The sequence below is a fragment of the Zea mays genome, chromosome 1, assembly GCF_902167145.1.
Source record: "Zea mays cultivar B73 chromosome 1, Zm-B73-REFERENCE-NAM-5.0, whole genome shotgun sequence".
NCBI lineage: Eukaryota > Viridiplantae > Streptophyta > Magnoliopsida > Poales > Poaceae > Zea > Zea mays.
Window position 1 is genome coordinate 246,284,960 of NC_050096.1, and position 72,089 is coordinate 246,357,048.

Below are 72,089 nucleotides of genomic sequence, written 5' to 3' on the forward strand. Positions count from 1 at the left end.
TCCCACCAAGGCGAGCGAATTGATGGACATCGCCACCAAGTTCGTCTCTGGTCAGGAGGCGGTCAAAGCCATCTTCTGGAAGGACAAGCAGCCTCAGGGACGGCAGCAGGAAAACGTCCCCGAGGCGTCTGCCCAGTGTGGCACGAAGAAGAAGGCCAAGAAGAAGTCGCAAGCGAAGCGCGATGCCGCCGACGCAGATCTTGTCGCTGCTGGCGAGCATAGGAACCCTCGGAAGCCTCCAGGAGGAGCCAACCTGTTCGACAAGATGCTCAAGGAGTTGTGCCCCTATCACTAGGGTCCCGTCAAGCACACCCTTGAGGAATGCATCATGCTTCGGCGCTACTTCCATAAAGTCGGGTCCCCGGTGGGAGATGGCAAAGGCCAAGACAACAACAAGAAGGAGGGCGACAAGGCAGAGGAGTTCCCCGAGGTCCACGGCTGCTTCATGATCTACAGTGGGCAAGTGGCGAATGCCTCGGCTCGGCACCGCAAGCAGGAGCGCCGGGAGGTCTGCTCGGTGAAGATGGCGGCGCCAGTCTACCTAGACTGGTCCGACAAGCCCATCACCTTCGACCAAGGCGACCACCCCGACTGCGTGCCGAGCCCTGGAAGGTACCCGCTCGTTGTTGACCCCGTCATCGGCAACGCCAGACTCACCAAGGTCCTCATGGACGGAGGCAGCAGCCTCAACATCATCTACGCCGAGACCCTCGGGCTCTTGGGGATCGATCTGTCCACAATCCGGGCTGGTGCGGCGCCCTTTCACGGGATCATCCCCGGAAAGCGCATCCTGCCCCTTGGACAACTCAATTTGCCCGTCTGCTTCGGAACTCCCTCCAACTTCCGCAGGGAAACCCTCACGTTCGAGGTGGTCGGGTTCCGAGGAACCTACCACGCGGTGTTGGGGAGACCGTGCTATGCCAAGTTCATGGCCGTCCCCAACTACACGTACCTCAAGCTCAAGATGCCAGGCCCCAACGGGGTCATCACCGTCGGATCCACGTACCGCCACGCGTACGAATGCGACATGGAATGCGTGGAGTACGCTGATGCCCTTGCCGAGTCCGAGGCCCTCATCGCCGACCTAGGGTGCCTCTCCAAGGAGGTGCCTGATGCAAAGCGCCACGCCGGCAACTTCGACCGGCTGAGGCGGTTAAGTCCGTCCCTCTCGACCCCAGCAACGACGCCGACAAGAAGGTCCGGATCGGCTCCGAGCTCGACCCCAAATAGGAAGTAGTGCTCGTCGACTTCCTCCGCGCAAATGCCGAAATTTTTGCGTGGAGTCCCTCGGACTTGTCAGGCATACTGAGGGATGTCGCCGAGCACTTGCTGGTAGGGGTGGGCGTTCGGGTTACCCGAAAATTTCGGGTCGGGTAATTCGGGTATTTAAAATTTTGGGTTTTGAGAATCGATACCCGAAATTACAACGGGTTTTACAATACCCGAAACTTCGGGTACCCGAAATTTCGGGTTCGGGTTCGGGTATTCCCGAACTACCCGAACTATTGTCTCTACTTCATAAAACACATGCACCCTATTAAATTAGTATAAAAATATAGTTTGAATAATGATATACATGAACATAAAAAACACAAGCAATCTACAATCACAAGTTATGCACAGTTATACATAATTATAGATGCATAAATTAATAATTAAGAATGACATGAGTACATGACACATGAAAGTTCGGGTAATTCGGGTATTTCGGGTACCCGATTATGATACCCGAATTACCCGAAATAATTTCGGGTTTTGCAAGTTGCTACCCAAAATTCTTAAACCAAATTCGGGTTTCGGGTATTTCGGGTTCAGGTTCGGGTATTCCGGGTTCGGGTTTCGGGTTACGGGTTTTTTGCCCACCCCTACTTGCTGGATATCTGAGCTGGAGCCTGACCCGTGAAAAGCAGCACCTGCGTCACTTTGACGAAGAGAAGTGCAGGGCCATAGGCGAGGAGGTCCACAAGCTGATGGCTGCAGGGTTCATCAAAGAGGTATTCCATCCTGAATGGTTAGCTAACCTGTGCTTGTGAAAAAGAAAGGTGGGAAATGGAGGATGTGCGTCGACTACACCGGGTTGAATAAAGCATGTCCGAAGGTTCCCTACCCTCTGCCTCGCATCGATCAAATTGTGGACTCCACTGCTGGGTGAGAAACCCTGTCATTCCCCGACGCCTATTCAGGTTATCACCAAATCAAGATGAAAGAGTCTGACCAGCTCGCGACTTCTTTCATCACACCTTTTGGCATGTATTGTTATACTACTATGCCATTTGGCTTGAGGAATGCAGGTGCGACATACCAAAGGTGCATGAACCACGTGTTCGGAGAGCACATCGACCGAACGGTCGAGGCTTACGTTGATGACATCGTTGTCAAGACAAGGAAAGCCTCTGACCTCCTCTTTGACCTTGAAACGACATTCAAGTGTCTGAGAGCGAAAGGCGTGAAACTCAATCCCGAGAAGTGTGTCTTCAGAGTCCCCCGAGGCATGCTCCTGGGGTTCATCGTCTCCGAGCGGGGCATCGACGCCAACCCGAAGAAAATCGCGGCCATCACCAACATGGGACCGATCAAAGATTTGAAAGGAGTACAGAGGGTCATGGGATGCCTTGCGGCTCTGAGCCGCTTCATCTCGCGCCTTGGCGAGAGAGGGCTTCCCTTGTACCACCTCTTAAGGAAGGTCGAGCGCTTCATTTGGACCCTCGAGGCCGAAGAAGCCCTCGAAAACCTTAAGGCACTCCTTACCAATGCGCCCATCTTGGTGCCCCCCACTGCGGGAGAAGCCCTCTTGATCTACGTAGCTGCAACCACTCAGGTGGCCAGTGCCGCGATCGTAGTCGAGAGACGAGAAGAAGGGCATGCACTGCTCGTCCAGAGGTCGGTCTACTTCATCAGCGAAGTGCTATCCGAGACCAAGATCCGCTACCCACAAATCTAGAAGCTACTGTACGCAGTAATTCTGACGCGGCAAAAGTTGCGACACTACTTTGAGTCTCATCTGGTGACTGTGGTGTCATCCTTCCCCCTAAGGGAGATCATCAAGTGCCGAGAGGCCTCAGGTAGGATAGCAAAGTGGGCAGTGGAGCTCATGGGCGAAACACTCTCATTTGTCCCTCGGAAGGCCATAAAATCCCAAGTCTTGGCGGATTTCCTGGCGGAATGGGTCGACACCCAATTGCCGACAGCTCCAATCCAGCCCAAACTTTGGACCATGTACTTCGATGGGTCGCTGATGAAAACAAGAGCAGGTGCTGGCCTGCTCTTCATCTCACCCCTCGGGAAACATGTGCGCTACGTGCTGCGCCTCCATTTTCCGGCATCAAATAACATGGCCGAGTACGAGGCTTTAGTTAACGGGCTATGCATCGCCGTCGAGCTAGGGGTTCAGCGCCTTGACGCTCGTGGTGACTCGTAGCTTGTCATTGACCAAGTCATGAAGAACTCCCACTGCCACAATCGGAAGATGGAGGCCTACTGCGACGAAGTTCGGCGCCTGGAGGACAAGTTCTACGGGCTAGAGCTCAACCATATCGCTCGACGGTACAACGAGACTGTGGATGAACTGGCGAAAATAGCTTCGGGGCGGACGACGGTTCCCCCGGAAGTCTTCTCCAGAGACATACATCAACCCTCCGTCAAGATCGACGACACGCCCAAGCCCGAGGAGGCCTCGGCCCAGCCCAAGGTACCCTCGGCCGCCGAGGGTGAGGCCCTACGCGTCGAGGGAGAGCGGAATGGGGTCACGCCAAACCCGAACTGGCAGACCCCGTACCTGCAATATCTCCACCGAGGAGAGCTACCCCTCGACAAGGCCGAAGCTCGGCGACTGGCGCGGCGTGCCAAGTCGTTCGTCTTACTGGGTGATGAAAAGGAGCTCTACCACCGCAGCCCCTCAAGCATTCTCCAACGATGCATATCCGTCGCCCAAGGACAAGAGCTGTTGCAAGAAATACACTCAGGGGCTTGCGGTCACCATGCAGCACCTCGGGCCCTCGTCGGAAACACCTTCTGACAAGGTTTCTACTGGCCGACCGCGGTGGCCGACACCACTAGGATTGTACGCTCCTGCCAAGGGTGTCAATTCTACGCAAAACAGATGCACTTGCCTACTCAGGCCCTGCAGACAATACCCATCACCTGGTCGTTTGCCGTGTGGGGTCTGGACCTCGTCGGTCCCTTGCAGAAGGCGCCCGGGGCTTCTCGCACCTGCTGGTCGCCATCGACAAATTCTCCAAGTGGATCGAGGTCCGACCCCTAACTAGCATCAGGTCCGAGCAGGCGGTGGTGTTCTTCACAAACATCATCCATCGCTTTGGGGTCCCAAACTCCATCATCACCGACAATGGCACGCAGTTCATTGGGAAGAAGTTCCTGGACTTCTGCGAGGACCACCACATCCGTGTGGACTGGGCCGCCGTAGCTCACCCCATGACGAATGGGCAGGTGGCGCGTGCCAACGGTATGATTTTGCAGGGACTTAAACCGAGGATCTACAACGACCTCAACAAGTTTGGCAAGCGGTGGATGAAAGAGCTACCCTCGGTGGTCTGGAGTCTGAGGATGACGCCAAGCCGAGCCACGGGTTTCTCGCCGTTCTTTCTAGTCTATGGGGCCGAGGCCGTCCTACCCACGGACTTAGAATACGGTTCCCCGAGGACAAAGGCGTACGACGACCGAAGCAACCAGACCAGCTGAGAGGATTCACTGGACCAGCTCAAAGAAGCTCGGGACATAGTCTTACTACACTCGGTGCGGTATCAGCAGTCTCTGCGATGCTACCACGCTCGAATGGTTCGGCCTCGAGGCTTCCAGGTGGGAGACTTGGTACTTCGGCTGCGGCAAGACGCTCGAGGACGCCACAAGCTCACTCCTCCCTGGGAAGGGCCATTCATCATCGCCAAGATTTTGAAGCCCAGAACATACAAGCTGGCGAACGATCAAGGCGAGGTCTACAGCAACGCTTGGAACATCCAACAGCTACGTCGCTTCTACCCTTAAGATGTTTCAAGTCGTTCATACACCTCGTTTTCTTTACATGCGTAAATAAAGTCTAACCGTCAAGGAAGGATCAGCCTTGCCTCGGCAAAGGCCGACCCTCCCTCGGAGGCTAGAAGGGGGAACCCCCTCTGCGTCAAAATTTTCCTTGGAAAAGTTTTCTACCAAGAAAGGTTTTCTACCAAAACAACTTTCGTGCTTTCCGACTATATCGATAACGGAATCCTGCAAACAAGTGAGAGTGCACGTAAGCGGCAAGGTCGACCGAGCCGAGGGACTCCTACGCCTCCGGGATACGGATACCTCACTCGTCACCTTCCGCAAAAAGTAACTCTCGCTCGGATAAGCGATTCTGCTACCGACGAACAAGTCCGGATACTCGAAACGGGAGGAAAGGAAACGTAGCTTTATAACACGACAATAAGATGTTTAGGCCTCAGCGGCCGCAAAAGACACACGCAACTTTAGACAAACTGTTCCTGCAGGTTCAGACATCGGCAGAGGGAGCAGCAGCACCCTCGGTGTCGTTTCCACCTTCGGTGGAATCTGGCCCGGCCTCAGACGGCGACACGGGCGGGAGGATCTCCACCTCGAAGGAGGACGCCAGCACCGCGCTTGGGCCCTCACAGCCAGGGTCTCCGCCAGGGTCCTGGCCCGAGCGGACACCTCGGCTGGCCGCTCCGTAGCCTCAGCCAGCTGTCCTCCGAGGACCTCAGCCCGGCTCATGGCCTCGGCAGTGTGACTCCAGGGTTGGTCCCGCTCGCGGATGACCTGGCCAAGCTCCAGCCGCCGCTGCTGCACTACCTCGGCCTGGGAAGTCGCCTGCTCCTGGGTCGATGAAGCCTCTTTTCGAGCCGACTCCGCCTCTGTCCACGCCGACACCGCTGCCTCCGGCTCCAGCTCATCACAGAGTGTCCGAAGGTTCTAAAACCGAGCAAGATAGGCCTTGAACGGCAAGGCCGACCGAGCCGAGGGACTCCTACGCCTCCGGGATACGGATACCTCACTCGTCACCTTCTGCGCAAGGCAACTCGCGTTTGGTTAAGCGGTTCCGCTAGCTGTTAGGCAAGTCCTAGTGCTCAAAATGAGGAAGAAACACGGCTTCACGCTCAAATACCCAGATGTTTAGGCCTCGGCAGCCACAATGAACAAACACCCATACTCAGGGTACCATTCCAAACGGGACTCCGGTTCCACTCCCGCGGGTATGAACAACCTCCACACCAGAGGGCCTACGGGATAACAAACTCCAGGTGGCTCGCCGGCGACTGCTCCACCGGCAGCGACAACAACCTCCGCCTCGGGCGGCTAAACAGCAGCAGTGATGACCTCAGGGCAAATGCTGCTGTGAAAGGGCCCTCGCCCACGTCCCCAAACGAGGGGCGAGGACAAGCCATCAAAGCCAAAGAGCCGGAGGTCCGACTGCAGGTAGCGTCGACGGTCTCGTCGGCGGAGTCAACCTCTCCTGGCTGCCACCACCTCAGCACCGACGACAGCGGCCACCTGCACGCCAGCGCCACGCCGACGAATGGCGGCCGCCTCAGCCTGCACCAGTAGATCCCCACTCAAGTCCTCGCAGACGGGCCGGCGCCAGCCTCCGCGCGGAGGCGTCGTGCCGAAGTGAGGACAAGACAATCCAAGAACACGAACGCCGCTCATGCGGTGTACGACGTCTTGGACGATCCGCCGATGCGCACGGCGCGACAGCCGCCCGTGCGGTGGACGGACAGCAACGCCCGGACCAAGCGGCAGGAGGCGGCGTCGGAGGCCATGCCAGAGCCAGCTGAGCCAGCAAGCCAGGCACGCTGCAGCTGACGACGCTTGCGGCCGACCGGTCCAGCGTTGTCGAAGTTCGCCCCCTCCGCAAGGCCGGTGAGCGCCCTCTCCCCTGAATGTTGAAGGAAGAAGCGGCTTGCCGGCCCATGCGGGAGGTGGAACCCCAGCTCAGCTCGCCCTCCGCCACAGCGAGGATGATGAACATCCTTGAAGCTGAGGGCAGGGCAGAGGCTGCAGCCCGGCTTGCTTCTCCCCACCACAAGGCCTACGGTCATCATCCTGGGTGACCGCCGGCGGGGGACTGCAGCCGGACTGCCTGATGAAAATCCTTGAAGCCGAGCGATGTCTGAAGAGTGCCAACCCCCGCGGGGTCGCGCTCCTCCAACGACAGCAAGACGAAGGCAACACGGGTGCACCCCATCCGGGGGCTCGGAAGGTGGAAGGGCGCAATGAATGAGGGGAGTGCGGAGGCATGTCTACTGCCCGGGGGATCGATCCCTTTTTAAAGGCGGCTCTCCCCACTCGCATTCCAAGCGCCATGGGCAAAGTCTCCACCGACGAGCTCCAGGGTTCCCACCCTTCCCACATGTCATGCGAGCTGATCGGAAACAGAAGAAGCCAAACCGCTTCACGCGAAGCAGGTAACCGCCCCGCGGTTATAAGCGTTCCTCCATCCTCGCCGAAACCAGCGGGCGAAAGGGCGGACCGCTATGCAAGAGGTGTGCAACCGCACCATGGTCGTGCACCCTTTTAGATTCATCGCATCCGGTGGGTCAGTGTGAAGGCCCGGGCCTGCATGTCATGCAACCGGTGCGACGGTTACTGCGTGCAAAGGAACCACACCGCCACTTGCGCCAATGTCGCGTCTTCTTGACTGCGGAACCAGTGCCGCGACTCGAGGCAGCCCTACGCATGACCCAACAGTGCCAATTGGGTGCAACGATCACGGGTTAGTCAGCCGCGGGAGGAGGCGCGACGGTCGATATGGCCAAAAGTGGACCGGCAGTAATTGCAGCAGCAGACAGGCGGAAGCAGCGGTCAAATCGCCTGCAGGCTCGCGTCCCCTCCTGAAGCGGCAGGAGAGCCCTCCCCCACGACATGAGGATGACACGCCCGTGTTCCGTTCCTCGAACGACTCGCGCACGCGGCCGCCCAGCGAATCGCCTGTCCCGTCGCATTAACTCCTCGGCAGGGCGAGCGACACCCTTGGCAGGCGAAGCGGGCGTCGTTTCACCTCCGCCATGATGACCGCGTCAAAAAAGGTGTGCCACACTATTTAAATTCATATCTGTCGGCGTTTCGGACCCGGGGGGTCCCTGGACCGACGAGTAAATTTGTCGCTGCGTGCCCCTGCCCAGATGGGTTGCCGCGAGATGGAACACAAGGGAGAGACGCGGCTCGTATTATCTCGCACCAGGGGGGTGTGGTCGTAGTAGGGGTTACAAGCGTTCGCGCGCGAGAGAGAGAGTGAGCCTGTTCGTTAGCTCGTTCCCCCGCGCGACCCTCTTGCATGAAGGCCCTGAACCTCCCTTTTATAGATGCAAGGAGAGGGTCCAGGTGTACAATGAGGGGTGTAGCTATGTGCTAACGTGTCTGGCAGAGGAGTGCCTGAGCCCTGTGTACATGCCAACATGGCTGTCAGAGAGGTGCTAGAGCCCTGTGTACGCGGTAACGCGACCGTCGGAGAAGTGCCTGAGCCCTGTAGAAGCACAGTTGTCGGTGCTGCTGGGATCCTACTGACGTCTCCTTGCTTCCGTAGGGGGCTGAGAACCACCGTCGTCATGGACGCATGCGGGGAGCCATCATTACTTGTTTCTGGGGCGAGCCTGATGGGACACCGATCTTGTTCCCTCGTAGCCTGAGCTAGCTAGGGGTAGGGTAATGATGTATCCCCTGTGGCGCGGTTGGTCCGAGCCCAAGGTCGGGCGAGGTGGAGGTTTCTCTTGAGGCCGAGCCCTGGGGTCGGGCAAGGCGGAGACCTCCTTCCTAGGCCGAGGTTGAGACCGAGCCCTGAGGTGGAGACCTCCTTCCGAGGCTGAGGCCTAAGGTCGGGCGAGGCGGAGCTTCCTGTTGCGCCCGAGGCCGAACTTGGCTGTTGTCAGTCTCACCCTGGTGGGTGGCACAGCAGTCGGAGCGGGGCGAGCGACGCTATTTTCCTGTCAGGTCGGTCAGTGAAAAGGCGAAGCGACTGCGGTCACTTCAACCTTGCCGACTGAGGCACGCGTGTTAGGATAAGGTGTCAGACGATCCCTGCATTGAATGCGCCTGCGATACGGTCGGTTGGTGAGGCGATTTGGCCAAGGTTGCTTCTCGATGAAGCCTGCCCGAGCTAGGCTTCGGGCGAGCCGAGGGTGCGCCCACTACCTGAGGAGGCCCTCGGGCGAGGCGTGAATTCATCCGAGACTACTGTTCCCGCCCGAGGCCGGGCTCGGGCGAGGCGAGATTGTGTCCCTTGGTAGACGAGGCCTTGACCTGAACTGCGCCCATTAGTCTTTGCGGTTTGTGCTGATGGTGGTTACCAGCCGTGTTGAGGAGAGTTGGGGGTACCCCTAATTACGGTACCCGACAATATCCTTTTCCTCTTCCCCTTTCTCTCTCTTGCTACAGGGACCGGGAAAAGGGACATTTCGAAAGGGATCCTTCTCAGCGAAGGAAGCGGGCCCCGAGCCCTCCTACTGATCAGGGGTTCGAAGGCTGACCCCTCGGAAGGGTTCGACAACCGCCCCAGAACACTCGGGCTCCAAGCCCATTACTGATTAGGGGTTCGAAGGCTGGCCCCTCGGAAGGGTTCGACAGCCGCCCCAGAGCACTCGGGCTCCTCGCCCATTACTGATCAGGGGTTCGAAGGTTGGCCCCTCAGAAGGGTTCGACAGCCGCCCCAGAGCACACAGAGTGAGGGATGACTCTGAGTACGTCTGTTACATGGCCGAGGCTCGGGCTACGCTCCCGAGGTACCCTAGGACATTTCCGAGACCAGCAGAAGGATTTTGTAATGGAATCCCATCAGAGGGAGGCATCGAGCCCTCGGACCCTATCAAATGGGTCCGGGTCCAGCAAATCACCTGCAGGTACTTTTGGAGCGCGCCTCTGGGCCACTAGCCGACCCTTATCGAACGGGGCACGGGCGTCCACTCGGATCACCCGTTAGCAACTCACTAGAAACACCATGTTCGGCGCCCTCCGAGGGCAACATGGCGCTTTCCCCCCCTTCCTCCTTGCAGAAAGGCGACGAAGGGGCGTATAATAAAAGTCGAGACAGTCCTTGATCGTCCTCTCACTCTGTGCAGAGGCTCGGGGGCTGCCCTCGCAACCCGGCTACGGCCAAACTGTTGACAGCGTCAACAAACCAGCTCAGAAACTCGGAATCTGACCATGCACCCGGGCTACGGCCAGGCCGCATGAGGGAACAACCAGGCCGGCCAAGGCATCACGAAAAGCATTAAGACCTCGGTGGAGTCAAACCACTCCTTCGAGGCCTCGGGGGCTACACCCGGCGGGTGTGTTCGCGCGCACCCACCGGAACAACATATAACCGAGAAAGGCCAGTCCCCTCACAAAAAATGCTGCAAAGCCTCCAAGCGAGTACCAACACTCCCTTCGAGGCTCGGGGGCTACTGTCGGGTACCATAATTAGGGGTACCCCCAACACTCCTAAACACGGCTGGTAACCACCCTCAGCACAAACCGCAAAGACTGATGGGCGCGGTTCAGGTCAAGGCCTCGTCTGCCAAGGGACGCAATCTCGCCTCGCCCGAGCCCGGCCTCGGGCGGGAACAGTAGTCCCGGACGAATTCACGCCTCGCCCGAGGGCCTCCTCAGGCGGTGGGCGCACCCTCGACTCGCCCGAAGCCCGGCTCGGGTAGGCTTCGTTGTGAAGCAACCTTGGCCAAATCGCCTCACCAACCGACCGTATCGCAGGCGCATTTAATGCGGGGATCGCCTGACACCTTATCCTGACACACGTGCCTCAGTCGTCAAGGTCGAAGTGACCGCAGTCACTTTGCCCTTTCACTGACCGACCTGACAGGAAAACAGCGCCGCTCGCCCCGCTCCGACTGCTGTGCCACCCACCAGGGTGAGACTGACAACAGCTGAGTTCAGCCTCGGGCGCAACAGGAAGCTCCGCCTCGCCCGACCTTAGGCCTCGGCCTCGGAAGGAGGTCTCCGCCTCGCCCGACCCCAGGGCTCGGCCTCAGCCTCGGCCTCGGAAGGAGGTCTCCGCCTCGCCCGACCCCAGGGCTCGACCTCGGCCTTAGCCTCGGCCTCAGGAGAAGTCTTCGCCTCGCCCGACCTTGGGCTCGGACCGACCACGCCACAGGGGATACATCATTACCCTACCCTAGCTAGCTCAGGCTACGAGGGAACAAGACCGGCATCCCATCTGGCTCGCCCCGGTAACAGGTAATGATAGTTCACCGCGTGCGTCCATGACATCGGTGGTTCTCAACCCCCTACGGAAGCAAGGAGACGTCAGCAGGATCCCAGCAGCATCGACAATTGTGCTTCTACAGGGCTCAAGCACTTCTCCGACAGCCACATTATCGCGTACACATGGCTCAAGCACTTCTCCGACAGCCATGTTGGCACGTACACAGGGCTCAGGCACTCCTCTGCCAGACACGTTAGCGCATAGCTACACCCCCATTGTACATCTAGACCCTCTCCTTACATCTATAAAAGGGAGGTCCAGGGCCTTCCTGCGAGGGGGTCGCGCGGGGGAATGAGCTAACGAACAGGCTCTCTCTCTCTCTCTCGCGACGCTTGTAACCCTACTACGAGCACACCCCTGGTGTGAGATAATACAAGCCGCATTCCCCCTTGTGTTCCATCTTGCGCCAACCCATCTGGGCAGGGGCACGCAACGATAAATTCACTGGTCGGCTCGGTTGAGGGACCCCCGAGTCCAAAACGCCGACAATGGGCGACGACTGCTGTGACACTTGAGGAAAGATGCTACGGTGAGGAATTGTAGGACAGGTAGCGGTAGCTCCAACGGCTACCGAGCGGGGATGCGTGAGCGGTGACACATGGAGACTTAATTAGACAGGGGTGGTTTTGTGTGGATTTAATTAGATAGAGGTTCAATGGGAATTTTAATTAGGCGAGAGGGCTGGTTCGAGTGATGGGCCTCTGATCCATCATCCTAGGACAAAACTATTCGTCACCCTAGATGAAGCTTCATCTAGCCGGTAATTACTGAATATCACTAAGACATTATTGGTAATGACTGAAGTTTATTTAGTAATTATCGTTTAGGTGAAGTTTCACCTAGAGTGGTGAATGGCAGTGAAGGCCTTTATCAATAACGTTTCCATATTTAGACATAACACGTTTACTAGACTACTAGATTGACATAGGGACTCATATTCGTCCTGAGATAACAAGGATGTTGCATGTTCTTCAAACGGGCAATGTTCCCTAAAGTGTCATTTTAGTAGGACTAGTTAGGTGCTCATATGTTGATATAGTTTTCAATTATACTTGAATATAAAGTGTAAAACATAAATACATGCATGTTTTGTTAGTTATGTGAGTGTGACTGTAGGTTCGGAGCCAACAACCTTGGTTCAAATCCTCATTTGTGCATAATTTTAACTTTTTTACCATTTAAATTTGGGGAACATGCTTTTTATATAAGAGATTAGTGATGAAAACAGTCAACCTTAGTCGACAAAACACTAAGGCCCCACCCCCATATGGATCCTTGGAATTGAATTCCTTTTTTAAAAACATAATTTAGTCACAAGTCAATTGAGCTAGTATGATTTTATGTAGATTATATTTGTATACTATTGTTGAGTATATATGAGATATATTTATGTGCTACATTTCTACTATATGGGAACGAGTCGAAGAGAGCGTTATAAGTAGAAATATGGTCTGATGATATATAAAATCAATTTGCATCCCTCACCCTATGAATTTGAGAGAGGCTTATATCTAAACTTTGGGAAGTGGTGGAATGTTAAATTCTAAGCCAAATAGCCTATTTTATTAAGTAGATTCTAATTTCTCTAAAATGAAGAGATCCAAACGACCACTAAATGAAATGTCAGAAAACTAGAAAAAGAGAATTCAATTTGGTCCACGTTGATAATTGTTGAACCAAACTGTGTAATGGTGTGTTAAGATGCTATAATATTCGACATAACATTATGTAATATAAACCAAAGTCAGCTATGCCGACCATCAAACCCAAATAGGCCGGGTATCAAAGTCATCCAGGTCGTCCCTAAACCCAGTATGTCTGGGTGGCCAAAATCAATCAGGCCACCCCCGACCCTGGACTAACCGACTTTCTATTGTTATACCAACTATAGTAGTCTGCCCCTATTAAACCCAACCTAGCCCACATCAAAGTTAGCTAGTCTGGCTTTTGTTGGGTTTGAAATTGATGCATTTCTAAATTAGTTTTTGACATGGAAAAAATGAACAACACATTTTGTAGTTGTTTCCTACTCAGATAAGACCACTCATCTCTATATACGAGAGGATCAAGACCATTTGAGGTGTCCAACATCAATCAATTAAAAATACACCTAATATCACTTTTTATTCCTTTTTCTTCTTTATCTTGATGTTTGTCACACCTTTCGGTGAGATTTGGCAGTATTCTAGGTGGCCTTATCGATTCTAAGAAAACCTTCACATGCTCCTCCCTACTAGGTCTTTTGAGAGGTATTCAGGAGTCTACCAAGAAAGAATAGGGTCAACAACAACTTAATTGGCCTCTAGAATAGTTTCTTAAGTCTGTTATGTTCATTGGAGCATTTAAGGCCATGTGCGACCACGACCATGCTGGCCCTTGTTCTTATGTGATTAGGATCTCTTTAGACATCACAACATTTTTTGGTGATTCCGTCGGGAAAGAAGAAGAAGATGGGAAGGATATGTACCAGGGGTACCTTAAACGCTTGAGTATGAGGAAGGATGATCTAAGGACTCAAACTCAAAATATTTAGAAATTGACATCACAAGAAAAAATTTGAGCGTTAAGAAAGGATAGTCTTGGCTACGTAATGCCATTGTAACAACAACATCCGAGATATAAGGAGCTATTATATATAGATAAGTCCAAGAGATCTAAATAGGATAAAGTTCCATTTTTCATGTAATAAATTCCTTCCTTCGATTATAAAAGGAAGGAGAAGACACTCCCAAGGGAAAAAGACAATCATAAACACAACCACCAACAAACTAGATGTAGGGTATTATCTTCCACCGAGAGCTTGAACAAGTATAAATCTCTTGTGTCTTTGTACTCTACTTTTGGTTTTCCAGCCTTGCGCAAATCCCCAATAACTTCATAAAAAACTATCGAGAAATTCACGATATTTGGCATGCTAGGTAGGGGAGCACTGGTCATAGCTGATTCGATGGCAACCACTTCACGCAAGGACATGAGATCACTTTCAGAGACCTCAAGTTCATCTGCAATTCCTCTTAGGTGAGTACTAGAATCCATCGCAATCACTAATATTTCATTTGGGTCACTACGCTTTGTCAGAGACTCAACAAAATAGCTCGAGTTGGATCTCAATGCCACAAAAGCGCTAGCATCAAATCCCATCTACGAAATGACACTCTTGGTCCCCCACATCCGATAGTACTCGGGAACTATGGAAATTGTGTATTTCAAGTTTTTTGTAGGTTACTATACTAATCAATGAGCATAAGTGTGCCTCAAGCAGCCAGGTAAACTATGGAAATGACAATCAAGCATGGATAGCACAGAAAGCATTGCCTTTACTTAGGAATGAGCCTTCACTTGGTGCTAAAGCTTTGCAAAAAAGATTGCAAGATTCTTACAACTGCAAGGTCAATTATGATGTGGCATGGAAAGGAATGCAACAAGCTTTGAAAGAGATGTATGGTAACTGGGATGATAGTTTTAGCTTGTTGTATAGGTGGAAGGGAGAAGTTTTGATAAAGTCCCCCCTGTAGTGTGGTTGAGATAGACACCCAAGTTGTAGATGATAAGGTCTACTTCCATAGATTTTTGCGTGCACTAGAGCATTGCATTGAAGGGTTTGTTACATCATGAATGCCTTACCTTAGTGTTGACCCAACTGCACTAAATGGAAGATGGAATGGTCATCTAGCAGCTGCTACTGCATTCGATGGACATAACTGGATGTACCCGGTTGCGTTTGACTTCATGAATGGTGATACAAAGGATAATCAGGTTTTGTTTATGACACAATTGTAGAAGGCAATAAGGAATATGAAGAAAGTAGCTATTTGCACTGGTGCAGGCAAGGGGTTGATGTCTGCTATTGAACTTGCTTTCCCAAATGTTGATAAAAGGGAGTGTTTTAGACATTTGATGTAAAATTTCATAAAAATATTCCATGGTAATAGTTACACATGCTTGTATCCTGCTGCAAGAGCATATAGACAAGATGGATTCAATAGACATATTGGGCCAATTTTGCATGCTAGCCTAGAGGTGATGCCTGGCTTAATAGAGATCACCAAGACCTACTAGTAGTTCAACTAACTGACAAGATTAGAGAGCTCATTATGGTCCTTTGGGAGAAAAGGAGGAGGATTGGTGCCGAGCTAAGTGGACATATCTTGCCAGCCATAGCACAACAGTGGAACGTAGGCCTTCTAGAGGCCTAGGTCACCTCAAAGTGTTAAATGCTGGAAATGGGCATGTTGAGGTGTTTGATAATAGCCCCAAACAAGAAAGACACATTGTCGACCTAGGATCAAAGGAATGCTCTTGCTTAGAGTGGCAACATATGGGGAAACCTTGTGACCATGCCATAGTTGTTATCACCAATTTTAGGACTGAAAGGATAGAAAACTATGTGGATAAGTTTTATTCAGTGCACAAATTTAGAGAAGCGTATTAAAGAGTCATCTACCCTTTAAGGGATTGATCACAATGGCCTCATGTTGATTTGGAGTCGGTTGTAAGAGGACCTTTGGCAAAAAGGATGTTGGAGGGCAAATGAATATGAGGATGAAATGATGTCTTGAGGTTGGTAGTAAACCTAAGACAAGCACCATAGAAGGGGCAGGCAAATAAAAGAGGTCCTATAAGATGCAAAAATGTGGAGAACTAGGTCATAGACAAACAAGCTACACATGCCAATTAAATATGACAAAAAAGGGAATAGAAAACAAAAGACCTGCAAATATGCTGGTGCAAATCAGCCTTCAGAACAAGTGGACTCCCATGCAGTATACGATAGGTACATTTTTTCTATCTTCAAACGCTACAAACATGGTTCAAACACTTTTTTCTAACTTCAAACATTGTTTATTCATTCCCATGCGGTTCTCTTATGCTAGTTTCATTGACTGGAGGCCCATCTTCATGTGTGGCTACTGCTGCTTGTGAGGCGAGAATAGTGTGAGGAGCTCCCGAAAATGTTGTGGAATCCCATGGTTCCCAGGTGCCTGCACTCCCATGTGCAGATAGCCAAAGTGGAGCACAATCATCTACTCTAGTTGGTCGAAGTGGAGAACAAATAGCTGCCCAGAAAGATGTAGTCCCAGGTCCTCGTATGCTGAAAAAGAAGCTTACTCCAAAAAAGAAGAAGACCAACTTCTTACCCTAATGCAAAAAGAAAACACTTTGGCTATCTGTTGTTTGTGAACCACTGAAACCACCTGTTGTGCTCTTTACAGAGCTCTTGTTCGTGAACCTTCTTGTATTGAAATTCTTTTGTTTCTGTTGTATTAAAATTTTGTTGTTTGTGTTGAAATTATGTGTGTGAACCACCCGAAAATGTTGTTGTTTCTGTTGAATCTGTGTTTTATGAAAATATTGTGTTTTCTGAAAACACTACAACCATGGTTGACAGATGCATTCTGTCCGATGCAGTCACCATCTGAAAACACTACAAACACTAAAGATACAATCATCATTCACAGAAACAAACGAATTTTCAATACAAGTAGGTTCACAATTTGAATGTTATGTGACTGCATATGTTGAAGAAAGTGGACAACAGTTTGTATGATGAAACATGGTTCACAATATGAAAGTTATGTTTTTAGATTCTCTCTGTTTCATCTCACAATCCAAAATATTGTTCACAATCTGTCTGAAACATGGTTCACAATCTTTCTGAAACATGGTTCAACACATAGTCTGTCCATGAAAATAGAAAGAATTTGAAAACATGGTTCACAATCTGAAAACACAATAGATACTTCATAACAAGCCCATATTTGATCAAAAAAGACATGGTTCATACAAAGCCATACATCCAACATTACTTAAGATACACATAATCCTATAATTATTAAGCTCCAAAAGTTCACATGGTGAGACACTCAGACACCATTACAACATGATCTAGGATACAAAAGAGACATAATTCCTAAACCATAACACCCCATAATAGGTCTTCTTCAACCTAGTTGGAGTAACTAGGCATCTGGTCCGAGTCATATTCGATGCCCAGAACTTTTCAAAGTGCTCTTCAATGGACATGAAGTCATTAGGGTGTGGTTCACATGAAGATTTTGGCCAACTGAAACTAGATACTGAGTTGAAATCGTCCTCGACATCAACCTTATTGGCATCATCCAACCCTATTTACAAAAATAGAGAACCATGATCCAATACTTCGACAACAAATTCAAGCGCTTCTCGGAGTACCCTAACATCAAAAGCATTTAGTGGCTTGCCCAGAGGTAGCTTCTCCTGGCATATACGGAGGACACACTTAATCGACTCCTGCATGATTCCGATTGCCTTATCGGCAACATCGATCTTCTGCGTCACCTAAGGAAACACACAAAACGAAGTATATAAGAATAAACTGATATATGTAGTTTAGGGTTTAGTTCACCAAAAGCACACAAATATTAAACGATTAAGCATATTATCGACACGAAAATTAACCCTGAGCACACAACTATTAACGAGAAGAACACCAGGACGGGGTAATAACTTGCTAAAACCTAACCTGCATACCTAAACCCTAAAACTTGAACATCACCACATCGAGAGGGCAATAAATGCCCGAGGTGAGGAGGACTAACCAGGACGAAGTTGGGAACTATGTCGGTGGTGACGACAGTGCTGGGATAACCGGTGGCTGCGGAGGTGGCACCAAGCGTGGTCCGGCTTCAGAGAGTCTCGGCTTCATATGAGAACGAGAGAGAGGTCCTTAAGGACTAAGGATGTGTTTGGTTTAAGATCAAAGTAGGATGAGACGATGACGACACCATCCCCTCAATTTTTTGAGATCACGCCACCACAAAAAAATTATTCCCGTCCCCATATGACTCTCATCCAAACGCTATAGAAAATATGAACACACCCTTCCATTACTGCTTATACATCCAATCAAACACAATCTAATTGGATGAGTGACCTAATCTGACGAATATCCGCAGTCGAGTAGCCCATTTTAGCTGGTCCAATGAGTACCTGCCCAATTTGAAGAGCGCCATCATAAAGTGATCAATTTTGCCAATTTTCTCCCTGGAAACTGAGCGGGGGCCAACTTTTTTTTGTATTCTAGCCCTTTTGGGTTTTTTTGCACAAGTATGCCATTTGTAGTTTCATTTCAAAAAATGGACCCCAACCTCGACGCTATCATCATTGGCGCCGAGGTAACACATAGTGGTGCCGACATAATTGGCGCCAACTTTTCCTATGTGGCAGCCGATTTGGTAAGTCCCAGGGGGTCGGCGCCATAGATCTTGGCGCCGACCCCCTTGACGGCGAGGTCCAGGGGGGTCAGCGCCAAGATCTATGGCGCCGACCCCATGTGACTTGTCACATCGGCTGCCACGTAGGAAAAGTTGGCGCCAATGGTACTGACGTCGATGTACGTTACCTTGGCGCCAATGATGATGGCGTCGACGTTGGGGTTCATTTTTTGAAATAAAACTGCAAAGTGCATAATGTGAAAAAAAAACCTCAAAAGGGTTAGAATACAAAAAAAAAAAAGTTGGCGGGGCTTCAGGCTAGGTTTCGTCTTTTTCCGTTCACAGGCGGCCGTCGGTGTTCGGTGCCCCTCCTCCTGCCAAACGATCCCGAGCAGTGCCACCGGTGCGGCCGTGCAGAGGGAGCGGCCGGGGTACAGTACAGGATGCGGGGGTTGACACGCGCTGCGAAACGCGCAGGGGAGATGGCGTTCAACGCCGGTGGTGGCGCCGTCAACTGGTTCCCGGGCCACATGGCCGCGGCCTCCCGCGCCATCCGCGATCGTCTCAAGCTCGCCGACCTCGTCATCGAGGTCCGCGACGCCCGCGTGAGTCACCTGAGCTCACCTTCTCCCTTCTCTGGTTAGCTTACTTAGCGCCGCGCGTTGTTCTTGGCGCTCGGTTGGTGTTCGACCGAATGCCTTGCTTGAGTAAAACTTGCAGGCAATGGAATATAAGATTATCTACTATATAGAAATACATCAGTCAAACGGAACCTAAGGATGTTATGATATAACAGGATTGCTTCTCGTTTCAATCTAGTCTGCAATAGTATATTACAAGAATTGTTGTTATGTTTGGAGCTCAGTTGTGAAGGATGTTAATTCTTGACGTTTTAGTTTTATATAGCATGTGCATTTTTAATGCGCCTTGAGGCGATGCCTCTGGTTCCAACACATGCACATGCACGCTTACCTACCCATCCATCATGCAAAAAAAGACCATGAAGACGCAAGTGAGGAGTCGAACTGGGCACCATAGGCTCCAGGAACATGGACCTAAGCACGAGCTGAGTGGCAGTATTGATTCTAAATACAACGTGGCTCTATTCAATATGGGTAAAACAGGAAATATGAACCCTAATTAATCACTTCTGGGTATGTGAGAACGTGTCCTAAAAGTCAAGAATTTTAGACTTGGAGGGAGTACATTATTACTCTATGGTGACACCGGTCATTGATACACCTTTGACCACCGGCTAATCGCTGTCAACATGAGCATACAAGAAATACAAGATTTGGAGTGTTAGATTCGTAGAGCGAGGGACCATCCTCAGCTCTGTCAAGTGTTTAAAGAATAAGCAAATGAACTAAGTTCGATCTTACAGAACACTCAAGTACTAGAATAAGACATCGGGCCCACCAGTCAGCTATAAAAAAGGCCAGACCCAATGTTGGAGGCTTCCACATGAGTGGGTCTAGAGAAGGAATAAACTAAGGGAAATCTTCCTATTGTCACAGTGGATACACTAACCGGTTCAACCCATAAGATTAAGCTGTTAGAAGAAGATAGACAATCCACAAGCAATCCACTTATACACCTCAACAACTCCACTCACGTGCAGCCAGAGAGGAAGCCACAAACATGGAAAGGGGCAGAGGCATAAATGAAGCCTTTGACAGGTTCGAACTCGAGATAGACCTCTGTCTTTGATACCATGTTAGAGTGGATGCAATGACCAGTTCAACTCAAAAGCTTAAGCTTTTAGGAGAAGCCAGACAATCCACTTATACACTTCAACATGTGGATAGGCTGTTTCGAACCTGTGATGTAGTGACTAAGTGAGTCAGCTATCACCACTGTACCAGGCCTGCCCACCAGTCTGCCATACAAGGTTTAAAGCACACATAGTTCCACTGTGTGCCATCCGACTATGGAAATGTCCCTCTTCTCCTTCAGTTGATGCTTGTAGTATCTGGCATGACACTCATGCTCAATGGCCCCTCTCAATCAGTCCCCAACAAACCTGGCGAAAAATATTTGATAGGTTGATTTCAAAGTTTTCTCTCCTTTTCCCGTTTTACGTCCATAGCATATACTTGCTTACTGTTCTCTACTCTGATTATTGGTGTACTGCTACTGTACTTATGACCAGATTCCATTATCCTCAGCAAATGAAGACCTTCAACCAGTGCTCTCAGCAAAGAGGCGAATTCTTGCTCTAAACAAGAAGGATCTAGCAAACCCCAACATAATGAATGTATGGATGGCTCAGTCTCTCAGCCTGCAATCCTCACTTCCTTTTCGTTGACATTTCTTTTTTTAAAAAATAATGTGTATGCAGTTTGGGTTTAAATTTTAATGGCTCCACATATTCCAGAATCCAGATGTGATTAATTCATTAGAATTTGCTGTTCACTTTTTCTATGTACTTACCATCACAGTCATATTTACTTTTTATTTACAGAGGTGGCTGAATCATTTTGAATCATGCAAGCAGGATTGTATCTCAATAAATGCACATAGCTCCAGTTCTGTTAACCAGGTTAGTTATATGTCAGTTTCATGTTTGTGCCTTTTTGCCATTGAAACTTCACACTATATATTTTTGTGCTGGAAGGTTTATGGTCGAGTGAGTGTCAAGTTGTGTAATTCTGTAGTACAGTGTATTTTTCATCTCATAATTTTCTAAAAGATCAGTTAAGATCATCAACTTTTTCTAAATTATATGACTAGTACATGTCTTTAAGAATTCAACAATAAATAATGGCAACAAAAATAAGCCATGAACTCTATTGGTATAACATGAAACTTCTCTTGTTTCAAAATAATTCTTTCAAGTAGTTTCAAGCAAGTTGTCATCAGAGTATGGTTTTACTTGATGCACTATTGAGATTTACTTGCTCTGTTTAATACTTGGCTTGAGTTAACTACTGGAATTATATGAAGTTGTATATTACACGTAACTTGTAGTTGAAGAAGCATTCTCCATTATTTTGCTATGTTCCTTTCAGAATTCTCAGAATTCAGTTTTGCTGCAAAAAACGAAGGAAGGAAGCAATACTAATGCAAAAAGCTTCTTAGGTGCCTTCACTTTTACTATAAAGGCATCCATATATTCCAATCTATGGCCTCTTTTGCATAACCTTTTTCTATATGGAAGGTATGACTCGGATAAAAATATTTGTAAGCAATGAGGATTATGTGCAAAATAGACTAATTGACTAGGATACAAGCTACATGTATATATGGAAACAGAATCAATCAAGATCCCCTCTTCTATCCCTAACCAACCCAATATTGCCGGCCGCTCTATAAGCGCACAGGCCACAGGCCCTATATATACTCACATAAGGTGTATATGACACATGCCAAACAAAAATGATGTTAATATTTTCATTATGACATAAACAGGGTTTGGCATTTTTTTAGGATCCACATGACAATTAATGGTATGTAACCATTAGGGTGAACAGGTGAACTTTTGATGCCAGATGATACTGTATGTTGTCTTTAATCTGTAGTATAGTTTAAAGTGTGTTATTGATTTTTTTTGTATTTACAGCTTCTTGGTTTTGCTGAGCTGAAACTAAAGGAAGCAATCTCAAAGGAGCCAACCCTTCTGATTATGCTTGTTGGTGTCCCTAATGTTGGCAAGTCTGCACTCATAAATTCTATTCATAGAATTGCTACTTCTCGATTTCCAGGTATAATAATCTCAGAAGAAATTAAGTATTTTTTATTGTTTTGTGACCCATGTTTATATTGCTTTATATCCAGCGAAAGATAAAAATAAACGGGCTACAGTGGGGCCACTGCCAGGTGTTACACAAGATATTGCAGGGTATAAGGTAATGCTGTTTAGCCAATGTTTCTTTAACATCACAGACTCCTTTATATTTATATATTCTTTTGCTAGACAACAGAAAACTGAAAACATCAAGTCTTTTTGTTACTGCATGAAACACCTGATTCATGGTATATGATTTAAACTTTTTTTCCTCGAACAAAGCAGGGAATCTGTGTCATTGCATTAAGAATAAAAATAGTACACGGAGAGATCAAGAGGCCTCTCCAAGTCCCAACCTGTTACAAAGCACCACTCCTATTACAAAACTAAAATAAAAATGAGACCTCGACTAGAAAAAAAACATCACCTCAAATTAGGACACCTAAGGAGAGCTGTTATGAACCTTAGTTCATTTCAGGATAATCATTGCCAGAAAGATAGCCAGGCAAAGTTGGCTTTGATGGGAGACTAGAGTATTTGGGGGAATTTGATCGTTTGTTCTTCTTCCTTGGTTCTTCATACATCAGCCCCCTACATTAGAGAGTATTCTAGGACTCCTAAGGAAGGTCCAATAAAATCCTAAGTAACAATATCTAATCTTATCTTTAATTGACCCAAATCTAATCCAATCATTTATCCTTCTAATTGATCCTATGCATTCCTAACTGACGCCTCATAACACTCTCCCACCCTTGAGAAACAGATCGCCCTCGAGCTGTAGATGACATGGTGGCAGTATCCCTTTCTCAAGGATCCCATGGAAATGCAAATGTGTTCATGTATACATGTGGACACGCATGCATAGCCTGTGCAAAACGTACATCACAGTACAGCCTGGTGTTGTGAGGTTGCCCAGACTCTGATTGGGAAGTACGCATTGGAGCTCCGAGCACTGGACAAAGAACTGCCACACTTACTGCTGTAGCTGATGCAAGCAGGAATGGTATTTTAATTAGCACAAAGGAACCTGCTGAGTGCTGACTGGCTTGGTAGCTACACCTAGTGATGTGGGGGCTGGGACTGGGATCATTGAAGGCACAGGGTTGATCGCTGCCTGCGTCGCCATTGTAGTTTGCCTCACCATGAATCCTTGCGCTGCCACCTGTAGTCGCACAGTTGCCTCCATTTGAGTGCAGAAGCAGGCAAGCATTGCTGTCCAGAGATCTTCCTCGTCAGCCAGATGGCGGGAACACTCAAAGATGGCAGCAATTGTGTGGTTCAATGATGGTGATGGATCACTGGCAGCACAAGTCATGAGAAAGGAGCCCTGACTCATGATACCAGATGTTATGAACCTTAGTTAATTTGGGGACAACCATAGTCAGGAAGGTAGCTGGGTAAAGTTGGCTTGGCGGGAGACTAGAGTATTTGGGGGAATTGGATTGTTTGTTCTTCTTCTTCTTTGTTTTTTCATACCTCAGCTCCCTTTATATAGAGTATTCCATGACTCCTAAGGAAGGCGCAGTCAAATCTTAAGAAATCATATCCAGTCTTATCGACCCAAATCTAATCCAGTCCTTCTAATTGGTCTTATGGCTCCCTAACTGATGCCCCATAACAAGAGCAATGTAGAGAGTTTTGTGAGAGCTGAAGCACCAGCAGAGCACCAAAGGACACATTCCTCCCCCGCTTTGTGCAGTACCATCTGAACACAGGGCTAGCTCCTTAAAAACACAGGAGTTTCTATGCTTCCAAACTTCCCATGCTACTAGAATGATCAATGTATTAAGTCCTTTTCTCAGAACTTTAGGCAGTCCCTTGATAGCATTGCACCATCAACTAGAGAAAAGAGATACAGAAGGTTGATGTGCCTGATCAAATAGACCCAGCCTCTGGAAGATGACTGCCCAAACCTGCCTTGAAAAACTACATGAGACGAGGATGTGCTTAATTGTCTCATCCTTTTGATCACAAAGGGGGGACAGGCTGCCGGGTGTCTCAGATCTATCTTAGCTAGGCGGTCAACTGTCCAACATCTATTGTTTATATCAAGCAAATGAAGAACTTGCAACATACCAGGGCCCACCTTTTCAGATGCGCAAATATGATAGATTCTGTGAAAAAAGCTACATATGCAGATTTACGGTTACGACTGTAGTTTCCTGAGGTCGATAGTGTCCAGACATGCTGATCAACTACTGCCAGGTCAAGGACTATGCTGTCCACTACCACTAATGAGGTGTTTGGTTTGAGGAATGAGCTAGTCCATCATCTTCCCACTCCTCATTTTTTTGTTTGGTTTGTGGAATGGAATGAGTTGATCCATCACCACCTCATTCCTCATAGTTAGTTAGTTAGTACTAATATGAGTAATGTGGTCATCCCACCAAATTTGAGGAATGTGTTCATGATGCACCACTTCATTTTGGATGAAGTGATTTCTCAAACCAAACACCCTCTAAGTCCCAAACCAGAAGATATTCAGTGAGCACTTGGACTGTTAATGATCCTCTGTATCAGAAATTCATCTTCCGTTAATTAGGGCTTCTGCAACTTGGGATCCTCCTTGACGGCCGGGCAGCGATCACGATCGGCGGTGGTCGGTCCATCTTCGGCTTGGTCCGCAGAACCTCTTGGGAGGCGGATGGGCGGCGGGGGCGCGTGCAACGGATGCCTCCTCGTCAGTGGTCACCATGCGACTCGGGAAGACATGACCAAATAATCATTGATGCCGCTGGAGGATGTCGCCTTGGCCTGCGGGAAGGGTTCCGCACAGTAAGTGCTGCCACCTCCTCGAGCTCGGGGAAGGAGATCTTCAGGGCCTATCTCGGAGATTCGGACCCATCTGCAGAAGCACACATGACGTCGGCCTCCGACAATCATCATTATTTAAATTCAGTTCTTGAGGAGGTCGTCCCGATTTGCGAGGACTCAGCTGCGGCTGGTGCGGAAAGGGCGCAGAGTCCTGATGCTATTGCCTCGCCATCGGTGGAGAAGATCAACAGTCCACCTATTATGACTTTGTTGGGCCAACCCAAAGATACATGTGGGCCGCCTGATGGCTTTGATGGATGGTCTTCTGGGGCTCTTGCCCCAGTTTCGCCCCAGCACCAAGAATCTGGTGCTGGGCTGCTGGAATGGGCCAGCTCAAGTTCGCCCCATCCTGCTGAACATCCAGCCTGGAGGACTGCCAATCCCTGAAGAAATCCCTCTAGAAGTATATTCAAGAAAGAGACTCAAAAACAAGCAGAGTCAGATGATGATCGGGGTTTCGTTGCAGAGACGCCTACCCTGCCTCCATCAACCCCCCTGGCTAACTCAGAAGCTGGGACAGTAGCAGACCTCCAACCTGATGAAGAAAGAAGAGATGAAGCAGGAAGAAATGTGTTTTTCATGAAGATCACCAAGCAAACATCAAGCTTACTGCCTTGTCCAAGAACTGAAATGCAAACATTACCCCCATCTTCTCCACCTGCTGTTTTTGTGGCAAGACGAAGTCGCCGAGTTGCAGGTGTAGGATTGGAATTCGATGTGCAGGACTTGGGGAGTAGAACCATCAAGAAAGTCATGAAATCCTTGCAGGTAATTTCAGAAAATGAGGGCATTAGTCAGTAGGCCTTGGAGGAATATGCCAGATTGTTTAAGCACCCCTTGTCCCATAATGAGGTGGAGGCTCTTTCAGCTTTGTTTGGCTGGAGCATTCCAGAGTTTAGTAAGGGCCTTTTCTGCCTGATAGTTAGTTGTGTTAGATTATCCGTCCCCTTTGTAATGGGCCAGGCCCAATACCTAAGTCTATTAATACCACACCCAACCCTGATTAGGGTTAGGGTTTCCCATTCCAACTTGGTACCAGAGCCAAAATTTTTCTTTCTCTCTTCCCTCCCATCCACAGCCGCCGGGCTGCTCTGGCCGTCGGCCTCCCTGCAGCCGCCTCCGCCCGGCCCTTCCACCGCCGGCGCGCAGCTCCCCACCGCCGCCCCTGGAGCACCCGCGGCACCCTCCCCTCCCTTCCCAGCCGCCGGCAACACACCTCCCTGCGCCGGCCGCCTCCCTCCTCCCACCTGTCTGCGCCCCTGCCGGTCCTGCGCGCCGCCGGCTCCACCGCGCAGAGGCACGACACCAGAACTCCTCCGCAGTCTGGGTGCTTGCTTCCGCTCCCAGCGCCTCCTCCTCCCCTTCCCCAAGCAGCCGGCGGCCCTGGTGGCGGCGCGTCTCCCCGGCGGCGCGGGCGCGGCGTCCCCGGCTCCGACCCAGCCACGGCGGCGCGGGGCGCGGCCTCCCGGCACAGCGCCCTCTCCCTCCTCTCTGCCCCATCGCGTCGCGACGCCCAGGTCGCCCGAAACCGCGCCGCCCACCCTGTCCCGAGCAGCAGCGGCCGAGCCGCCCTCCCCCGACGTGCGCAGGCGGACCAACGCCGACTCCTCTGCCTCTCTGTCCTGAGCCGCGCCCAGGCGCCCTGCCGCCGCGCGCCCTCTGTGCCGGTCTCGCCCCTCAGAACGCGACTGCCCTGCCGGATCCCCGCGGCCGCCCTGTGCCGGATCCCGCCGCCCGACCCGATCCTAGCGGCTGCGCGCGCCCTTCTTGACGACCCTCCTCACTAATCGCGCAGCTGCGCTATTCCTACCAGCGTTGTTCCATGGCGTCCCCCCGCCATACATGAGCTTTACCTCGCCCACCGCTCTCGTGACTGTGCGTGTCCTCCTCCACGACGGCCAGCTCATCCGGGGCATGTTCGTGTCCTTCGATCCAGTCTGGAACCCTATTCTTCGGGACTGCGTCGAGGTCCACCCTCACGCGGGCCGTCACGTGCCTGGACCGCTTATCTTCCCACGTGCTGCGATCGCCTCCCTAGCGGTTGAGCCCGTGTCATCTCCCTCCCTTCCTAGTGCCTCTGTCGGGGCACCTTCTTTGGCCCTCTCCGCTCACACCGTACCTTCGCCACTTCCACCTCCCCGCACCACCACCGATTGGGTGGTTGACTCCGGGGCCTCCTTCCACACTACCCCCACCACTAGTTTGTTACTCCACTCCCATCCACCCCACCCCTCACATCCTACCTCCATCGTCGTCGGCAACGGTTCCACCCTCCCGGTCACCTCAGTAGGTACATCGGTTCTTCCAGGGCCATTCTGCCTTAACGACGTCCTTGTTGCTCCCGGACTGACTCATCCCCTCCTCTCGGTTCGTCGCTTCACTAGTGACAACCAGTGCTCTATGGAGTTCGACCCCTGGGGTCTCACCATACGCCACCTTCCCACACATGCTGTGCTCGCTCGCTGTGACAGCTCCGACCCCCTCTATTCTCTTCACTTGCCCTCCCCTCACCACACCAGAGTAGCCTCATCTCCTGCACTTACTACTACCACCCCATCACATGTTCTTGCTACTACCACCACCTCCTCCGCCATTTGGCACCGTCGCCTCGGGCACCCTGGACCTAATGTCATGTCCCAGCTTTCCGGCCACTCAGACATATCATACACTCGGGGCTCTTCTGAGCGCCTCTGTCATGCTTGTCAGCTCGGCCGTCACTCCCGTCTTCCTTTTTCCACTTCCACGTCCAGGGCTGTTCAGGCCTTCGATCTTGTCCACTGTGATCTCTGGACGTCTCCTGTTCTTAGCCTCTCCGGCTACAAATACTACCTGGTCATTCTGGATGACTACTCCCATTTCCTTTGGACTTTCCCCCTTCGGCTGAAGTCCGACACGTTTACCACCCTCACTCACTTCTTCGCTTGGGTATCCACCCAGTTCCGGCGCCCGGTCCGTGCCCTGCAGTGCGACAATGGCCGCGAGTTCGACAACAACGCCTCCCGTTCTTTCTTCCTCACTCACGGCGTCCAGTTGCGTCTCTCGTGTCCCTACACCTCTGCTCAGAACGGTTGGGCCGAGCGCATGATTCGCACCACCACCAACATGATCCGCTGCCTTCTCTTTCAGGCCTCTCTCCCTGCCACCTACTGGGCAGAGGCCCTTCATACCGCCACACATCTCCTCAACCGTCTTCCCTCGAAGGCAGTGAGCCACCCTACACCTCACTTCGCCTTGTACGACACAACCCCTTCCTACGACCATCTGCGCGTGTTCGGCTGTGCCTGCTACCCTAACATTTCCGCTACCGCCCCTAACAAGCTTTCTCCTCGCTCCACTCGCTGCCTCTTCCTCGGCTACTCCTCTGACCACAAGGGGTATCGGTGCCTGGACCTCACCTCCCACCGCATCATCATCTCTCGTCACGTCGTCTTCGACGAAAATGTGTTTCTCCTTGCAGGCTCCACCCCACCCACCGATCTTGACTCACTCCTCGAGTCCGACCCGGTTCCCCCCACCCCCGGCGCCCCGTCTTGCGCCGTTACCTACTCCTCGTGCTGCCACGGCGCCACGCGTGGCCCCGTCGACCCCGCCTGCGCCACGCGCGGCCCCGTCGACCCCGGCTCGCTTCGCCAACCCCTCGCTCGTCTACCACCGCCGCGGCCACGCCACTACCTCGGCGCCCCCCGACTCGGGCCCATCGACGAGCGCGACCCGCTTCGCCGACCCAGCCGTCGTCTATCACCGCCGTGAGCCGGCCACCCCCGCCGCTCTCGACGTTCCGGCGGTCCGCTCCGAGCCGTCCGTCTACCACCCGGTCGCCATCCACCGCGACCCCGGACACATCCACCCGATGGTGACTCGGCGTGCCGCTGGCGTTCTTCGCCCCGTCGACCGGCTGATCCTGGCAGCTGATACGTCCAGCACTCCACCCGACGCTTCCCCGGTGCCCTCCTCCGTTCGCACTGCCCTCGCCGACCCACATTGGCGTCGTGCTATGGAGGAGGAGTACGCGGCCCTCTTGGCCAACCACACCTGGGACCTAGTGCCGTGTCCACCAGGCACCAACGTGGTCACCGGCAAGTGGCTATTTTGCCACAAGCTGACCTCGATGGCTCCCTCGACCGCTACAAGGCCCGTTGGGTCCTTCGGGGCTTCACACAGCGCCCCGGAGTGGACTACGACGAAACCTTCAGCCCCGTCGTCAAGTTCGCCACTGTTCGCGCCGTCCTCTCCCTCGCCCTCTCTCGCGACTGGGCGATCCATCAACTCGATGTCAAGAATGCCTTCCTCCATGGCACTCTGACGGAGACTGTCTACTGCAGCCAGCCCACCGGCTTCGTCGACGCTGACCGTCCGGATCTGGTCTGCCGGCTAAACCGGTCCCTGTACGGCCTCAAGCAGGCGCCACGGGCATGGTACAGTCGCTTCGCCTCCTACCTGGCCTCCATTGGCTTCGTCGAGGCCAAGTCGGACACGTCCCTGTTCATCTACCGGCGCGGCGACGACATCGTCTACCTCCTGCTCTACGTTGACGACATTGTGCTCACGACATCCACCGCCGACCTTCTACACCGCACGATCGTCGCCCTTCAGCGGGAGTTCGTGATGAAGGACCTGGGGCCCCTACACCACTTCCTCGGCATCACCGCCGAGCGCCGGCCTCAGGATCTCTTCCTCCACCAGCGCCAGTACGCCATCGACATCCTGGAGCGGGCTGGCATGTCTGACTGCAAGCCCTGCTCCACGCCTGTCGACACTCAGGCGAAGCTCTCTGAGGATGACGGGCCTCCGGTCGCCGACGCGACGTCCTACCGGAGCCTGACCGGCGCGCTCCAGTACCTCACCTTCTCCAGGCCCGACATCGCATACGCCGTCCAGCAGGTGTGCCTGCATATGCACACTCCGCGGGAGCCCCATCTCACCGCGCTCAAGCGGATTCTGCGCTACCTCCGCGGCTCCCTCGACTACGGCCTCCTTCTCCGACCATCCCCGACGTCGGAGCTCGTGGTCTACACCGACGCTGACTGGGCTGGCTGTCCCGACACGCGTCGGTCCACCTCAGGTTACGCCGTGTTCCTGGGCGCCAACCTCGTCTCTTGGGCTGCCAAGCGTCAGCCCGTCGTCTCTCGCTCCAGCGCTGAGTCCGAGTACCGTGCCGTGGCCAACGGCGTGGCAGAGGCCTCCTGGCTGCGCTAGCTCCTCCACGAGCTCCACAGTCCCCTCCAGCGCGCCACCCTCGTCTACTGCGACAACGTCAGCGCGGTCTACCTCTCCACCAACCCCGTGCAGCATCAGCGCACGAAGCATGTGGAGATCGACCTGCACTTCGTCCGCGAGCGTGTCGTTGCCGGTGACGTTCGGGTTCTCAGCGTCCCCACCACGCTGCAGTTCGCCGATATCTTCACCAAGGGGTTATCGTCGAGTGTATTTTTAGACTTTCGATCCAGTCTCAACGTCTGTACAGGATAGAGTTGTGACTGCGGGGGAGGGGGGTGTTAGATTATCCGTCCCCTTTGTAATGGGCCAGGCCCAATACCTAAGTCTATTAATACCACACCCAACCCTGATTAGGGTTAGGGTTTCCCATTCCAACTAGTTGTTCTCTGTCTTTTAATGGTTCCCTTTTTTTTTCTCGAAAGCGCAGGAGAACTGCGCCCCATAATATATTAAGAAGAGGAAAAAGGGGGCCAAGAAAGGCCAGTACAAAACAGCCTCCTTACGGAGGCCAGTAAGAAGCATACATAAAAGAATCCATTAGACTCTCCTCTCTCCTCTCTCCTTAGCTCTCAGCTAAAGGTACAGCTAGATGGCAGAGCCCCTTGGCACTAGCAATCTCCCATTGCATCCTTTCCTCATTAGCAGCTCTAAGACTCATGGTAACACTGGGGTTGCAGCCATGATTTGGAACGTGCAGGCCCTCAATTCCAGCGCACGGCAAGATGCAGTTAGAGAACTTGTTATTGCTTTTCGGGCAGAGATTGTTTGTCTTCAGGAAACAAAAATGCAAGTTTTTGCTAGAAGCACCTTTCTCTCTATGTTGGGCCTTGAGTTTGTTGACTGTTTTTCTGCCTTCAATGGGGGCTAGTGGTAGAATCTTCGTGGCATGGAGGAATCATTTAGGATATACATGGGAGAAGAGAGTGGATAATCAGTGTCTCAATTCAATTTCGTAAGGAAGGAGGAGGTACCTGGTGGCTGACTTGTGTATATGGTCCTCAAGGTGATGATGAGAAGGTTTTATTTGTGCAAGAACTAATAAACCTCAGAGTGGATTGCAGTGGACCATGGGTCATAGCTGGAGATTTTAATCTCATATATAAGGCTTCTGATAAGAACAACCATAATTTCAGCAGGGCTATGATGGGCCGATTTAGAAGATTGATTGATGATCTTGCTCTCAAAGAGGTACCTCTCCATGTCCGACGATTTACTTGGTCTAACCAACAAGTGGATCCAATCCTTGTCTAGCTGGACAGAGTATTATTTTTGGTGGACTGGGAGCAGTTCTTCCCCAATGTTCTGCTCCAAAGCACTGCCTCCCACGACTCTGGTCATTGCCCCTTAATTTTGGGCCTTCATGACAACAAATCGGGGAAAAGACGCTTCCATTTTGAGGCATTTTGGCCAAAGTTAGAGGGGTTTTATGAGGCTGTTCAGACTGCTTGGGAATCGGTTGAGAATGTGGGCGTGTCCATACCAAACTCTTTTTCTAAAATTGCAGAAGACGACTAGGAGTCTACAAGCTTGGAGTGATAAACAAGTGGGCCACATAAGATCGCAGCTGATCTTGGCTAAAGAAGTTTTGCACAGATTGGAGATGACAAAATGTTAACGCCTGCTGAAATTTGGTTGAAGAACAGACTCAAGAAGCACTCCTTGTTACTGTCCTCTTTGAAACGCACTATGGCTCGGATGAGATTAAGGAATTTTTTGGCTCAGAAGGTGATGTCAATACGAAGTTTTTCCAGTTACATGCCTGTCGGGGGCAATAATTAGGGACACCCGAATTATCCCCTTAACAAACGCACTCAGAGAACCTGAGGGTGACAGCCGAGCCACCTATAAAAACCGAGACGTCCCCCCGAGAGTCTCCCACCTCGAGCAGGGCTCCGCCTCGCCCGGGGTCGCCGCCACTCAGTCTGTCTCGCTCGAGCCAGCCTCAGGCAGATAGGACAAGGGCGCCCGAAAACAGGCAGGGGATAGACACATTTAATGCGTGTGCCAACCCACGTTGTGGCAGCGGAGCATAGTGACAGACAAGATAGCGATCACGTCCGGCGCAACGACATGATTACGTCTACACGACAGTGCACGCACGCCGCCTGACACCTTCCGATGGGGCGCCTAATATAGGAACTAACCAATCAAATCTTATCTTTGTAATCTATCCACTAATACCTACTTCCTTATCTATGCGCGCTCCGCGGCCCTGCGCATGTCGCGCGCCCGCCACCTTGTGTAGGATCGGCTCCACATGACATCTCTCCCCTCCTCGAGAGACATCTCGTCCTCGAGCTAGAATTGTGGGAACTTGTCGCGGAGCGTGTCGACGTCCTCCCAGGTCGCCGAAGCCGGTGAGGTGCCCTTCCAATGTATGAGGACCTGACGCACGGCGCGTGCCAGGCGCGCCTTGACAACGCGTTCCAGTTCAGGTGTGACCACCTCGTGCCGGACTGGAGGGAGGGGTGGAGGCGCTTGCGGAGGTTCGCCATGGAATTTCTTCAGGAGTTCGACGTGGAAGACGTCGTGAGTTGAGCTTGCGGTGGTAGGGCGAGACGAACATCGACGTCGTTGATGATCTCGATGACACGGTAGGGGCTGTAGAACCTAGGCTTGAGCTTGCCACCTGAAGCCTGGGGAAGAGACGTAGCTGCGCGTTGCCGGAGGCGGAGAAGAACCCAGTCGCCCACTTGATAGGTGATCGAACGATGAGCCCGATCATAGTGGCGCTTCTGCACCGCCTGGGCCCGCTCTAGTCGTAGACAGATGTCCTCCATGGTTCTAGCTATGGCAGCGACCCGCGTCTCGCCCTATTCATAGGATCGAATGGACGGGGGGCATGACCATACACGATGCGGAATGGTGTCTCGCGCAACGATGACTGGAAGGCGGTGTTGAAGATGTACTCCGCCCAAGGCAGCCAGCGCAGCCAGTCGTGGGGCCGGTCACCTGTTAAACACCGCAAGTACGTAATAATGATCCGGTTAGCCAATTCAGATTGTCCATCAGACTGGGGGTGGAAGGCCGTCGTCATCTGGAGCTTAGTGCCACTTAAGCGCATTAGCTCGTGCCAGAAGCTGGAGGTGAACACTGTGTCCCGGTCAGAGACGATGGATTGCGGAATGCCGTGCAGCCGGACGATGTCAGCGAAGAACGCCTGCCTCTCTGCCGAGTATGGATGTGCTAGGGGGATGAAGTGGCAATACTTGCTGAATCAGTCGACCACTGTCAGGTCTAGGGCGATGTCGGTCCACACTCCTTGTGGTACGAGCAGTGGGATCAACAGGCTGGCCGAGAGGAGATGCTTGGACTTGTTGCGTTGACAGACAGCACATGCTCGGACCAGATCCTAGGGAAGTGGAAGTCGCGACGGAGACGGTGCAGCGTGCGCTGAACACCCCGTGCCCATCCTCGTGGACGGCTACTAGAACCTCCTGCAACAGAGGCGACAAGGTACAACCACCCGCCGTACTGGACCAACCCATCCACCAACGCCCATGGCGGTGGTCTGGAGCCTACCCGGATCTCGTCTTGCAGGGCGATGAGGACTGGATCGGTGGCTTGTGCTTGACAAAGCCGATCAATGAAGTCGAAGCGCGGGGCGGAAAGCACCATCATCGTGCCGTCCTCCGGAGTGTCGCGGCGCGAGAGGGCATCAGCCACATCATTAGAATGCCCCGACTTGAACTCCACGACAAAGTCAAAGCCTAGGAGCTTGCCAACCTAGTGATGCTGCGGGATAGTGGACAACCTTTGATCGAGCAGGTACTTGAGGCCGTAGTGATCGCTCTTGACGACAAAGCGGCGCCCCCACAAGTATGGCCGCCAGTGTCGGACGACATGCACAAGGCCGATCAGCTCGCGCTCGTGGGCGACAAGCGCCCGGTGCTTGGGTGCCACCGGCCGACTGAAGAATGCGATCGGGTGGCTGTACTAGACCAGCACGGGCCCGAATCCGTGAGATGACGCGTCGCACTCTACCACGAACGTCTTGGCGAAGTCCGACATGGCGGGGACCGGGGCCGAGGTCACCGCGTCCTTGAGGGCGGCAAACGCAACAACTGCCTCCTCGGACCACGAGAACCCATCCTTTCGAAAAAGTGCGGTGAGTGGCGCGGCGATGGTCCCGTAGTGGTGCACAAAATTCTTGTAGTAGCCGGCGAGGCCGAGGAAGCCGCGCATCGCCAGCGCGGACCATGGCGGCGGCCATTCCCGCATAGCCTGGAGCTTGGCTAGGTCCATGGCGACGCCCACGGCAGAGACGACGTGCCCGAGGTACGCGACGGACGACGGCGAACGCGCACTTGGATTGCTTGAGGAAGAGCTTGTGTCGCTTGAGTTCTCTGAAGACTACGCGGACATGTCGCAAGTGGTTCGCCCATGTGTGACTGTAAATCGGAATATCGTCAAAGAACACTAGCACAAAGCGGCAGAGGAACGGTCGAAGGACGTCGTTCATCATGGCCTGGAATGTGGCCGGGGCGTTGCACAACCCAAAAGCCATGACCAGGAACTCGTAGAGGCCGTCGTGCGTCCTGAACGCTGTCTTGTGAATGTCACTAGGTCGCATGCGGACTTGGTGGTAGCCAGAGCGTAGGTAGAGCTTGGTGAAGAAGCACGCCCCATGGAGCTCGTCTAGGAGCTCGTCGATGATGGGGATGGGGAACGCGTCCTTCACCGTGAGCACGTTTAACGCCCTGTATTCGACACAGAATCGCCACGATCCGTCCGGTTTCTTGACGAGGAGGACCGGGGACGAAAATGCGGAATCACTGCGCCGGACGATGCCCTGCGTGATCATGGCGGCACACTGCCTCTCCAGCTCATCTTTGTGGGCGGCAGGGTACCTGTACGGCCTGACCGCCACCGGTAGCGCGCCCGGCTTGAGGACGATGCTGTGGTCGCGCGCGCTGCGGAGGAAGGCCGACCGACTCGGTAAAGAGACCCCAAAGCTGGACAACAACTCATCGAGGAGGGCCGTCGGTGAGGCGGTGGCAGCGAGGCGTCTGGCGCATGGTCACGTCCGCCCAACGAACCGATCGGCCTTGGCGAGTGAACGCCATAGTGCGCTTGGTGAAGTCCCAGACGATCGGGCCCAAAGTCACCATCCACTAGGTGCCGAGGACCAGATCGTAGCCGGCGAGTGGCATGATGTAGAGGTCGACGCAGAACTCCTCGCCGTCGATGGCAATGAGTGCTTGACGGAACACGACGGGGCAGGAGATCCGCTCGCCGTTGGCCACCGTGGCAGTGAGTCGCGGGTCGGAGTGAGCCTAGAGACTAGTTCGACTTGCTGCCGCCTCCGCAATGAAATTGTGGGTGAACCCGGTGTCTAAGAGGGTCATGAAGGTCGCCGCGCCCACAATCACGCGCACCTGCATCATGTCACAAATCGGCATACCACCCACGGCCCTGAAGGAGAACACCGGGCGCGTTGTGATCGGCCTCGTCTTCTGTTTGCGCGGCGGCACCGAGTTCGACGCCATCGATATAAAAAATCTGGCGACAAACTCGGTTGTGGCCTCGGGCATAGGGTTCGTTGCAGTTATAGCAGAGGCCGAGGCGTCGACGGTCCGCCTGCTCCTCAGGCGAGAGGCGTTTTGCCTGGTTGGCTCCGCCCCTAATCTGGGGGGCTGGCAGCGTCGGGAGCGTCGGTGGTGCTGGACGCGGTGCCGGTGCTGGCAGCAGCGCACGAGTCGCGGGCCTGACCGGCGCCTGCTGCAACTTGTCGAGCTCCATCAATTCCACCTGACGGGCCAGACTCATAGCCGCCGCGAGCGTTGCCGGGTTGTGGATTTGAACGACGTGGCTTAGCGGCGGCAGCAGGCCCCCGGTGAAGAGCTGGACGCGTTGGGATTCCTCAAGTCGGCCAGCGCGGGGTAGGAGGGCCTGGAAGTGATTGGCGTACTCGTCCACGGTGCCCGTACGCCGACACTCTGTCAGCTCGAATAGGGGCGCCGAACACAAGGGCGACCCGAAACGCAGATTGAGGAGGTCCTTGAAATGCCCCCACGACGGCGTGCCCTCGTCTTCCTGGTGCTGGATGAACCAGAGTTGAGCGACGTCCTCGAGATTGTACGACGCCATCCAGACGCGTTCCTCGGGCATGGTGCGCTACTGCCTGAAGTACGACTCACACTTGTTGATGAAGAGCATGGGGTCTGTCTTGCCATCGTAGCGGGGGAAGTCTAGCTTGTGGAACTTGGGAGGACGGTCAAGGTCGCGGTGCACCTCGGAACGGCTACCGCCACCCTCCGATGTTGTGGCGACTTTATCCTTCAGGCCCTCCATGTCGGCCTTCATAGCCGCCATCTCTGTGGAGAGGGACTGCAGCTACTTCATGATATCCGCGAGGGTATGGCTGAGGACGACAAGGGAGCGGGCGGTGAAGGAGGCGAGCGGTGTTTGTGGGGTGCGGCTGCTGTGGAAGTCACGGTGGGCTGGGATTGGGAGGATGAAGATCGCCTGATGCCCGATACCAGGTTGTGAAGTGCACTGGCGCTCAGGGTAGCAGATCCACGACTACGAAGCTCGTAGTCGCGGTCCGTGGTGGCCGACTGGGTTATGCCCCCAAGCCGTCCTTCGTCAGGAGGGCTGAGCGCCCCTGGCCACCGGCTTAAGAGAGAGAAGGGAGATTAGATAGGTTTAATCTTTCTTGCCTCAGCAGTGTGCGGTACAAGGAGTATATATGGCCCCTTGGCCAACCAATCAATCCTACACTTAAGGACTTAATATAGGAACTAACCAATCAGATCTTATCTTTGTAATCTATCCACTAATACCTACTCCTTCCTTATCTATGCGCCCTGCGCGCTCCGCGGCCCTGCGCATGTCGCGCGCCTGCCGCCTTGTGTAGGACCGGCCCCACATGATAGGTTCCTCCAAAGAGGAAAAATCATGCTGACTGTTGTGGATGTCAGTGATATTTAGAGTACAATTTCTGTCCACGTCTGATCCCAACAATTGTTCATAAAAATCAAGAACAACCTTGTGTTTGCTTTCCTGATATGTGACGAGCCTGTCTCCCACCTGTAGTTTAGCAGTGGAATTCTTCCTACGATACTGGGCATGCTGGTAGAAAAAGGAGGTATTAGTGTTGCCCTCTCGGATGTGAAGAATTCTGAGCGAAGTCATGCAATAGTATGATCAAGCGAGTCCAAGCCTAGGCAGTGCAGTTTAAATTTCTTCCTCAACCACAATTCTCCAAGGGAGAGATCCATGGAGTCCCTAGCTAGCTCAAGGCGATTTAAAATCTTCTTTGCCATGCCTAGCTGGGTCTTGATATTGTCTATTTTTCTTTGACTCCATTTTTGAAGTCCAATGCTTAGCCACTGTAATTTGAGAAAAAGGAAGCTCACAGGTGGGTGCCACGCGAGTAGGGATGAAAACGGGACGGGAAATTCCCGTACCGTACCGTTTCGAATACTGTTTTTTCTCGATCGTTTTCGAATTGTTCGGGAACCGATTAGAAACGGCACGAAAATGATTTAGCTAGTTTTTCGATCGTTTTCGTATTTTTCGTTTCCGAGTCGTGCTAATGCCGTTTTCTACTGTTTTATATAATATGAGATAGATTTAGCATATAATTTATTTAAGTTATAAACTTTTGTTGTGTTCAAGTGAATGAATAAGCAAAAAGCAAATGTTATAATTAATCTAACTAATATGAATGATGAAAAGGAGTTGTTTGTGTATTTCTAAATCTTAAAAATTAGGCAATACATCACTTTATTATATTTTTGTTAAAACTACAAAATAGTTATCTTTCCGACTATAGTTTATCGTTTTCGAATAACCGACAATTCCGATCCCGTATTTCGACCGTTGGTTTTCATTTTCGTTTTCGTCCCGGCCAAAAAATATGAAAACAAAACAATTTAGCTATTTTTTCGATCGTTTTCAACCGTTTTCATCCCTACACGCGAGCTGTCCAATTCTGCTGCATGGTCTCTCAAAATCCTGGAAGCTTCAGCCAAAACTCTCAAAATGAAATCATCATTTGCCACGGGTGCCAACTCTTAGGCCCAGGATGAGGGGGCAGTGTTGAAGTGTATAAATGAATTGCCTACCTTCTCTTAATTGCTTAGGGCGTGTTTAAGAGCATAGGGTTTGGAGGGGACTAAAATCCCTTTCAATAGAAAGTGATTTAGGCCTCTCAATCCCCTCCAAACCCCTTACTCTCAAATAAGCCCTTAAACTATTGAGTTGAATTGGTTAGTGTGTCTATTTTAACATGGTATCAAAGCAAAAAATCTTGAGTTCGAATCCTAGCAGAGACTTCATTTGCGCTTTTGCCCCTTTTTATTCACGTTTGCTCCTTCTTCTCTGGTTGCACATGAGTGTGAGTGTTGAAGTGTATAAGTGGATTGCCTACCCTCTCCTAACAATCTAATATTTTGGGTTGAACTGGTTAGTGCATTCACTCTAGCAGTGACCTGAAAAAGCTGAAGCTGTATTCTGCACTGCAGTATGGAATCTGGGGAGATGTCCTCCCATCCAGCACAACAAAAAACCATGTCGAGTCTGACCAACGTTGGTGAGGCCCTTTCATTTGACCAAGTGAATTTTCGGCCTAACTGGGGAATTGCCTTGATACATGAATTGTTATATTGATGCTATGTTAAACATGGCCTAATATGATTGAATATTCTCACCTATTGCATTTGAGAATATAGGATGTGTTATTTACTAATAGTAATAATAACCTAGGCATCAATATATCTTGCATTTAGGTTCATCTGCATGAGTCCCATTCCACTGAATGGTTAGACTGAATGAGTGAATGGTTAGGTTATCTACTTATCTCCAGCAGCTTACCCATCCCCATACACATATTCAAACTCCACTCTGCGAACAATGCAATCTACAGTATAAAACAATGCAAAGCAGCGTTTTGGTTAACCATATGAGTGAACCGCTGGACACAGTCTTACGAGTATTGTTAAATAAGATATCAAATTCCATCTGTTGCATTTGGGGTTTTTGGAAAGAGGATACCTTATTTATAGTAGTTACTACAATACAACTCTTCTAGAAATTTGTGGTTTAACACTAGAAGTAATATCCGTTTTCTGAAATTTGTGGCTTCTTTTCTTCAGTGCTCATCTGAATAAACTAACATCCATATTTATCATGGACAGATTGCAACTCAGCCCAGTATTTATGTGCTTGATACACCTGGTGTTCTTGTGCCAAGCATACCAGATATGGAGACAGGGTTAAAGCTTGCTTTAACAGGTAAAGCATTAGGGTATGTTTTTTTTTTGTGTCAACTACTCAGTTTTCTGTGATTTGTGCATAGAAAACCTTTGCGTGTCTACTAAAACACAATACAATAACATCAACAAACCCTTTTATCCTAAGCAAGTTGGGGTAGGCTAAGTCTAAAAATCCAATAGAACCCACAAGTCAAGGTTCAGACACATGTCACACATGGATAGTTGTTTTCCATGCACTCCTATTCGAGCCTAATTCTTTGGGTATGTTCCATCTTTTCAAATCTTTTTTTACTGTCTCTTTCCATGTCAACTTCGGTCTTTCTCTTCTCATTGCTATCATGCACCTCTGGAAGTCTCCGTTGGACATGTCCGAATAATCTAAATTGATGTTGGACAATTTTTTTCACAATTGGTGCCACCCCTAGCCTATCACGTATATCATCATTTCAGACTCAATCCCTTCTTATGTGGCCACAAATCCACCGCAACATAATCATTTTTGCAACATTTAACTGCTGAATGTGTCGTATTTTTGTAGGCCAACATTCTGCACCATATAATATAATAGGTCTAATAGTTGTCCTCCAAATGCTTGATGCTACTTCATCCACCTTGCTTTGATTTTGTGGCTAACATTCTCATCAATATTCCCGTCTCTTTGTAGCATTGATCCTAAAATACAATAATCAAAGTTAATCATGATTTCAGTTTTAGACTCTACTAATACTTTCGTTACATTCTTTTTTCTGAAAGAAAATCATATTATTGCATTCTTCCACTGCTAAATCAATAGCATTCTTTTCAATCATATGCAGGAGCTGTTAAAGACTCGGTAGTTGGGGAAGAACGTATAGCAAAATATTTATTATCTCTTTTTAACATTAAAAAGACACCTCTACACTGGGAGCGGTTGTTGCACAGAAAAGAAGAGTGGTGTGAAGAGATATGCAGCAGTAATAAAAAAGACAATTCATTACGGAGGACTCGGTTGAATAACTCTGATGCCGTATATGTTCAGGTTCTACCTCTTATCTGAAAGTATAATGCATGAGCTATCATTGCTGGGGGGACAATTCCACTCATGCCTAGTCCCCTTATTTTTCTGCCAGGGCAGCAACTAAACATGCCCTTGTGCCTCAACGCATTAGGCTGGACTACTTATGTGGGCAGGGTAGCCTTTTGGTTCTGTAACTTCTGTCACATTGGACCTCTTGGTATCATGTGCTCGATTGGTGTGTGTTACCAAAATATTGGGGGTGGAATTATGATTTTAACTTTGTTTGGCCATTTGGGGTTTGTCTGGTCACATGGGCCATGGACAACATCCAACCAGGTACAGGATGCCATGTGTAGTTGGCGAGTCCAACATGATACATCTTGTGCTTGTGCTAGTTAAACTTTCATGGCTCCACCATGTGATCTATCAAGGGCATATGGGTTTAGGGAGGCAAGGACCCAGCTGCAGAGTTTATAGTCTCTGTCGGTAATGGCACGGTGTTTATCCTCTTGACGCCCTATTGTGGAGGGAGATTAGGAATAAGAGGGGATTAGGAAGTAATCTGATGTTGCTTAATCTCAATCGAGTCATACAAGAGGTAAATAGGCCCATGCTTATTAAGGCGTCGCTTAAGCGGTAAGGCGTCTTGGTCGCCTTGCCCAAGCTTACACAAGAGGTTGAATGACTCGGTCTATGTTTCATGCAATCGAAAGATGAAAATTAGGTTCCGAAAGAGGAGGGAGAAAGATGACTCAAGTTGTGACCCATTAGTTATTGAGGACTTTGATTGAGACAATGAGTGGATAGACTCATCGGTGGTACATCCCAGTAGGGATAATGATGATCTTATTGATTTGATATGGGATCATGTTGATGTTGCTACTAAAGCATTGGACTCACTTCGATGGTGCAACCTTCCAAGGCAAGCAAGTCATTGACACATACTCAAGGTGTTGGATAGACCCAAACCTACTACACAAGGCATGCAAGAATGAGGACACAAGAAGTTGAGGAAGATGGAGAAGCACATGATTCTACTGATGAAGACATTGAGGCTGATCCACAGGATGACATAGACGTGAGTGATGCTGGTGAACCTTCTAGTGGGGAAGAAAACAGAGAAGACAATGTTGATCCCATTGTTGATGAGTTTGATGATGGATGTTGAGAGTTTGAGACTTCATTGAGAGTATTAGAAACTAGTTATTTTGACTTCTACCTTATTATGTTTCTTTATGTTGAACTTGTAAACGGCTATTTGGTACTATTAATTTTATTCAGAACTAATTTCCTATATTTTCTTATCTGCATATATGATAAGGTGCCGTCTCGCCTTACGCCTTTCCGCTTAGGGCTAGTTTGGGTACTCTAGTATTGACCTCAATCCACATGTATTGAGGTGGATTAGAGTGTAACTTAAACTAATTTACACCCCAATCAACATCAACACATGGGAATTGAGGTAAATACTAGAGTACCCAAACAAAAACTTAAAAGGTGGGTGGTAGTGGGGGGTGTTGCGCTCGCCTTAACACGCCTTAATAACTATGTATAGGCGCTTAAAAGGTAAAAAAGGGGACGCTCGCCTTGGCCACTAACAAACTTGAGACGGAGATCTCCTAAATTCTAGGCACTTGCCAAACTGAACACTTGTGGTCCTGCTCTGGCCGTGGTGATCGTGCTCCTATGTCGCTCCCAGCGCGCTTCTGTCTACGTCTCTAGCTCAGGCCCAGGGCTTCTACTGCTTGTCCCACATGATCATGTTGTTGACTAATCACTTTTTAGACATTGTTGAAAGAATTCACACTTTACATTTCTTGATCCGGTATTCTGTTTAGTAAATAAGTTTTGCTTGCCATTAGGGTTCAGTTATTCAACCAAACAAGTTGTACTGTCAGCACTCTGTTTCTCTACCTAATTGTACTTCCAAATTTTCCAATGATACTAACAAATCTAGTCCTTTTGTTCTAGGATTTAGTGACGGAGGTGCAGAGGGCACTATGCCGTACGTTCCTGAACTTCACTGGCAACATCGAGGAAGAAAGTGAGCTGGAAACCCTCATAGACATGCAGCTTGTGGAGCTCCGCAAGGTGTTCAGGATACCCCATAAGCCTTTCGATGAAACGCAGGGCCCTACCTCCAAGAAGCTCCTAACTCTCTTCAGATCAGGGAAGCTTGGGCCGTTCATCCTCGACGACCTTCCTGATGGATCTGAGAAATAACCTGTTTACTTGATTCTTTTTATTTTGCACTCGGCAGCTGATGTTCTATGATGGAAGGCATTGGTACGAGCTGATGTTCTTGCAGGGAGGATATGTTTATCTGTCTCCCTCGTTGGCTGTTTGGCTTTGACAGAACATGGTATGTTTTGGAATTGAAGTGCCAGGCCTTCGATGGTACATTGTCTTGTCGATACTTTTGTTGGACTTATGGCAGTGGTATCCATCTCATACCATGAAAGTTTGAGTGTAACATGAACTTAACCCTGAAACTCTTGCTGTTAGTTTCTATTCCTTTTGTTTTAGAAAGGATACAATTTTAGTTAGCTTTTCTAGGCACAAAAGTTGGCTTTCGTTTATTCTATGTTGTGAGCTATTTGGCTTTATTCATAATCTTTCAGTGGTTTGTCTCCTAGGGTCGCATGCACCATTTGTTCTCTTTCTCGATGTCGCCTTGGGAAGCTATTCTTGATGTCGCCTTGGGAAGCTAGGATTGTACTTCTTCCATTTCTTTTATTTGTCGTCTATTTGGCGTCAAATAAAAAAAAGATGGAGGTAGTATTTTTTTAACCTTTTCGTTTTTTTTAATTTTTTGAGGTCACCGAAAACGGAAAATCACCTAATTTCGTTTTTTCAGACCGGATGGATTTTGAAATTTTTAAAAACGGATCTCAGATGTTTTCCCGAAAAATCCTGCTTTCTCGCCGAATTTTGTTGTTTTTGTACCAAATAGAGATGAGTAGTTTCGGAAAAAATAAATTTTGATAGGATTTGTTTATAATGTGTATAACTCATGCTGTACAATAAATAATAATAGTTTCAGGCATAATTCGTTCATAAAAAATCATAAAGGTCATATATATGCAAATAGAAAATGCAATTCGAATAAAATACAAAGCAATACAACTTTATAATAGCGACATACTACTTTATAAGAGATTTGAATAATATTACCTATTTAGCACCTGTGTGTTTAATAATTAATATGGCCCTCCACGCGCTACGTGACTCAGCTCGGAGTGGACTGCTGTCTGTGGACGCATCACGCCCGGCTCCACTTTCTGCCCGTTTGGCTAGAGGTGTCTTTTCGATTTGCAAGTGCGGCTTAGAACTGCTTTGATGAACAAGAAATGATCCAGTCGCCTTTGCCAAAATGAAAAAAAGAGAAAGGAATCGATGCATAAAAACTACCCTTTTAGGACGTGTGTCTGTATCTAATCTATACCTCTGGACACTGGTTAGGCTAATACCCATGCTTATATTCTTCAGGTCATTCTTTACCCTTGTAATGTACTCGAGGGCAAGCATTAAGGGAGCATTTGCCAGAGAATGTATGCAATTACGATAGTAATTCTCATGAAGGATTGATGCTAAAAAAGTGAACCAATTGAATATTTATAGAATGACTGAGTTTATTCACTTCCTTTCATAGACCCACTAAAATAACTTCTCTCTTAATAGTTATCACGAATGTTTAAGTCTAAAATGTGGATTGACTGATTGAGTTTTTTTACTTCCTTCCATGCAATGTCTGTTTTTAGAATGTCTGACTCAATAAATGACTTCTACCTCAGTTATCTTATGAATGACTGAGGTTAAAAGATGGAATGATATTCATAGGAATTACTGAGTTCGTTCACTTTCTTTCATGTCATACATATTTTTTAGAATGACTGACTCACTAAATGTCTGTTATCTCAGTTATTGTCATAAATGCCTAAGGCTAAAAAGATGGGATAACTGAGTATTCATAAAATGAATGAGTTTGTTCACTTCCTTTCCTGTAATGCTTGTTTTTTGTATAATGACGGCTACCTCAATAATTCTCATGAATGATTGAGACAAAAGATGGAATGGGTGACCCTGATAAACCCTAAGATAAATATGTCAAGTGAGATTTAGTTTTGAAGCTTTGACGTGACGAACACAATGATAAAATCAGTTTTCGATTTTGACACTCTATTTATGCGTTCTTTCATGTCATGCATATTTTATTACTATAAGTAGAGCCAAATTTGAGTAATAAACCCAGTTATTACCTAGAAGCACTCCCTCCAAGATGAAATACCAGAGATCAAAATTATAACCATCATTGCTAACCATCATCATAAAAGTAACCAAAGTTCTTCTAATCAAAGATGATCCCAAGGCCGCTCATAACCGTGAGCACGGCTGATATACCAGTTTCTAACACTCTGCAGAGGTCGCACACTTTACCCACAAGTCATGATTCCCTTTCTGCCCGGGGTTCTAGCCTCCCCATTGATCACTACCAAGGTGACCTAGCAGGGTCTCACTACGTAGCCTTTACAAAGATTTCCCAGAGGTCATAGTCGCCCGTTAGGTTTCTCCAGTTTGATAAACACAGTACATCTCCCCAAAGGAAGGGTGACTAACAAAACCAAATCAAGAACCTCTACAACCAACCTCGATAGAGCAAGTACTATGCCCGGACCCCATTGACGGCCCTACGACAAATCCAACTACTCCTCTGGTTTCTCTAATTAATCAGCTAAGGGCGTCCCATTCCACCCTCATGGTTGCACTGTTATCCCGGGTTGTCACTCCCCAAACAGGTCCTTACGGAGAGGTACTCAGTAAACAACCTGAGTCCCCTAAATTATCACAGGAACATCATCGGGATAACATCATCGTATCATAAATAATCACATCATGTTCATTGATTAAGTTAAAGCAATAACATAAGCTAACCATGATTAACCCAAAAAGGTAAACAGGGACAAGGTAAATACAAACTAGTCAATCCTTAAGTTTTAATAATGTAATTTGGGACAGCGAATTATAAGTAAGTAGGACATAATAGGTCAGATGACACTTGCCTTTACCAGGTTGTTGCTCAGGAAGATCTTTGGCAACACACTCAAGGACCACGAGCTGCTCGTTATCTAAATAAAGCGATCATACATTCAATGCATTTGGAAAGTACAAATGAACAACACATCAAACATGTACAAACATTGGAACACATCTCAAAAGGTATAGTATTAATTAAAGAAGAATGAGATCAAGTTATAAAATGAACTAATCTTAATTATGAGTTGATTACTCTTTAAGTGTTGTCCATGATTACATAATCTAAAACTATTCATTTTATTGAGACCTAAAAGTTAAACCAGCGATTAATTCTTATATTACACATTATTAAACTCACAAGATTAACCATCCATTTACTCCTAGGGTTTTCCTTTTTATTTATTCTATTAAAGGAATAAATCTACATATACATTAATCTTATATTCTAGGTATAAAATTAAAGTGTACAGACTATAGGTGAACATAATTTATTTGGACAGAGAATAATCTTATGAACATTTTGCAATTTGAACCACTAAATTTGGAGTTCATATGAAAAAGATATGAAATAAACAAGTTTTGAAGTTTAAAATATGAAATTAGGTCTAATTCTGTAATTATTTAAAAGCACAGTGGGCTGTTTAAAAGAACACAGGGGCCTGCGCGAAAACCAGGGACGGCGGGTTTATTTCCTAAAACTCGAGGGTCTCTTAAGCAAAAATACCCGCGAAGCGGTACGGGGTCTGCTCAGCCGTTAGATCTAAAATCAATGGCTGAGATTAGATCCGCGGGCGAGCGCTGACAGGTGGGCTCCGGGCGTCAACAAACTAGGGCGGGGCTGACAGGCCGGACCCAGCGGCCAGGGCGCGAGTGAGGGGGAAGAGTGGGGAACGGTCGAATCTGGATCAGAGGGCTGAGATCAGATCGGCTCTGATTAAACCTAAACCGTTAGATCTCGGATGGGCGCCCGAGATCCAATAGCCGGGGGCCGGACATGAGAGCGGTGGCGCCGCTCGGTCTCGCAGCAAGGGCTCACCGGAGACGAGAGGGACGGCCACGACGGGGCTCTAGGGGCTTAGGGAAAGGGTCAGACACATCCAGGGCGACACGACGAACACGACCGTGGGTATTACGCCGGCACGGGAGCACCAGAGGGCACAACCCGTGACAGAAAGGTATCACGACGGCGTAGACCTACTCCGGTGAACAATTGCGCGACAACCAGGACTATTAACGGGGAAATAGAGGTGCGGGGAGGTTGCTTACCACAAGTGCGAACCTAGGAATGCTTGGAGGACGACGGGGAGGCGGTGAGGACGCGGGTCGACGGCGGCGGCTCTCCGGCTGCGCAAGAAGTGCTTCGATGAGCGTGGACCGAGCAACCCAGAGGAGGAAAGGGCGAATCAAAGGGCGTCCCGAGCTGTAGGTGATGTGGCGGTGCTTACCGAGGCCACAAACGCGACGGGGACTCAACGGCGGTCGCGGAACGACAATGGTCTTCGGTGAGCGGCGACGGAGCTTGTATGGTCGCGTGCACAGGGTGAGAGAGGGGCGAGGGGGTTCGACTGAGGGCGCAAGTGAGAGGGGGGAAGTGGGCAAGCGGGGCACGGGGCTCAAAAGGGGCGAGGACGTGCGGAGGTGGCCGGAGAACGCGCGGTCGTGGGCGCGTCCGCGGCGAGGGACGTGGGCGGGAGGTTGGGGATGGACTGACGGGTGGGGTCCACGGGACAAAGAGAGAGCGGGTGCGCGAGCGAGAGGAACGACGCCGACAGATCGGCCCCACAGAGCAGCGAGAGAGAGAGAGGGAGAGAGGGCACGCGGGTTAGCGCCGACAGGCGGGATGCGCCTGTCAGGCACCGAGAGCGCGCGGGCGCGGGGCTGGGCTTAATGGGCTGACTTGGGCTGAAATTGCTTTTCCATTTTCCATGGAATTTCTAATTGCTTTCCTATTTATTTTCTCTAGGGTTTTCAGTTCAAATTCAAACCAAGTTTCAAATTTAAATTAAATCAAACATGTGCAACAATTCAAAGAATGTTTGGAGCTCAACATAATGCAACATTTCATGACTCCTATGGTTTTGACAAAATAAAATAAATAATCCCTCCCTAATTAAACTAATTCTACAAAAAAGAAAAGGAGAGAGAGAAACTAGAGAGAGAGAAGAGTAACACCCGAATTTGGTTGATAATTTGAAAGAAATTTTATACCTCCAAATTCAGGGTGTTACAGTGGGGAACTAATGCGCCTTGTATTCTTATGAGATGACTCTACACATTTTTTGTGCTGATCCGGCTGCACCCTTAGGCAAATTTTGCGCGGATTTGTGCGTCTTCTTATGAGACAACTTTGCACCATTAGGTGTCTCAGCGCATTTTGTGCTGATCTGGCTGCACCATTAGGCGGCTTTTGCACGGATTTATATGTCGCACGTGGTGGTGAGACTGCATGTCTCATCTATCGTGATGACTTTGCGGCTGTCAACTATTATGGCCGCCCTGTGGAGGGGGCATTTTGACTGGTTGATGGGATTGCGTAGGGGTTTTTGCTTATTATTACAAGGTACCACCTCATTAAAAACCTCACCCCCTTTGGGAGGAAAAGAGTACGGGCCTCAATGTTCGAAAGTGTTAGTGTATTACAAAGGCTCACGTGGCTCAACAGAAGCGAAGTCCATTTAGTGGTAAATTTTTCTCAAATTGTAGAAATTCGAGGAGTGTTCGAGTTCGACTTCTATCTGGCTTGATAGTTTGTAGGAACTTGGCGAAGTTTTTTTGATTATGAACGGACCCTCTCACTTTGGCTCTAGTTTGCTTTTGTTTTCTATTCTAGCGACTCATATGAGGACGAGGTCTCCTTCTTCAAACTCTTTGGGCTTGACTGCTTTGTCCCTCAATGTCATGGTGGAGGCTTGATACTTGTGTAATGATTGAAGGGCCGGTGCACGATCGCTGTCTAGGAAATCTTTCATCATTGCCTCATCGATGTCTGACTCTGCATTGGGGGCCATTCGCGACGATCCATGCTTGAGTTCCTATGGGGTCATGGCTTTGGCTCCATACATGAGTCTAAAAGGGAAAAACCTGTTACGCGACACTCTATTGTGTTAAGCCCCCAAAGGATCTTGGGTAATTGCTCAACCCACTTTCCTTTTTATCTTTGAGTAACCTTTTCTTGATGGTTGTGAAAATTTTTCCGTTCGCACGCTCGACAACCCCATTGGATTGTGGGTGGTAGACGGAGTCGAAGACTGTCTTAGTTCCTATTGAGGCACAAAAATCACAAAAATCCTGATTGTCGAATTGCTTTCCATTGTCTACTGTTAATTTTGAGGGGACACCGAAGTGACAGACTATGTTCTGCTAGAAGAACTTTTGTGATGTCTTCACTATTATTGTGGAAACTGCCCTTTCTTCTATCCATTTCGTGAAGTATTCCACGACAACAAAGGCATACTTGAGGTTGCACTGGGTTGTGGGGAGTGGGCCGACTATGTCAAGGCCCCAACACTGCAATGGCCAGGTATGAGCGATTATGCCATTTCATGGTGAAAACTTCTAACAGGCCTCGCAAGAGCGCACTACGCGGTTTGTTGCGCAAACAACTCTTGGCCAGTAGAATCCTTGACGCATGACTTTAACGGCGAGGGCCCTAGGTCCTGAGTGGCAACTACAGACTGCTTTGTGGACTTCAAGGAGGAGTTCTCTGCCTTCAATATCTAAAATGCACTTGAGCAGGGGCTGACTAATGCCTTTTTTGTAAAGCTGGCCCTCTATCATTGTGAATCCCCAGCTTCGATACTTTAATATTTTGGCTTTGACATGGTCTGTAGGGCAATAATGCCCTTGCAAGTATAAGGTTATGGGGCCCTCTAGTCTTCAGTCATGATTAAGTTTATGATACTTTGGCCATTGGGTCCTTCTATGATTCTTAGGCCTTCGGGGGTTTCTTACCGCGGGGGTTCCGATCACGTGGAATAATACGTTCGAAGGCATGGGATCACCTCTGGCTGTAGCCTTCGCTAGCATGTCAGCTTCTTTGTTCTTGTTCCTATCTATGTGCTAGAGTGTGAAACCCTTGAACTATTTCTCTAGGCTTCGCACTGCTGATAGGTATTGCAGGAGGACCGACTCTCTTGCTGCGTAGCCTTTTATTGATTTGCCTGCCGAAAATTCTGGAGTCATTTTTCACTATGCAAGTGTTTACGACGAGGGCTTTGAGCTTGCGGAGTCCTAAGATGAGATCTTCATATTCTGCTATGTTATTTGTGCACTTGTCTGACTCGAGGGCACGACATATCTGTATTTGGCTCTGGATGGTGATGTGATAATCACGGTGGTGCCTGCCCCCACATGGCACCAGTCACCATCATAGAAAATTCTCTAGATTGCTTCTGTATTGGGATGGTTCGAGGTTAGATACCATGTTTAGTCGACTATGAAGTCAGCGAGGACCTGTGATTTTATTGTTGCTCTAGGAACAAAGGCGATGTTGTAGCCAAAGAGATCCGCTATCCATTTGCCTATTCTAGAGGAGGCCTTGGGATTGTTGAATAGATCACTTAGGCTTCGATCTATAGGGACCCTTATCTTGTGCACCTCAAAATAGTGTCGTAGCTTGCGTGATGCCATGAGGACTGCGTAGGCTATTTTTTCCATTTGTCATGTTGCATTTTAAATTGGTGAGGACCTCGGAGACAAAGTAGATGAGATACTACTGTAGTTTGTCGTCCTTGGATCTTTATTGTACCATAGCTACGCTGACCACTCTGTATGAGGCTGTGACTTATAGCAATAGCGGTGAAGCAGAGTCTGAACTGATTAGATTTGTGAGCTCTGACAAGTACTCCTTAAGTGCTTCAAAGGCTGCAGCCCACTGTGGGCCCCAAGTGAAGTTTTTTGCTCCACACAGTGTTTTGAGGAAAGACAGACTTTGCTCTTTAAAGTGTGAGATGAATCTGTTCAACGTCGTGAGCCTTCCTGAAAGCTTTTGGACATCTCTAGCTAACTACGGGGGCGTCATGTCCAGTATTGCTTTTATTTTGGCTGGGTTCGCCTCTATGCCTCTCTGTGATACAAGGTACCCAGTATCGTGCCTTGACGGATGTTGAATATGCATTTTTCTAGATTGAGGCGAATTCTGGCTTCACCGATGTTGGCGAATGTTTCCGCAAGGTCGGAGAGGTGATCTTCTTTAGTTTTGCTTGCGACGACTATATCGTTGACGTAAGTGAATAGGTTGCAGCCCATCTTGTTCTCTAGGTTGGTTTTGGTGAGCCTTGAAAATGTGGAGCCAACATTTTTTATGCCTTTGGGCATGCACAGAAAGCAATATGTTCCAAGGGGGTAATTGAACTTGTCTTCACCTTGTCTTCCTTTTTCAAGTGGATCTAATGGTATCCTGAGAAGAAGTCTAGCAAATACATTACTTTGCATCTTGCCGCTGAGTCGACAATCTTGTCTATCCTTGGAAGGGGGAAGTTGTCCTTTGGGTAGGCCTTGTTGAGACTGGTGAGGTCTATACACATTCTCCATTTACTATTCTTATTCTTCTTCACCATAACGACATTGGCGAGCCAGGTTGGGTAATCGATTGGCTTGATGAACTTTGTTTCCAGCAAGCGGTGGACCTCAGCTTTTGCGGCTTCCGACTTCTCATCGGACATTTTGCATAGTTTTTGCTTTTTGGGGCGTATTGTTGGGTCAGTGCTCAGACTGTGTTCGATGGTTGTGCGACTGACACCGATGAGGTCTAGAGCTGACCATGCAATCCTTGTTGCGATTCAAACAACATTTTGTCATCTTCCGCTTCACTAAGGTCTTCGCTGATCAAGACCGTTTGGATGGAAATTGTCTTATCCAGGGGGACCTTCTTGGCCCTTCATTGCTCTGTATCTAGGCCTTGGCTGGCTCTTCTTTTTTTAGGTGAGGGCCTCTAGGGTCCTCGCCTTCAGTGGTAAGGCATTGTATGTTGCGTTGACTGTGGATGAAGTCTCTCTCGCTGTTACAGGCAGCTTGCTAGTCCCCGTATATGGTTATTACGCCCTGGGGGCCTAGAATCTTCATGCACATGTAAAGTCCGTGTATAGCCGCTTCGAGCTTGTTTATGGACCATCGCCCCATGATGGCGTTGTATGGGTAGACCATGCCGACTATGTCGAAGGTCACTTGCTCGCTTCTTGCATTAGGGGCTATGTCGAGGGATAGTGGTAGCTCTATTTTGCCCAGCGGGAATGTTCCTTTTTCCTCCGAAGCCGTATAAGGGGTTATCATCTTGCTAGAGCAGGCTGTGGTTTATGCCCATGCGGTCGAAGGCATGTAAGAAAATGATATTAGCTAGACTTTCGTTGCCGACGAGGACTTTATGCAGGTCCTAGCCCACGACATTGTAGTTTATCACCAGCGCATCTGCGTGGGGCGCGCTACGAAGGTCGATGTCCCTCACATCGAAGGCAACCAGAATGTGGGACGTCTTTGTTTGCACCACTGGGCCAGTGAGGGCGACGTGATTGACCCTTCGGCAGTGGTATTTCTTCTGTCACTTGCTCTCAAATTCTGCGCTATACCCTTCGGTGATCATATGGATGACTCCCTAGAATGGTGGGTTGGCGAATTCTTGTTCTTATTTCAGAAGCGGAGGGGGTTGTTGGTGGTTTTCTTGTGGTGGCGGAGGTTGGGGTGGTAGTTCTAATCTTTCTTGGTGCTGCAGGCGCAACTGTTGGGGGAATGCATGGTTGTAGTTCTGGTGTTGTTAGGGGTGATATGGGTGGTCGTTTTTATAATGGTGATGGTGGTATTGGTGAGGGTGGTAAGTGTGGGAAATGGTTCTCTGGTTGTTTGCTAGGACGGTTGTTGCCATGCCGTCTTTGGTTTCCTTGATTTCTAGGCAATCTATAGTTGGGTGCTTGGCGTCTTCGCCATGGAACACGTAGTAAAACTATCTATATTGTGGGGGCCTCTGCCTTGGCCTCTACCTCTTGTTGCACTGCCAGTGCGGCCCACAAGCTACTCCTCTATTTATTTGAGTAGGCTCTATGTAAATAAGGCTAGTTTAGGAAGTCTAATTAACCCTATATAAATAGAGGAGTAGGCTATTTAGTTTAGTATCTTTTGGCTGCCAATTGTTTTGGCCTAGAGTTTTAGTGCTCTCACACTTTCTAGGTAGTCATCCATACTTATGGCCTTCTATGACGAATAGTCGATGACAATAGAGTAATTCGTCATTAGGTCACCCTGTTTATGATGATTTTTAGAAGATGACTCAGTATAGTGACGAAAATTTAGTCTTTGTCATTAAAACTATCATAACATACTCAAATATCATGTTTGTGACAACCTTCTATGACAAAGTATGAATCGTTATAAGAAGAAGTCGTCATAGCCTTCTCATTATTATATTTATGATAGTTTTGTATGACAATACACATATGTCATAAATATATGATGTATTTCTATAAAACAATATTATTATCCATGTTAGCTCATGTTACCCACCACTAATGGCAGGTCCTAATGCCACATAGGCTTTCATGTTTGACATGTTGTCACACATGACAACATGATTTAAATAAGTAAAATTTTAGATAAAAATAAACAAAAACGAAAATATGATTTGCTTGATACTATGACCTAAGGGCTGGCCAAAGCCTCTTCCTCCACTAGATTTTGACATATTTATTACTAAAAAGGTATCTTATTTGAATTATACCCACATATTTATTATCAGGATAAAATTTTCCCTAATATTTAAATGAATATAGTTTCTTTATCTACCTATAGAAAGGGCGGATTCAGACCCGATTCTCCCAGGCCATGGCCCGAGGCCTAGCCCATCTACTAAAATAAGCCCATATCTTTTATGGGCCCTTTTACCATCCCTCTCTCTCACCATGGCGGCCGCCGCCACTCGCCTCCAAATCGGAGCCGCTAGCCTCCCCAGACGCCCAACTAGGGGTGAAAACGGGTAGGGTACCCGGAACTAGTATCGCATACGGATACCGATTCGAGATGCTTTTTGGATATAGATACAAGTATTTTATCTGTTGGGACGGATACGGGTACGACCCGAATAAAAATGTATCTGATACCTATTTCGGGTACCCTACCCGTTTTCACCCCTAGTTGAGCGTCTAGGGAGGTTGGTGGCATCTGATTTGGAGGCGAGTGGCGATGTAACACCCTGAATTTGGGGTATAAAATTTATTTTCTAATATCCACCAAATTCAGGTGTTACTCTCTCGGTTCTTTGCTTTCCTTCTCTTTTTTTCTTTTTCCTAAAAATGGAGAAATTATTTTGTTTATTATATCTATAAGCCTAGTAAAATGAAACCATAAAAAGAATCCTTGATTGTTGCATATCATGCCGAGATTTTTTATGTCGAATTGTTGTGTTTGTGCATCAATTCAAACTCATTTAATAAATTTGAATCTTTGGTTCAAATACTATATTTAGATTTGAATAGGAATAAATAGGAAGAGAAAATAGCAAAATAGAAAAAAACAAAAAGGCCCAGCTCCACTTCTTCTCCCCCACCGGCCCAGCTTCTCGCGGCCCATTCCGCGTCTCACACCGCGCCCTGCCCCGTTCCCGCGGCCCAGCAACGCGCGCGACCCACCCACCGCCCAGCAGCCGCGCCCCCCACGTGCCCTAGTGTCGCACCTCGTTCCCCAGCCGCTCGCGCTGCTGGGCCCACCTATCAATAGCGCCCCGCTCGCGGCCCACGCGCTAAACGTAGGCACGCTCCCCGCCGCGCTTGCCCACCCCAGCGGCCACACCGCACAGCAAGCAAGCGCGCTCCCCGCCACGCCTTTCCACTCGTCGTGCGCAGGTGGAAGACGAAAATCATGGCCACGATCTCGCCCAAGTCGTGGAAGTAAGGCCCTCGGCCCCCATGCAGTTCCTCACTCCCCTTGCCTTGCCTCACGCCCATACACGGTAGCCCCTCGGCGCGGCTCGCCCAACGCAGTGGTCCGGCGTCCCGTGGCGGCCAGCGGGTGTGCGCGGCAGCCTGCGCGTGCCCAGAGCGGTGGTCAGGTCCGGCGTCACGGCACCCCGCACCGAGTGCCTGCTCTGGTCGCGCCGATGGTGCCCGCCAGTCGCCGGTAGTCCTCGCATCGCCTCGACCCGCGCTTGCTCCTCGCCGTCCTCCCCTCCCCTGGTCGCGTCGAGTTTGCCGGTCGCGCGAGCTCCATCGTCGGCCACGGCGCGCTGCAACCCCTCCTCAGGCCACCTTCTCGCCATTACAGCCGCATCGGCATCGTCTCACCACGCCCGGAGCCGCCTCACAGCCATTCACCAGGCATCGTGCCCGCGCAGCTGCCTCGCCGACGCGTCCGTGCATGTCCTGTTGTTATGTGGAGGAGCCTGCACAACATCCACAATCGCAAGTCCGCATCTTGTCGTACGTCGTTGACTTGCCTTGCTGTCGAGTGGTCGTCGAGCTGGGAACCGCACCTCGTCATGGTCGTCACACCCGGCGTAACTCGTCTGCGCAGCCCTGGCGCAGTCCGCGCGGCCTGTGTAGTTCAGCCCAACCCTTTGTGCGACCCCGACGCAATAGCCTCGCCGTCGTCATACCTCGCCATGAGCTCACCTAGCCATCCATCATCGTTGCGAGGTAAGCTTCGTCTACACGTTAGTATCCTTGTTTCACCATGTCACACGTTCTAAATAATTAATTATATTTTTGTCTAACCAACGTTAATTAATTAGACTTTTCAATTAAACTAATATATAAGTAGTTAACTTGCGCTTTATAAATACTGGTCGACATAATTAATAGTAACTCAAATGTTTTGCTCTAATATTTGTTTGATATAAATGCGACGACTATTTAGTTTCATCATGTTTCGTTCGCGTATGTCGCGCGTGCTGCTCGCCTGCTTCGTCGCGCATCCTTCGCGTCTTGCGCAGCGACCTGCGCACTGCTTCCGAGTTATCGCGCGTACCGCTCGTGCTATCCGCACGTGTCGTTGTTGTCGTTCGCGTGCGCTGTCACCATCCATGTGTGTTGCACGCGCAATTCACGCACTTTGGTTAATCGTTTCGCTATAATCGTTCATGCATAGTAATTCATTCATATCATTGACCAATTGATGATTTAATTTATCTAAAATATCTTACGCTAATAATTTACACTAACAAAAATCAACTTAGAAATATAGTTTTGCACGTTTAATCATAGTCTAGTGGTATTTGCATGGCGCGTCGTGTTTAGCCGCGAATTGTTAATTGTTCAATACGTTATGCATCGCAAACCTGTGTCAGCTCGTTTTAGTCGTGTCAACTTCGTGACAACATCGATTCTATATTAGTAACGTTATCTAGTCATGTCGCGAGTTTAATTGATTAATTAATTATCTATCCTCTTGGTATTCTATAGTTATTCAAAAATGACCTTCTATTTAAAACTAGGTTGTAGTTTTTAACTCAAGCTTTTATAAATATAAATTTTTATTAACTTGATTAATACCAGCTTAAATACTTTTAATTAATTAATTATTTGTTGTTGTTCACGCACGACATCGCTTGCGCGTCATCGTGTTGTTCGCGCGCGTAGTCGCATTGACTCACGCGTGTCGCGCGCTGTCGTGCGCATTGTCTCGCGTGCCGCAGTGCTGTTTCGCGCACGTCGTCACGTGTCGTTCGCGAGTGCCGCGCGTGCCGTTGGCACGCGTTGTCACACGCCGTTCATGTTTGTCGCGCAGTGTCTGCGCGTGATAATAAATTGATTTGTCTTATAAACACACATGTTAACGATGTTAATGCATCTTTTTATATATTTTAGATAATTAACTTAAGGTTCGTTCGACTAATATTTATTAGATTAATATCCTAATTAGATTAATGTGTAGTGTTCCACTTGGGCCTTTTATAAAAAATATTAACATGGTAAATATTAACTTAACTACTTTCTATTTATTTAATATTTGTTTAGTATAAACGTGTCACCTATTTAGTTTTCCTCGCCTGTCGCGCGTGCTGTTCCGCATGCGATGGCGTGCTCGTTTGCGCGTGCTATTTCGTGTGTCGTCAGCGTGTGATGTCGCGCGTGTCCGCGCGTCGTTCGCACGCTGTCGTGCTGTTTCACGCGTCGTAAATTCATCTCGCATAGAATCTCCCGTTTTAATTAAATTACTTATTTATTTGACATCTGTTGGTGTAGCATATTAATCAAAACTGAATAGCAGCTATAATTTATGTTTGATAACGTCGAATTAAATGTTATAGTTAATACTGGTTTAGCGTAAACCCATTAACTTCTTGACCGTAGCTTCGACTTCGACGTTTCTTTTCCTCGTGTGACCATAGTAGCACGCTCTATTTCGTATTGCATGTTTTATTATTATTATTATTATTATTATTATTATTATTATTATTATTATTATTATGTTTCTCTTTGAATGGTGTAATGTTCTTATGCATATATATGTTTGTTTGCTTGTGCATGTTTGTCTTCGGTTTGCGTCGTGAATAGATTGCGATCCGTTTCTGAGCTTCAAGGAATCAAAGGTCAAGCGTTGGCGACCAAGTGATCCAGTTCTTTGAGTTCCACGAGATTGAACACCCTGAGCATCTGTTTGGTGAAGGCAAGTGTCTTATGACCCATTATGTCCTATCTACTTATAATTCACTGTCCCGCATTAATTAATTGGAAATCTAAGGATTGACTAGCTTTGTATTTACCTTATCCTTGTTTACCTTTTAGGTTATCATGGTTAGCATTTTGCTATTGCCTTAATTTAATCAATGAACATGATGTGAATATTTATGATACGATGATGTTATTCCGATGATGATATTGTGATATTTTAGGGGGCTCAGGCCATTTTCCCTGAGTACCTCTCCGTAAGGACCTGTTCGTGGAGTGACCACCCGGAATAACAGTGCAGCCAAGAGGGTGGAATGGGACGCCCTTAGCTAATTAATTAGATGAACCTGAGGGTGTAGTTGGCTTTGCCTGAGGGCCGTCAATGGGGGCCGGGGCGTAGTGCTCGCTCTGCCAAGGGGGGTGTAGAGGTTCATTCGATTTGGTTTTGTTAGTCACCCACCTTGGGGAGGTGTACTGTGTTTGTACGACTGGCGAAACCTAACGAGCAGCTATGCACCAGGGGAATCTTTGTAAAGGCTACGTAGTGATACCCTGCCAGGCCACCTAGGTAGTGGTCAATGGGGATTAGCTCTCCCAGGGTAGAAAGGGAATCATGACTCGTGGGTAAAGTGTGTGACCTCTGCAGAGGGTTAGAAACTGATATATCAGTCGTGCTCACGGTTAAGAGCGGCCTTGGGATCCTCTTTGATTAGAGATACAGATGATCTGAGATACAATGATTCTATTAATGGTTTATGGTTCGATGATGATAATGATGTTCCTCGATGAGGAAATGGTTCACGGGTTGGTTATATGATAAAACTTGGCTTCTGCTAATAATAAATACCTGACCAACTAAAAGCAACTGGTTTGACCCTAACCCCACATAAAGCTAGTCCACCTCAGCCAAACAGGACATTTGCTGAGTACGTTGATGTGTACTCACCCTTGCTTTCACAAAACACCAGGTTGCCTTTGGTGCAATCTATGCTCAGGTAAAGAAGAAGGCATCGAGGCGGATCTCCAGGAGTTCCAGGACTTCGGCGAGTTCGAGGATTAGGTTAGCGACCCCCCTGTCAGCTGCCTGTGGTGGGTTTATTTACGTTGGCTACGTTTCTATTCTGTGTACTTTGATTATATTATGTAAATGACTCTAGTCTTTCATATTATTACTTACTCTTTATTGTTATTCAAAGCATTATGCTATGATGAGTCATTTATGTAATCGCCGTGTACGTGAATTTTTGATCCTGGCACGTACATGGTTCGCGTTCGGTTTACCTTCCAAAACCATGTGTGACATAAGTGGTATCAAAGCCTTGCTGACTGTAGGACCGCTATCCTAGAGTAGCACTGACCGTTTTAAGGACTTACTGATTTTTACCTCACCTCATCCTTGATGCTGTTTCAAAATATTAGTCACGTCGACTAATTCTATGTTGTGCTTCTATATGCCCCCTTGCCAGAAGTATTTTATTCTATTATGGTCTAACCTTTCTCAATCTACTAGATCTGATCTTACTCTTGTGCTTACGGCATCTTTGTAGATGCCCCCTGACCATAACCTTCTTGTTTTTTTGGATTCGTCCATCTCCCGTCATTAAATTGCTACCCTTTGACTATCTTTATTCCCTTACTATTGACATGCTCATACTCTTAGATTCTTCCATACTCTTGTTTCGAATACTTGCCTCTAAATTTCTACTGCCTACTTATACATTTCAGTTTATATATCCATGACCATCCTGTCTTTTGAGATCCTTTCCTTTTCTGTTGTTAAGTCACTATCTTTCGGCAACTTCTTGTCTCTTGGTATCGGTATGCTCATCTCCTTGAAATCTCTCATACTCTCATTTTTTTCTATGCTTACCTTTATATCCCAAGGTCTGGTTAAGATATTTTATTTTACTTGTCCTTGACCACCCTTGTTTCTTGATGATCCATGAGCGGTAATTTTATTTTGCACGCCCGTGGTAATCTCGTTGCTTCCTTATAACTTCCCTCGGTAATGAATTCTTACTTCAACCATTCTATTGAAACATCACCTATCTTACCTTGATTGTTTTCTCCACTTCGTCAGTCTTGCCTTAACTCTGTCCATGGTTATGCTTTTCATCATTATCACCTTTACCCTTATCACCTCTATATTTTACCTTGATGTTTATCTTATACCGGCCCTTTGAAATCTCATCTTTTCATCTCAATCTGAGTGTTGTACTTTGCCTACTTTTCTCTTGGTCGTGTCCTCTTCTTTGTCACCTGAGAGTTTTTAACTCTATCCTTTGTTGTGCTCTTATTTGTTATTTCCTTTACCATTCTCATCACTCTATCCTACCTTGTGATTACATTATGTATATTATCTAAAATCTCCAATCTCCTATCTCCATCTGAGAGCGGCGTTTTACTTACCTCACCCTTAGCTATATCCTTTTTTTACCACGTGTAATCTTGGACACAACTCCATTCTCCGTTGCACTCATACCACTGGCTCTCCCATGCCTTCATCTTTTCTCTCATACCCTTGTCTGTTATCGCCTTTGACCCTTGCTATATTGAGGTATTCTACCTAAATTCTTATCTTGAACTTGTCCTTTAAAAGCCTCCCCTTTCTTTCAACCTAGTTTGAGAATTGCAAGTTACCTATCTCTCCCTAGATTTCTTTTCACTTCTTGTCGCCTTACAGGTTTTGTCTTAATTCCATCCTTTGTTGTGTGTTTTATTTGCTATCACCATCACCTTGTCGTCCATCGATCTTTCCTTGATACTCATCTTTATTCCTACTCTTTAAAAATCCACTCTCTTCCACCTCAATTTGAGAGTGGCAATTTACCATCTGGCCCTTGGATGTACCCTCTCCTTTTCCATTTGCAGTTCCTATCTTAACTCTATCTTTTATGGTACTTATATCCTTTGTCTTATGCCTATTTACCTCCTCTCCTACACCCTTGTACGTTATCACCTTTAAAACCCTCGTGATATCTATGCCCTTGTCTTCCTGCTTACCTTGAACCTACCCTTTGAAGCCTCCTCTTTTCCATCCTATTCGGGGATAATGCCTCATCTATTTCATCATTGACTGCTCCCTTTCTTTGACACCCTATAAGTTTGGTCTAAAATACATCCTTTGTTGTATGTTTGTCCGTTATCACCTTAACCCTTGTCATCCCTCGATCTTTACCTTGATGCTTATCATGTACCCATATTTTAAAGCTTCCTCTCCCATTTTAGTTCAAGAGTGATGTCTTACCCACCTGCTCCTGTTCGTTCCCTTTTCCTCTGACGCGTTGTAGGTCTTGGCTTTTGCTCGATATCACCCTTACCCTCCTAATATCTAGATCTTTCCATGATGCTTATCCTAAGCCTACCTTTTGAAATATCATCTTTCCCATCTCGATTTGAGAATGGTGTTTTACCTATCCTAACCTTGGTTGCATTTTCTCCCTTGTAGATTACAATTCTTGCTTTAACTCCATCCTTTATGGTGCTCGTGCCCCTATCCCGCACGTCTTGTTCTTCTCCTCGTCCTTCGACAACCTTAGAGATTAGTTATTCCCTTTTCAAGAAAGACCACCATCTAACTAACATTAACGTATAGAAACGAGATGTTTGTGGTTATATGCTTGTGCTGTTTGTCTTTGTGTTATGACTGATTTGCTTCTTTGAAATGAGTGTTGGTGTGTTGTGGCCTTTGGTTCATAATGGCATCAGTTTACTAGGTGAGTGCCATAGAGTTAGGTAGTTGGGTGTTCTCCCTTTTCTCTCTTTAACCATCTATACTTGCCTTTCCTATCTATACCCTTCCCTCTTGCACCTGTCCGGTTGGCATCCTACAACCCCTCTAAATCAGTCACGATCGGAGTCGGTAGCATCTACACCAAGTGCGTATCAATGCTCCTGTTAAGGGGGGTAGCCGCTAACCCCAATGAAGACAATGCGATCAACATCAACCAACAAGATCAGATTGGCGCAACGAAAGCGTGTGTGGGTCCTAACCCACAGGTCCAAGAGATTCTCAAGAATTGCATCAATTGGTCTCGAGCATATGAAGATCAAAGCAACCAGTCCGCAAGTTAAGCTTGCAGAGTCAAAGTCAACTCAAGAAAGCCGTGGACAACCTATGAACGAACCTTGTCATTCTTGCTATCCTCTTCTTGAATCTCGGGGGCGAGATTCTGTTAAGGGGGTTAGATTTGTAACACCCTGAATTTGGGGGTATAAAATTTATTTTCTAATATCCACCAAATTCAGGTGTTACTCTCTCGGTTCTTTGCTTTCCTTCTCTTTTTTTCTTTTTCCTAAAAATGGAGAAATTATTTTTTTATTATATCTATAAGCCTAGTAAATGAAACCATAAAAATAATCCTTGATTGTTGCATATCATGCCGAGATTTTTTTATGTCGAATTGTTGTGTTTGTGCATCAATTCAAACTCATTAAATAAATTTGAATCTTTGGTTGAAATACTATATTTAGATTTGAATAGGAATAAAAAGGAAGAGAAAATAGCAAAATAGAAAAAAACAAAAAGGCCCAGCTCCACTTCTTCTCCCCCATCGGCCTAGCTTCTCGTGGCCCATTCCGTGGCCCACACCGCGCCCTGCCCCCGTTCCCGCGGCCCAGCAACGCTCGTGGCCCACCCACAGCCCAGCAGCCGCGCTCCCGCGTGCCCTAGTGTCGCGCCGCGTTCCCCAGCCGCTCGCGCCGCCGGGCCCGCATGCCAATGGCGCCCCGCCCGCGGCCCACGCGCTAAACGCAGACGCGCTCCCCACCGTGCTCGCCCACCCAAGTGGTCACGCCGCACAGGAAGCAGGCGCGCTCCCCGCCGCGCCTTTCCACTCGTCGTGCGCGCGTGGAAGACGGGAATCGTAGCCACGATCTCGCCCAACTTGTGGAAGTAAGGCCCTCGGCCCCCATGCGGTTCCTCACTCCCCTTGCCTTGCCTCACGCCCATACACAGCAGCCCCTCAGCGCGGCTCGCCCAATGCGGTGGTCCGGTGTCCCGTGGCGGACAGCGGGTGCGCGCGGCAGCCTACGCGTGCCCAGCGCGGCGGCCAGGCCAGGCGTCGCGGCACCCCGCGCCAAGCGCCTGCTCTGGTCGCGCCGATGGTGCCCGCCAGTCGCCGGCAGTCCTCGCATCGCCTCGACCCGCGCCTGCTCCTCGCCGTCCTCCCCTCCCCTGGTCGTGTCGAGTCGCCGGTCGCGCGACCTCCATCGTCGGCCACGGCGCGCCGCAACCCCTCCTCAGGCCACCTGCTCGCCATTACAGCCGCATCAGCATCGCCTCGCCACGCCCGGAGCTGCCTCACATCCATTCGCCAGGCATCGTGCCCCATGTAGCTGCCACGCCGACGCGTCCGTGCGTGTCCTGTTGTTATGTGGAGGAGCCTGCGCATCATCCACAATCGCAAGTCCGCATCTTGTCGTACGTCGTTGACTTGCCTCGCCGTCGAGTGGTCGTCGAGCTGGGAGCCGCACATCGTCATGGTCGTCACACCCGGCGTAACTCGTCTGCGCAGCCCTGGCGCAGTCCGCGCGACCTGTGTAGTTCGGTCCAACCCTTTGCACGACCCCGACGCAATAGTCCCGCCGTCGTCATACCTCGCCGCGAGCTCACCTAGCCATCCGTCATCGTTGCGAGGTAAGCTTCGTCTACGCGTTAGTATCCTTGTTTCACCATGTTGCACGTTCTAAATAATTAATTATATTTTTGTCTAACCAACGTTAATTAATTAGACTTTTCAATTAAACTAATATATAAGTAGTTAACTTGCGCTTTATAAATACTGGTCGACATAATTAATAGTAACTCAAATGTTTTGCTCTAATATTTGTTTGATATAAGTGCGACGTCTATTTAGTTTCATCGTGTTTCGCGCGTGTCGTCGTTCGTGTATGTCGCGCGTGCTGCTCGCCTGCTTCGTCGTGCATCATTCGTGTCTTGCGCAGCGACGCGCACTGCTTGCGAGTTATCGCGTGTACCGCTCGTGCTATCCGCACGTGTCATTGTTGCCGTTCGTGTGCGCCGTCACCATCCGCGTGTGTTGCGAGCGCAATTCACGCACTTTGGTTAATCATTTCGCTATAATCGTTCATGCATAGTAATTCATTCCTATCATTGACCAATTGATGATTTAATTTATCTAAAAGATCTTACGCTAATAATTTACACTAACAAAAATCAACTTAGAAATATAGTTTTGCACGTTTAGTCATAGTCTAGTGGTATTTGCATGGCGTGTCGTGTTTAGCCGCGAATTGTTAATTGTTCAATACTTTATGCGTCGCAAACCTATGTCAGCTCGTTTTAGTCATGTCAACTTCGTGACAACATCAATTATGTATTAGTAATGTTATCTACTCATGTCGCGAGTTTAATTGATTAATTAATTATCTATCCTCTTGGTATTCTATAGTTATTCAAAAATGACCTTCTATTTAAAACTAGGTTGTAGTTTTTTACTCAAGCTTTTATAAATATAAATGTTAATTAACTTGATTAATACAAGCTTAAATACTTTTAATTAATTAATTAATTAATTATTTGTTGTTGTTCACGCACGGCATCGCTTGCATGTCATCGTGTTGTTCGCGCGCGTAGTCGCGTTGACTCACGCGTGTCGTGCGGTGTCGTGTGCATTGTCTCGCGTGCCGTAGTGCTGTTTCGTGCACGTCGTCACGTGTCGTTCGCGAGTGTCACGCGTGCCGTTGGCACACGTTGTCACGCGCCTTTCACGTTTGTCGCGCAATGTCTGCGCGTGATAATAAATTGATTTATCTTATAAACACTCATGTTAACGATGTTAATGCATCATGTCATATATTTTAGATAATTAACTTAAGGTTCGTTCGACTAATATTTATTAGATTATATCCTAACTAGATTAATGTGTAGTGTTCCACTTGGGGCTTTTATAATAAATATTAACATGGTAAATATTAACTTAACTACTTTCTATTTATTTAATATTTGTTTAGTATAAACGTGTCACCTATTTAGTTTTCCTCGCATGTCGCGCTTGTTGTTCCGCACGCGATGGCGTGCTCGTTGCGCGCGCTGTTTCGTGTGTCGTCAGCGTGCAATGTCGCGCGTGTCCACGCGTCGTTCGCACGCTGTTGTGCTATTTCGCACATCGTAAATTCGTCTCGCTTAGAATCTCCCATTTTAATTAAATTACTTATTTATTTGACATCTGTTGGTGTAGCAGATTAATCAAAACTAAATAGAAGTTATAATTTATGTTTGATAACGTCGAATTAAATGTAATAGTTAATACTGGTTAGCGTAAACCCGTTAACTTCTTAACCGTAGCTTCGACTTCGACGTTTCTTTTCCTTGTGTGACCATAGTAGCACGCTCTATTTCGTATTGCACGTTTTTATATTAGTATGTTTCTCTTTGAATGGTGTAATGTTCTTATGCATATATATGTTTGTTTGCTTGTGCCTGTTTGTCTTCGGTTTACGTCGCGAATAGATTGCGATCTGTTTCCAAGCTTCGAGGAATCAAAGATCAAGCGTTGGCGACCAAGTGATCCAGTTCTTTGAGTTCCACGAGATTGAACAGCCTGAGAATCTGTTTGGAGAAGGCAAATGCCCTCTGAGCCATTATGTCCTATCTACTTATAATTCACTGTCCCACATTAATTAATTGAAAATCTAAGGATTAACTAGCTTTGTATTTACCTTATCCTTGTTTACCTTTTGGGTTATCATGGTTAGCATTTTGCTATTGCCTTAATTTAATCAATGAACATGATGTGAATATTTATGATACGATGATGTTATCCCGATGATGATATTGTGATATTTTAGGGGGCTCGTGCCATTTTCCCTGAGTACCTCTCCGTAAGGACCTATTCGTGGAGTGACCACCCGGGATAACAGTGCATCCATGAGGGTGGAATCAGACGCCCTTAGCTGATTAATTAGATGAACCTGGGGTGTAGTTGGCTTTGCCTGAGGGTCGTCAATGGGGGCCGGGCGTAGTGCTCGCTCTGCCAAGGGGGGGGGGGTGCAGAGGTTCATTCGATTTGGTTTTGTTAGTCACCCACCTTGGGGAGGTGTACTGCGTTTGTACAACTGGCGAAACCTAACGAGCAGCTATGCACTAGGGGAGTCTTTGTAAAGGCTACGTAGTGATACCCTGTCAGGCCACCTAGGTAGTGGTCAATGGGGATTAGCTCTCCCCGGGCAGAAAGGGAATCATGACTCGTGGGTAAAGTGTGTGACCTCTATAGAGGGTTAGAAACTGATATATCAGCCGTGCTCACGGTTAAGAGCGGCCTTGGGATCCTCTTTGATTAAAGATACAGATGATCTGAGATACAATGATTCTATTAATGGTTTATGGTTCGATGATGATAATGATGTTCCTCGATGAGGAAATGGTTCACAGGTTGGTTATATGATAAAACTTGGCTTCTACTAATAATAAATATCTGACCAACTAAAAGCAACTGCTTAAGCTTAACTCCACATAAAGCTTGTCCACCTCAGCCAAACAGGACATTTGCTGAGTACGTTGATGTGTACTCACCCTTGCTTTCACAAAACACCAGGTTGCCTTTGGTGCAATCTATGCTCAGGTAAAGAAGAAGGCATCGAGGCGGATCTCCATGAGTTCTAGGACTTCGGCGAGTTCGAGGATTAGGCTAGCGATCTCCCCCAGTCAGCTTCCTGTGGTGGGTTTATTTACGTTGGCTACGTTTCTATTCTGTGTACTTTGATTATACTATGTAAATGACTCTAGTCTTTCATATTATTACTTACTCGTTATTGTTATTCGAAGCATTGTGCTATGATGAGTCATTTATATAATCGCCGTGTACGTGAATTTCTGATCCTGGCACGTACATGGTTTGCAATCAGTTTACCTTCCAAAACCAGGTGTGACAGGCGACGATCGGCGGGGTGAAGGAGAGGGAGGGTAAAAGGGCCCATAAAAGATATGGGCTTATTCTATTAGATGGGCTAGGCCTTGGGCGTGGCCGGGAGACCCAGGGTCTAAATTCGCCCTTTCTATAGGTAGATAAAGAAACTATATTCGTTTAAATATTAGGGAAAATTTTATCCTGATAATAAATATGTGGGTATAATTAAAATAAGATACCTTTTTAGTAATAAATATGTCAAAAACCTCGTGGAGGAAGAGGCTTTGGTCAGCCCTTAGGTCATAGTTTCAAGCAATTCACATTTTAGTTTTTGTTTATTTTTATCTAAAATTTTACTTATTTAAACCATATTGTCATGTGTGACAACATGTCAAACATCAAGCCTATGTGGCATTAGGACCTGCCCTTAATGGTGGGTAACATGAGCTAACATGAATAATATTATTTTTGTATAGAAATACATCATATGTTTATGACATATGTATATTGTCATAGAAAACCTTCATAATTATAATAATGAGAAGGCTATGACTATGACAACTTGTTCTTATAACGATTCATATTTTGCCATAGAAAATTGTCACAAACATGATGTTTGAGTATGTTATGATGATTTTAATGACACGGACTAAATTTTTGTCACTATACTCGTTGGTCATTTGTTCTCAATTTCTATAGACGATTGAAAACAAGGCAACACAATGTTAAAAAAAGTAAAAAAACCTTCATCTCCAAATAGTTACCCCTTTTCAATAACCCCTTCGGAGACGAAGGTTAAAGATTGACAAAATGAATCATACAAAAGTATAAAGGTGAATACACAAAGGATATGAAGAAGTTAAACATGTTAACTCATCTCAAGTATTTTTACCCTTTATTTTCTCCTCCATACATAATACATTTATAATCGTACCTTCGGCTCCTTAGTGTAAACTAGAGCAAAGGTGCTTTAGAGAAAGAATTACACAGAGCAATTATCCAGCCTCTAAAAGATACTTTATGCATGGCACTGTTCATCTATTTATAGTAGAACGTACAATATCATATGGAATTACTAATATATCCTTAAGACCAGTACATAATATTTACAAATGTTGTGAGGGAAATATTGTCTTCTCCTTTAACATTCTGGATGACATCTTCTCCTGGCTTCGTTGATCTTCTATCTTTGTTTCCTTGTCTTATTATGACAAAGCTAACATCTTCGTCTTTCACCACGCCCTGCTCCGAAGGTGTTTTGTCACCGAAGCTCCTGCGACACTTAATGACATGTTGACAACCAATAGTTAAATGTGTTTTTGAGGACCTTAGAAACACAAAGGTCCCCAACAATACCGAGTCATCTTCTAAAAATCGTCATAAACAAGGTGCTCTAATGACGAATTACTCTACTGTTATCGACTATTCATCATAAAATGCCATAAGTGTTGTAGTGATTAAAGCTAATATGAAAAATGCTGAAATGTCACAGACTCTTCAACAGTTGTCCTAGGCAGATAACCAAGTATTGATTGCTCTCCAAGACTGGTTTAAATCAAACTCTATTGCTCAAAGGCCAATTGTTGCAGATGATGTTACTCGAATCACGGGCAAAAGGGTGGTATCTGATGAAGATACATTGAGGAAGGCCTAGCACCTTTCGGCAAAGCACAATATGGAAATAAGTGAGTGTTCCTTTGTTTCATTAAAGCCTGAAGTTATTGCTACCAATTTAAATAATGTTGGAATTTGCTTCGGTAAAAATGACAGTGAGGTTGTTAACTCGGTCATTTCTATTAAGAATATAGAGGTTGATAGACTTCTAGTTTCTACCAAATCATCTCCTCCAATTTGTTGTGTTGATAAATGAAGAAGATGTGGATATATTTGATGCATATCTTTCAAATGCTACTAAGCTATGTGATGAAAACTCTTAGTCGGATGGTCTATAGTGGGGTATGTCTTAGTGTAGTTCCTCGTCGTAAGAATGAGAATCGGGGTGGTTGCAGACAAGATTATTAACCCCTCGTAAACTGCTTTCATGCCTGATCGCAATATTTTTGAAGGCATATCTATGCTTCATGAGACTATTCATGAGCTACACAAGAAAAAAATGGTCAGATTCTAAAATTGGACTTTGAAAAGGCTTACGTTAAGGTAAAATGACCCTTTCTCCACTAGGCTATGCGAATGAAAGGTTTCTTGCAGAAATGGTGTACTTGGTGAAATTCGCCTAGAGGGGGGGGTGAATAGGCGAAACCTGAATTTTATAACTTTAAACACACACTACAAGCCAGGGTTAGCGTTAGGATTAAATTCAAGTCCGAAAGAGAGGGAAAACAAATCAACCAAGAAATAAGGTGAGTGAACACGATGATTTGTTTTACCGAGGTTCGGTTCCAAAAAACCTAGTCCCCGTTGAGGAGGTCACAATGACCGAGTCTATTTCAACCCTTTCCCTCTCTCAAACGGTCACTTAGACCGAGTGAGCCTTCTTCCTTAATCTCACGGGTCACTAAGACCCCGCAAGGACCACCACACACTTGGTGTCTCTTGCCTCGCTTACAAAGCACTTGAGAATAAGAATGGGAAAAGAAGAAAGGCAATCCAAGCGACAAGAGCGCAAATGAACACAAAAATCTCTCTCTCACAAGCCACTAAGTGTTTGGAATGAATTTGGGACTTGGAGGGGATTTGATCTTTTGTATTGTGTCTTGGAGTGAATGCTAGAGCTCTTATATTGAATGTGATCTCAGAAAACTTGGATACCAAAGGTTGTGGTGGTTGGGGGGTATTTATAGCCCCCAACCACTTGGGTAGCCGTTGGGGAGGCTGCTGGCGATAGGCGCACCGGACAGTCCGGTGCGCCACCGGACAGGCACTGTGCACTGTCCGGTGCCCCGCCACGTCACCCAACCGTTAGGGTTAGGAGCGAAGTCGACCGTTGGAGCTTTGTCTTCTTGCGGCACCGGACAGTCCGGTGCCCTCTGACTTCTGCCACGACACTGTAGCTCACTATAGCACTTTGCAGAGTCGACCGTTGGCGCTGGATAGCCGTTGCCCGCTGACTCACCGGACAGTCCGGTGGCGCACCGGACAGTCCGGTGGCGCACCGGACAGTCCGGTGAATTATAGCGGAGTGCGCCTTCATTTTCCCGAGAGTGGCTGGTTGACACTTGTACGGCCCTGGTGCACCGGACACTGTCCGGTGGCACACCAGACAGTCGAGTGCGCCAATTTCCAGCACACTTAAGTTCTTTTGCTCCTTTAAAATTGTGTCCCTAACTTGATTCTTTTATTGGTTTGTGTTGAATCTTATGCACCTGTAATACCTGAATTCTAGACAAACTAGTTAGTCCATGTGTTTGTGTTGACTATCAACCACCAAAATTATTTATAGGAAAATGTTAACCTTGTTTTCCTTTCACTTGGGTTCAATCGAGTTTCTGGGGAACATATGGGGGTTAAAGTTAATGACGAGGTTGGTCCTTTTTAGTACTCACAAGGGCCCTTGACAAGGTGATCCCCTTTCTCCGATTCTCTTTAATATAGTTGCGGATCTGTTGGTTATTCTCTTTTCAAGAGCAATAGAAAATAACCAATTCGTAGGTGTGGTTCCTCACCTGGTGGAGAGGGGCTTTCCATCCTCCAATATGCAGATGATATTGTGGTTTTTATGGATCACAGCTTGGAACATCTCTTGACCGCTTTTGAGCAAATGCGAGGTTTGAAAATTAATTTTCACAAAAGTGAGCTTTTTTGCTATGGTTTAGCTAAGGATTTTGGAAAGAATTACTCTCATATTTTTGGTTGTGGGATTAGTTCATTTCCTTTCAAATACCTTGGGATTCCTATGACTAGTCGCAGGTTACGAAAGAGCGACTAGCAAGGTGTCATTTATAGATTTGAAAAAAGATTAAGTATCTAGAACTGTAAATTACTTTCTTCTGGTGAACATCTAGTGCTCATTAATTCTGTTTTAAGTAGCCTCCCTATTTTTATGATGTCCTTTTTGAGGTGGCTACTGGGGTGTTAAAAAACTAGACGTTATTCGCTCCCGTTTTTTGACAACATGGGCATTTCAAAAAGAAATACAGACTCACAAAATGGAATATTATTTGTAAGCCTAAGGAACCAGGCGGATTGGGAGTCGCAAATCTAGCTGTCAAGGACATTTGTTTGCTCAACAAATGGCTCTTTAAGTTATTTAATGAAGATGGTATTTCGCAGCAAATTCTAAAAAATAATTATTTAGGGTCCAAACCACAAACTCTAGTTGTGAGAAAACCAGGAGACTCTCATTTCTAGACTAGTCTCATGAATATTAAAGTGGATTTCTTTAGTGGAGGAAAATTTCATGTAGGTGACGATCAAGCAGCAAGGTTCTGGGTTGACAAATGGATCCTAGATAGACCACTTAAGGTATTTTTCCAAACCTTTTTAACATTGTGCGCAAAAAGAATACTTTAGCCAAAGATGTTATGAATGGAAATATACCTAACCTATGTTTTCACAGAGCCGTCGTTGGGGTAAAACTGGTCGAGCGACATAATTTGTCAAATTTATTGACATCTATTGCTTTGAGTCATTCGAGAGATAAATTTCTATGGGGGCCCAACGAAATGGAATTTACTCAGTTCGCCCAATGTACTGCCTTTTAATGGATAATCTCTCGTTAAATCACAACATGTTGCTTTGGAAACTAAAACTCTCTCTCAAAATTATAATTTTCTTGTGGTATTTAGGGAGGGGCGTTACTCTCACTAAAGAAAACTTAGTTAATCATAGTTGGAAAGGTAGTATGAAATGCAATTTCTATAATCAAAACGAGACTATTCAACATCTATTTTTGATTGTTATATTGCTAGAAATATTTGTAGAATTATTTACTATGCTCTTCAAATAGAGAGACCCAACAATGTTAATCATATAATTGTGAATTGGGTTGCTAACAAGGGAACAACATATAGGAAAAAACTCCTAATTGGGATGGCGACATGTTTTGGTCTATTTATTTTTGTCGCAATGATGTGGCCTTTAGTTTTAAACCAATTCTATTAGTCATGCATGTTCTTTTTAGGGGAATATTCTGGTACAGATTCTAGAGATTGGTATAGAAAGAAGACGCTCATCAAGAGGTTCTTGGGTGTAACACCCTGAATTTGGGGGTATAAAATTCCTTTTCTAATATTCACCAAATTCAGGTGTTACCCTCTCTTTTTCATAATTTTCTTTTCTTTTCCTAAATAGTGGAGAGTTATTTTGTGTGTGAGTGTGTGTGTATATATATATATATGTTGAGTGTAGTAGAATAGAACCCTAAAAGGGTCCTTGATTTTTGCATAACATGCCGAGATATTTTATGGTATGATGAATTGTTGTGGTGGTGCATCCATTCAAACTCAAGAAGTATATTTGAATTTTCGATTCAAAAACTATATCTAAATTTGAATAGAAATAGGTAAAAGATAGAAATAGACTAAAATCAAATAAAAACAAAAGAAAAATCTTTCCTCCCTCAGCCCCCGCAGCCCACTAGCAGCGCCGTGGCCTAGCTCACGCCACCCCCCTGCGGCCCAGCGCACCGCGCGACCTATTCCTGTGCCCCCGCGGCCCACCAGTGCGCCCCAACTCTAGTGCGCGCGCTCGCCCAGCGCACCGTCGCCCGCGCGCTCGCCCTGCTGCACGTCGCGCATGCACGACCGCCCGCCCGCCGGGCCCACCTGTCAGTGGTGCCCCCGCCCACTGTTCCTCTTCCTCAACCGCTCGTCCATCCTAGCCGGTGCCCACGTCGCAAAGAAACCCGCCCAGGAACCCAAAACTGTCCCATTCTCCTCTCCCCGCCTCGCCTATAGCTATTAGTTGTTTAGTGGTCGGCTATTAAAATAACAATTCAACCGAAAACGAACTTGTAATTTTAATTATACGCTTCATCAATAGCTATTAAGGTAGTTGTGTCAATCCGAAGCGTTTTCATTTATGTTTGGTTAGTGTAGACATGATATCGATTAGCGCTGCGACATATCGTGTTTGTTCTAAATTGATTGTTTAGTCGCGTCGATTTCGTATTAGTAATGTATTTTATCATGTCACAAGTCTACATTATTTAATTAGCTATCATTCGATACTTATTAAAATGACCTTCTAATTAAAACTGTTTTATAAATAAACGTTAATTAACTTGATCAATATCAGCTTAAATACTTTTAACTAATTATTTGTTTG

The 72,089-nt window shown here is 47.8% G+C and overlaps 1 protein-coding gene across 1 annotated transcript; it reads left to right on the forward strand.

The window, feature by feature from the left end:
- The first annotated feature begins 18,711 nt into the window (after positions 1 to 18,711).
- On the forward strand, positions 18,712 to 42,978 carry LOC100284867 (GTPase family protein). Its single transcript, NM_001157762.1, is given in 8 exon segments — positions 18,712 to 19,001; positions 20,549 to 20,653; positions 20,861 to 20,938; positions 21,959 to 22,100; positions 22,174 to 22,244; positions 39,298 to 39,394; positions 40,191 to 40,393; positions 42,344 to 42,978. Coding segments are annotated over 8 exon segments (1,110 nt in total). The 5' UTR covers positions 18,712 to 18,839; the 3' UTR covers positions 42,596 to 42,978.
- Positions 42,979 to 72,089: the final 29,111 nt, after the last annotated feature.